Source organism: Helianthus annuus, chromosome 5 (genome assembly GCF_002127325.2).
Source record: "Helianthus annuus cultivar XRQ/B chromosome 5, HanXRQr2.0-SUNRISE, whole genome shotgun sequence".
In the NCBI taxonomy this organism is placed as follows: domain Eukaryota; kingdom Viridiplantae; phylum Streptophyta; class Magnoliopsida; order Asterales; family Asteraceae; genus Helianthus; species Helianthus annuus.
The window spans coordinates 174761378-174833466 of record NC_035437.2 but is presented as its reverse complement, the minus strand read 5'-3'; the positions used below and the strand labels follow the sequence as shown (position 1 = coordinate 174833466).

The following is a 72089-nucleotide window of genomic DNA, read 5'->3' as shown; positions in this document are numbered from 1 at the left end:
TACCAGGATTTGAAATCAAACTACTGGTGGATTGGTTTGAAAAAGTCCGTGGCCGAGTATGTGGCCAAATGTTTGACTTGTGCGCAAGTCAAGGCTGAGCATCAGAAGCCGTCAGGTTTGCTTCAGCAACCTGAAATTCCCAAGTGGAAATGGGAAATGGTGACAATGGATTTTATCACCAAGTTGCCGAAGACGAAAAAGGGAAATGATACCATATGGGTCATTGTAGATAGACTGACTAAGTCAGCTCATTTTCTACCCATCAAAGAGACGTATAGCTCAGATATGTTAGCTCAATTATACGTCGATAAGATAGTAGCGCTACATGGTATACCTATATCTATTATCTCTGATAGAGATACTAGATATACGTCACATTTTTGGAAAAGTTTCCAACAGTCGTTGGGCACTCGTTTGAATTTTAGTACGGCTTACCATCCTCAGACTGATGGTCAGAGTGAGCGTACTATTCAAACCTTGGAAGACATGCTTCGAGCATGTGCGATCGACTTAGGTGGTAGTTGGGATAAGAACCTACCACTGATTGAATTCTCCTACAACAATAGCTACCATTCCAGCATAAAGGCTGCGCCTTTTGAGGCCCTATACGGTAGGAAGTGTAGATCGCCCATTTGTTGGGCAGAAGTTGGAGATGTCCAATTGTCTGGACCGGATATCGTCTTTGAGACGACAGACAAGATCGTTCAGATTCGTGATCGTTTGAAAGCTGCCAGGGATAGGCAGAAAAGTTATGCGGATCCTAAGCGCAAAGATTTTCACTTCGATGTAGGTGAAAAAGTGTTGCTTAAGGTATCACCTTGGAAAGGTGTGATGAGATTTGGAAAGAAAGGCAAACTGAGCCTGAGATACATAGGACCTTTCGAGATTATCGAACGTGTCGGGGCAGTCGCTTACAAGTTAAACTTGCCTGAAGAGCTTAGTGCTATTCATAATGTGTTCCACATCTGTAATTTGAAGAAGTGTTTCGCTGATGATTCACTGGTTATACCGCATACAGATATACACATAGACGAAAGTCTAAAATTTGTGGAAAAACCTTTGTCAATTGAGGATCGACAGGTAAAGAAGCTTCGAAGGAAGCACGTGCCTATTGTTAAGGTCAAGTGGGATGCCCGTAGAGGTCCCGAATACACGTGGGAAGTGGAATCCACGATGAAAGAAAAATATCCCCATTTGTTTGAATAAATCTCGGGGTCGAGATTTCTTTTAAGGGGGTGAGGATGTAACACCTCGAAAATTTTCGTCCAATAATGTCTTGACACGTGTCACAAGGTTCCGTTATGTGAAAACATACTTTAGAGGGACTAAAAGTGACAAACAGTGAAAACTATGGAACGTAAGGGTCCAAAGTGTCAACAATGGATAAATAGGCTCTATGATAACCCCACATAATGTTTATAACCTTTAACGGATGGTTCATGGATCATACGACGCGGAAATTGCACAAAAGTGAAGTATTGTAAACTATAGGGGCCAAAAGTGTCAACATGTTTAATTTATACCTCTGAGTGAACTTTTGGCAGACCCGAAGCTTAGTATAGCTAAAATATACTCACTAGAATATGTGGTAAAAATTTCATGAAGTTTCGTCAACGTATGAGAAAGTTATGGCCAAAACCGTACTTAAGGGACTAAAAGCGTCAACGTCAAATTTCATGGCTTTTCGGTTGAGCGCAAAGTTATCCGAGGGCATTACCATGTTGGTAAAAGTCCTAAGGTTCTTAAAAACCAAGTTTGGGGGTTTACGGGTCGAGAAAAGTAGCCGAAACATCGCGTACAAGTTCAGGGGTCATTTCTGTCAATGTTTAAAAGTTGTTGGCTGATCAGGAGGGTCAGGCGACCCGCCTGGGAAAGCCCAAGCGGGCCGCGTGGGTTGCCCAGTGAACAGAAATTCGAAAATGGTTGAATTGGGTCCGATTTCAAGTGTTATACAGCTCATTTGCACCTCCAAATACACCAATAACATGCCATGCATGCCTACATCCACAGTACCCTCGAAATTATGGCCATAAATCAGATCATCACCTCATTTTTGATCATTTGCAATTGAAGAACAAGTGCTCTCAACATTCAAGAACTTCAAACAAGCTTTCTGGAGGAAATCTGATCAACAAGGCCGACTCCTAGTGTTCATTTAACACCTATAGGACTCTTGTAAGCTTTCAATTCGTTCTTTAATCCGTTATTGGTGTGTTAATTGCTAAAAGTCAAACTGGGTGTTCATAACCTTTGACTTTCTGATTAAACAGATTTCTTTCAGTCATTTCTCGAATTGAAAGTTGTTATAGATTGGTATTTATGTGGGAAACAAACCCTCTAAAGGGTACTACCTGATTCCCACTACATGCATGATAAATGTCGAGTCAAACCTATTTCTAAAAAGTCAACAGAAACGATTTTTGTGAAAAATGACATGATTAATGATATAGATGACATGCAACCTGATTGATCATTGTAAATAACTTGTAACACATGTAAGAATGTGTTTTAATCATCATCAACTCGACGATCTATAGTATAGACACGAATCGGAACCGAAAGTCTTGTAAAACGATTATTTCGTAGGCTATCGATTCGGATTCGTACATGCATGTTCGAGATCTGCATTGGAAAGTATTTTTGACTATTTTTGTTTTAGTTAAACTTTCTGGAATTTTCCTTGATTGAGTCTATGCTTAGCCTATTCGAATGCATGTTTCCGATTTATGAATAAAGTTGACTATTTTGCCCTTTTTGATTTAAAACGGGATTTTTGGAAAAATGAAAGGATAGAAATCTTTATTTCTAATATATGAACTTGCACCGAAAGTTTCGGATCAGTTGGTGGTCCAGATTGTGAGTTATGGCCATTAGCGTAAAACTATATTATAAATTTACATAAACGGTCCTTTTCGCATAGAACCCGTTTCTGGCCACGTTTTGGTACAAAACTTTTTACCAACTGAAGTAATATAATATTCTGGGAATTTTGATGATTTTTAATTAATTTTTGGCTGAACGGATCCTAGATCGCCTAGTCATTTCGGCTTATGTCGGTTTTGACCGTTTTAGCCATAAAATGAGTTGTACACATCCTTTTGACCCGAAACCTTTTTCTACTGATTTTATATGATGAATAAATTATTTTAAGTATTCTGGAAATATAAAAATCTCAGATTTTATTTGAAAACCCGAAAACGCCCTTAAATCGCATATTTAGCGTTTTAAACGCATAGTGAGCGTTATACTCGTTTTAAACATATAAGACCTATACCTACTGATGTGTTTAGCATATTTTCATATAATAACAGTAAGTATAAGTATATGAACTCAGATTTCCAGTTTTGGCATTTTTAGCCCTTGTGAAATTACTAAATTGCCCCTACGGTGCATAGTTTGGTTTTAAATGATATATTTGGTATATGGGTCATACCCTACTGATATAATATGTTATATTAAGTATATTTACTGTATGAACCAGACCCGAAACTCAGATTTCTAATTTTACCCTTTTATTATCTTTTAAATGACCAAAATGCCCTTCTAAGGCATAAATTGGGTTTAAAATTATCCCGGGCAATATAGAACATAATTTACTGATATAATATCATATTTTAAGCATATTATCTCAGGGAACTTGCATTTGAATCATTTGACTACCCGTATCGTCCTTTTCGCGTTCGGTTCGGTTTACGTAACTAGTTTGCGTAAATTGACCGAAACGGGCCAAACGATATCATTTTTATTTCAAAATCCAGAATGTATTTAGTATACCCATATTATACAAGTATTCAAACTTGGCGGGTCTAAATCACATTCTATCCGGTCCTTCGCTTAATCGTGCGTAAACCGTATCATTCCTAAAACTAACCGGTCAAAGCTTAAGCTTAAATAAAAGGCCGTTAGGAATCTAATAGGTTAATTATAAACCTTTGTTCCAGATTAGGAGGCCCGGTAAAAGCTACCAACACTTATCGTTTGTGACTTATACTTGCTCAGGTAAATACATTTTGACTTATTTTCCCTATACGGGCTTGGGGTACGGTATTTAAAATACCGCTTGATCGGGCGCACAAGTCCTGCTCCCTATGGGTGTACAGTCTTGAATAGCTTGTGCGACTTCGTTTAAACAGTTTTGTCTTACTTAAAGGCTTTGGGGGGTTATTGACCGTGTCCCGGATATCCTTGGCATTATCTTATGAGATGGCCACGACCAGAGCACGGGGTGTAGGCGTACACCCGTCGTGTATAACGCATTAATGTGGTGTGTCATTTAATCTCTAGCCCGGACAGCAGATCCCGGGCCACCAGAGATATAAGTGCATGTAATTCGTTCACAAGTTTATATTTTATAATTATCCCAAGTTAATAAAAATATTTATGCCTTGTGCATTTAAATCAATTTTCAATCATTTTCAAAATGAGTCAGTCGATTTGTATTTACCAGTGTAAACTGACGTATTTTTCCCAAAAGATTAAGTGCAGGTACTATACGGAAATAGGCTGGTTGTTTCCTAAGAGCGTCCACTATAGTCTCGCAAGCTCGGACGACAATTATCTGTTGAACTATTTATTTCTATTTTTATTTGATCCGCCTGTGGATCCGTTTCAACTACTTATGATATTATTATGTCATTTTAATTAAAGTTGAAATGTATCTATTCTGCTTCCGCTGTGCATTATTATATTGTGTTGATTGTCTATGACGATGCCAACTACGTCACTGTACCCCACACCGGGCCCACCGGTGACACGTGGAAATCGGGGTGTGACAGGCTGCTACCTGAATGTCGAGGGGTGCCAATGCGTATCCCTCCTCGCGTAGACATACGGGCGTTCCTCCTTTGCCTCTGAGGTGGAGGAGGCAAAACCGGAGGTGGTGGCGGCGGCGGAGTGACCACGTCGCGCCAGAATCCCTCAGAAGGATCCTGCTGCTGAGGCTGCTGCTGAAGCTGCTGCTGGGAGTGATGCTGTGAGTGCACGGGAGAGTTATGGTAGGACTGGTGCATGGGAGAGTTATGGTAGCTAGGGGTATACACCCAGTCGTGCTGCTTAAACCTCTCCTCGTAGCTGTCAACACCGTTGTAAGGTGATCCCCTGAACGGTGACCCATCAGATATCTCAATGGGGTGGTTAGGTGTGCCGGACGGTGGCATGGAAGGATCGGTGTCCTCATCAACCTCCATCTCATTGCCACCAGAGAAGTGGTCTTCAGGTCCAAGTGGGTTATGACCCACTGGTTCTTCCAAGTAGGCATCAGGGTTGTACAGGCCCTGATAGACGGGTGCTGGGTAGTCATAAGGTGACTGGGGCAGAGGAATGAAGGATCCATGGGAGTTGTGGGTCCCATTTTCAGAGTGAGGCCCAAATGAGTGGGGTAGGGAAGGTGAGGTACTCAGTGAGTGCCTGGCGGGTTCAGCGAACGATCTCCAAAGGTTACGGGCATCCGCGTTATGGGATGCTGATGGGGTTCGCCTATGCGAAGGCCCTGCCTCGTGGTCGTGTGAGGTGGCGAATCCTCCTCGTCCCCTTCCTCGTACGCGTGGCGGCATGTTGAACCTGTCACAATTTAAACAAGTTGTACAACAAAATATATAAGACAAAGTTAGAAAATAAAAGAAATTTGAACATTTCCTAAGTTCTTTGTCTAGACTCGAAAATCGAGGAATGTGCAATTGTGTAACTGAGTTTAAACATAAAAGACTAGTGTTTAATTCACTCAGCGTTGGCTCTGATACCAACCTGTCACACCCCGATCTCCACGTGTCACCGGTGGGCCCGGTGTGGGGTACAGTGACGTAGTTGGCATCGTCATAGACGAACTACACAATATAATAATGCACAGCGGAAGCAGAAATAGATACATTTCAACTTTAAATAAAATGCAATAATAAATATCACAAGTAGTTGAAATGGATCCACAGGCGGATCAAATAAAATAAGATAAATTGTTCAACAGTTTATTGTCGTCCGAGCTTGCGAGACTATTGTGGACGCTATTTAGGAAACAGCCAGCCTAGTACGTATAGTACCTGCACTTAACCTTTTGGGAAAATACGTCAGTTTACACTGGTAAATACAAGTTAACTGACTCATTTTGAAAATGATTGAAAATTGATTTAAATGCACATGGCATAAATATTTTTATTAACTTGGGATAATTATGCAATATAAACTTGTGAACGAATTACATGCTACTCGTACGTTCGGTAGCCCGGGATCTTGTCCGGGTTAAAGATTAATTGACACACCACATTAATGAGTTATACATGACGAGTGTACGCCTACACCCCATGCTCAGGTCGTGGCCATCTCGTAAGATAATGCTAAGGATATCCGGGACACGGTCAATAACCCCCCAAAGGCTTAAAGTAAAACAAGACTGTTTAAACGAGCCGAACAAACTATTCCAATTGCATACCCAGGGGTGCAAGATTTGTACGCTCGATCAAGCGGTATTCTATATACCGTACCCCAATCCCGTATAGGGAAAATAAGTTAAAATGTATTTACCTGAGTAAGTATGAATCACAATTGGTAAGTGTAGATAGCTTTTACTGGGCCTCCTATTCTGGAACAAAGGTTTATAATAACCTATTAGATTCCTAACGGGTCTTTATTTAAGCTTAAGCTTAGACCGGTTAGTTTTAAGGACGATACGGTACAAGCGCACGATTAAGCGAAAGACCGGATAGAATGTGATTTAGACCCGACAAGTTTGAATACTTGTATAATATGGGTATACTAAATACATTCTGGATTTTGAGATAAAAATGATAACGTTTGACCCGTTTCGGTCAATTTACGCAAACTAGTTACGTAAACCGAACCGAACGCTAAAAGGGCGTTACGGGTAGCCAAATGAGTCATATGCAAGTTCCCTGAGATAATATGCTTTAAATATGATATAATATCAGCAAGTTATGTTCTATTATGCCCCGAATAATTTTAAACTCAATTTATGCCTTAGAAGGGCATTTTGGTCATTTAAAATGTTATAAAAGAGTTAAATTGGAAATCTGGGTTTCAGGTCTGATTTATACAGTACATATACTTAATTTGGCATATTATAACAGTAGGGTATGACCCATATACCAAACTTATCATTTAAAATCAAACTATGCACCGTAGGGGTATTTTAGTAATTTCACAAGGGCTAAAAATGTCAAAACTGGAAATCTGAGTTCAAAATCTTATACTTACTGTTATTATATGAAAATATGCTAAATACATCAGTAGGTATGAGTCTTATATGTTTAATATGAGTATAACGCTTACTATGCGCTAGAAACGCTTAAAAATGCGATTTAGAGCCGTTTCCGGGTTTTCAAAAGAAAGCTGAGATTTTTATATTTCCAGAATGCTCAAAATAATTTATTTAACAAATAAAATTAGTAGAAAAAGGTTTGGGGTCAAAAGGATGTATAAAACTCATTTTATGGCTTAAACGGTCAAAACCGGCATTAACCGAATCGACTTAGCGATCTATGATACGATCAGCCAAAAATCAAATAAAAATCATCAAAAATCCCAAAATATTATATAACATCAGTGGGTAAAAAGTTTTATATCAAAAAGTGGCCTCAATTAGGTTATACGCTAAATGCGCCGTTTATTGAACATAAAGATATAGTTTTACGCTATCGGCCATAACTCAAAATCTGGACGACCAACTGATCTGAAATTTTCGGTGCAAGTTTATAAATTAATAATAAAGATTTCTACTCTTTCACTTTTCCAAAAATCACGTTTTATATCAAAAAGGGCAAAATAGTCAACTTTTAAGCATAATCGGAAACATGCATATGAATCGGTTAAGCATAGACTCAAGATGCAAAAATTCCAGAGAGTTAAAGTTAAATAAAAATGGTCAAAAATAAACTCCAATACAGATCTCAAACATGCATGCATGGATCCGAATCGAGAGTCAACGAAAAAGTCGTTTTATAAGACTTTCGGTTCCGATCCGAGTTTATACTAAAGATTGTCGAGTTGATTATGATTAAACACATTCTTATATTCATTATAAAGTTATTTTTGATGATCAAACTGATTGCATGTCATCTACATTACCATTTATGCTATATTCCGCAAAAACGATTTCTGTTGACTTTTTAAGAACATCTTTGACTCGACAAATAGCATGCTTAGAGTGGGAATCGGAGAATACCCTTTTGAGGGTTTGTTTCCCACATAAATACCAACTTATAAGTGGTTTCAATTTGAGAAATGACAGAGCCAATTTCGTTTAATCGAAAAGTCAAACTATATGAACAACGGTTTGACTTTTAACTAATAATCTATGCTAGAACGGATTAGAGGATGATATGAATGCTTACAAAGGTCCTAATGAAGCCTAGAAAGCACTTGGAGGCTGCCTTGCCGATCAGATTGCTCCTGGAAAAGCCTTGTGAAGTTTTGATAGTTTGGTGTTCTTGTTTACAATTCAAGAACTCAATAAAATGGAGCTTTGATCAGAATTTATGGAGAAATCAGATGTTGTAGGAGCCTCACAAGTGTCCAAGACATGCATGCTCATCTATTGGTGGGAAATGGAGGTGCTCACAGCTGTTTTACACTCAAAAAATGGACTAAACAGCCCCTGCTCGCGATCTGCTGCACCTGGGTTTATTGGCAGCTGCCAAACTTTGTTAATTATTGGCAGTTTTGGTCCCTGTCCTTGCACGCGAGGTTTTGGCTATGAATCTTGACTCGTAAACCCTCAAATATGGTTTTTAAGAACCTTGGGACATTTACCAACATGGTAATGTCCTCGGATAACTTTGCGCTCACCCGAAAAGTCATGAAATTTGACGTTGACGCTTTTAACCCCTCAAGTACGGTTTTGGCCATAACTTTCTCATACGATAACGAAACTTCATGAAATTTTTACCACATATTCTAGTGAGTATTTAGCATTACAAAGCTTCGGGTCTGCCAAAAGTTCACTCAGAGGTATAAATTCAACATGTTGACACTTTTAGCCCCTATAGTTTGTAATTCCTCACTTTTGTGCAATTTCCGCTTCGTATGATCCATGATCCATCCGTTTAAGGTTATAAACATTATGTAGGGTTATTATGGAGTCTATTTAGCCATTGTTGACACTTTGGACCCTTACGTTCCATAGTTTTCACTATTTGTCAACTTTAGTCCCTCTAAAGTTTGTTTTCACATATGCGAAGCCTATGACACGTGTCAATACATTATTGGACGTAAATTTTCGAGGTGTTTGATGTGTGTAAAATGCAACATATAAATCACATCAATTAAGGCACAAAACTAACCCTTTTTAAGTACTAATGTTGGAAAAAGAGTGTTTTTGTCTTCCTTTTGTATTTTTAGGATGAAATGAGCTCAAAATCACAAAAGAAGCAAAAAGACAACTAATTCTACCATAAATACAAGAAAAGGAACAAAAGTAGGCTGCCCGGACCCTCAACGGCACCTCCCAAGGCAAAGAAGAGAAAACAGAGTCTGAACACGCCCCGTGTCCAGCGAACACGGGGGCGTGCCCAGGAAGCAGCAGAAAAGACAAACCAGTAGAAGCTTCCATTGCCCACCACGGGGCCGTGTCCAGCGGGCACGGGGGCGTGGTGAAAGTACAGCAGGCGCATTAATTGTAATTGCGAATTACAATTAATGAAGAGAGAGAATGTCAGACGGGCACGGGGCCGTGTCCAGCCTTCTGTTCAGCCTATAAATAGAGGAGCTTGGCTTCATTCTCTCTCATCCCTTGGCACATCACCTCTCTCACACTTCATCCACCACCCACCACCACCATAACACCATCATCCACCACCATCATCCATTGTCCATCGTAGAGTGTGTGAGTCGTCTCGGGATCCAAGATTGATAGTAAGAGTTCTTGACAATCAAGGCCATGTTTGCCTAAGTCTCTTATATCACTTGGTGAAGACAAGTGTTTAGTATAATACTTTTTATTTTTAATCTTTTGCACTTTTTATTTGGTTTTGTATTAATGACTTTAATAACTAGTTACTTATGTTGAAGGTGATCTTTCCTTATCGTTTGTCCGTGGTGTCTTGGCATTATTTTACTGTCTATATAAAATAAAAGATTTTCACCATTCATATCTCCACGGTCTATATGGAGGTATGTTGGCTACCTGGTCGGGGGTTAAGGGAACGGTTTGGTAAGGGTCTTGCCCTTGTTCAGCGTTTAGAGGTCCTGCTTGGGACCTGGGTCAAATTTAGTAGGATCTCCTTCAATGCCCATAGGTATTGGATGGCGGGGATCCAAACTCTTTGACCCCCTCATAAGTTAACTACTATTAATACTATAACCCGGCTATTTAGGACTGTATCCCTGCTGACTCAGACTACTTAGCCGAGGGTAACGTCACCGCCAAAAGCGGGGCCTACCACAATTTGCATTAATAACTTAATTCATTATCTTTCAATAATCCGACCCTTTAGGATTGTATCCTTACTGACTCAAACTACTGGGTTGAGGGTAACGTCGCCTTCAAAAGAGGGGCCTACTACAATAACTAAGATAATCTCTTAAACAAGTGCAAAAGTGCGAAAATAATCAAAGGTTATACTAACACACGTGTCGGATCCAAGTGATTCATCTTGTCTATCTCTTTTTATTTTATTTTATTTTTCAGCATTTAGTTAGTTTTTATTTTTCTTAGTTTAAAACATTTTTCTCACTTTTTGATTTGATTAGACGTTGAGGATAAACCGGTATTAAAAGCTCTTGTGTCCTTGGACGACCTCGGTATCTTACCAACACTATACTACGTCCACGATGGGTGCACTTGCCCATATGTGTGTTTAGTGTTAGTAAATATCGTGTTTTATAAATTTAAAACTTGGCTAAAAGTGTAAAAAGGGGCTTAAATATACATCTAAAATATATTACACTACACACGCATCAAGTTTTTGGCGCCGCTGCCGGGGAACACAAGGATTTTAAGAAAGTTAGGAATCAACGGCCTAATCATATTTTTATTTTTCTTTAATTTTTTAGGATTTTTTCGTAGATTTTCAGCTTCTGCAGAGCTCAACACGGGGCCGTGCCTGCTGAACACGCCCCGTGCTCAATCATTGGAACTGGCAATCCTGTTTTAAGTCAGACAGTAGGCTGAACACGGGGCCGTGTCCACTCAACACGCCCCCGTGCCCAAGATTCAGTTGCTGAAAACAGAACCGTTAGATCCCGGCGGTTGGTAATTTCTGACACAAACATGAGTGATAGTAATTCTTTTTACTTTCGACACTCTTATGGTTTGTGGTGTCGATTATGTGGAGGCGAACATGAGGAATTAAAATGTTATTTTCTCAATTATAGGCCCCACTATATAGACCCACCGATTCCTTGTAACTATAAGAGGGGCGAAAGTAAAAATAAGCACTATTTCTCCCTCGAATGCGCCCAGCCAGATATTCTAGGAGAAATGCTCCTTGACGAGTTATTTCAACTAGAAGAACTAATTCTCAATTGGTCAAAAGAACTTAGGAAGGATTTTATAGATCCATCCCAAGATGATGACCATGAGGAAATGTTGGAACTGCATTCTGACAACCTCGTTGCTCCCGAAAATACCTTCATACCTAGAAAAGACGTGGACGATAGTCGTCCCTGTGTCGATTGTGCCGTGAAGGACTCCCCATCGACTTCGTTCGGTGCATACATAGACCTGAGCGATTCGGCATACACCTTCTTTAACGAGAGCCCGGAAAAGGGTTGGACTTGTGCACCTAGAATGAAAATAGGAATTACCCTCACCGATAACCTCTTGCGTTCTCGCCTTAGTATAGGACAATTAAGGTATCTTAGGCACTTTGGGGTTGTTCCAACAAGTCAAGAACCACCCGATATAAATTAGCTCCTTAGTAGAGACAAAACTTCATAAAACAGCTTTCCGACACGGGGCCGTGCCCGGCCAACACGCCCCCGTGTCCACCAAAAGATTCCCTTCTGATCAGAACGTCAGAATACGGACAAACTGTGTCAGAATTTCATCTGCACACGGGGCCGTGTCCAGAGGTTGTCGTTTTCTATAAATGCAGCCAAAAATCCTGCACATTTGGACCAACTTGGGACAGAGATTTGAAGGAATCTTCTCTCAAACAATCCTAGGTAAGTCTAAAAGAAGTTTCCAACAACCCATCTTGTCCTTTCCTCTTCTAGACATTTCCTTCTTTTTCATCTTTCTTCAAGAACTACCATGAAAAGTTTGAATTTTTCAACCTTTGTGGTAGGAGACAATAAGTTTTGATCATGGAACCTTGGTAAAAACATGTTGTATAACATTGTTTAAAGTTATTTACTGCCAAAAAGTTTACATAAACTCAGGAAATAACTTAAAAACCCAAGATTCCTTGCTCCAAAATTCTGCAGAAAGATGAACACGGGGCCGTGCTCAGCGAGCACGGGGCCGTGTTCAGAAACTGTTTCGTCATATAAACTGCTTTTGGTTTATTTTTCGTAAATTGGCGAGTGAAAACAGCGAAACATCATCCGTTCATTCCTCAAACAGCCGAAGGGGAAGAGGCCCTCCGTTGAAGCTACACTTATGCACTATGTAATAGCACTAAGGGAAGCTCTCGATGAAATGACGTCAGTAGAGGAGGTCCTCATTGACCGTATTAACGATCTTACAATGGGACTTGAAAGCAGCTTCCAAGATATTAACCTTTTGCACCAAAGGTTAAACATTCTGGTAGCACCTCCTATGGAACCAGTCCTTCCACAACAAGACTGGAACCTAGCACTCGGGGTTCACAACCCTACCGGGTGGGAGGACTTTCCCGCAGAACTTCCCATGGAAAACCCGCAAGAGATTCCAGCGGAAGTTGCCACTCCTCAAAATAATGCAAATGAGCCCTCTTTTCTCCTTCCAAGGGAGGTAGAGGAATGGCTCGCCGACATATGAGGAGAACCACACCCGGAAGAAGGAGTTCTAAAAAGCCTTATCTAACCAAGATTAATAGCTTCTTGGAAATTTTGCTAAATTAAAATAAAACATAGGGCTAGAACTCCATAGTTTAATATCTATGTACTTTTATCTTTAACTTTATGTAATGTCTCTCTATGTTCGCAATGTTATGATGGTTTTTAAGATTGATGGTTGTTTTAACAAATAAAACACACTCATGGTGGTAATGGATGAAAAAGGGAACGAGAAACATGGAACCATGCACAAAGAACAGGGCAACCCGACAAAAATCTCCATCACAGAAGGCTCAACACGGGCCGTGCCCAACCAACACGGCCCCGTGCTGAGCCCCCTGCAGAAAATCACCCAGTTCAGGTAGCTGGACACGGGCCGTGTTCAGCGGACACGCCCCCGTGTCCAGGCTTCTGTTTTCATTCTCTAATTTTTGTTACTGGCACTTGACCACGGGGCCGTGCCCGGTCAACACGGGGCCGTGTTCAGGATGCCAGTAACATAAAACTTTGCTTTTTAACCCACTTTTACACATTCTAATCAACCAAAAACCTTATTTTTTGGACACATTGAGGACAATGTGTAATTTAAGTGTGGGGGGGATGCTAAACCTTGAAATTTTGCAAATCCTAAACACAAGCCTTACACAAAACTCTATTGGAACCGCTAAACACCCCAAATTTTTTTCAAAAACTTTTTCATTTTTTTACTTGTCTTAGTTTAAGTTGGGAATAACAAGTTCTAAAAAGGTTATATTTTTATAAGTTTACAACCGATAGCGTCGTGATAACAAAGAACCAACATAAGAAAATTATGAAACGGCATAACAAGTCTAGTTAAAAATTCGATTATATATACTTGATCACATTAAAAACCCATTCCCACAAAAGTGAGTTTTGAGCCTTTATTGAGCACAAAAATATACATATTTAGATTAAATGCTCATTTTTCGTTTCTTGTGTGAATAGCCGCTTGGTTCTTACAAAGCTAGAACTTGCCACAACGATACATTCCCGGTCCTTACCAACTTAAACCCAAGTAAGTAAATGATAGAGGCATTAGGACTAACCATTTTTCTTTCAAAACCATTATTTTTCAATTTTTTTATCACCTACCCAAAATCCCCCTAGATAGCTCCTTTGAGCCTAAACCTTTCATTTCATTACCCCAAAAACCCTTTTCACCCACCAAAAAACCTTTTTTATTTTTCACCCTTTATTTTAGTAACAAGCTCGGTTTTTCGTAAAACTCGCCTTTTTATGTGATGAAAAAAAAAAATATATATATATATATATATATATATATATATATATATATATATATATATGAATGAAGTCAAAAACAAACAAAAGCTATATAAAAGCTTGTTTGGAGAAATACTTCAAAATAAAAAGTCGCTAAAGACAAGGCATTTTACGAAAACCGATGCTTTTACGATTTTCGCCCTTTTTACTAACCACTAACCAACCACCCACCTTTAACCCAAGCCTAACCCTTTACCCCAAAAAGTCCTCTTGATATTTACAAAGGTAAAAAGTTAAAAAGGAGGAGGATTGATTGCTTGGCAAGCCTATGGAAGGCGTAAGTTTCATGCCGCTCTCGAGTGATTCACTAAAAATATACACCTTCGGCCGAGTGTTGAGTGATCCCCCGTGAGGTATGTGAACTTGTATATAAATGGAATTTTAATAAGGCATGCTATGCCCAAATAAGTAATTTATCTTATGAAACGTTCAAAATAAATCATAACGAATAGGATTGTAAATAAATAAAAATAAAACTTATAAAGACCTTGGATTCCCGACACTCTAGGACAAGCTAAAAAACTTCTCTTCTACCTATTCCATTTGGGAGTGTAAGCCACATTTAAAGAGTTTTGCTTGAGGACAAGCAAAAGTTCAAGTGTGGGGGTATTTGATGTGTGTAAAATGCAACATATAAATCACATCAATTAAGGCACAAAACTAACCCTTTTTAAGTACTAATGTTGGAAAAAGAGTGTTTTTGTCTTCCATTTGTATTTTCAGGATGAAATGAGCTCAAAATCACAAAAGAAGCAAAAAGACAACTAATTCTACCATAAATACAAGAAAAGGAACAAAAGTAGGCTGCCCGGACCCTCAACGGCACCTCCCAAGGCAAAGAAGAGAAAACAGAGTCTGAACACGCCCCGTGTCCAGCGAACACGGGGGCGTGCCCAGGAAGCAGCAGAAAAGACAAACCAGTAGAAGCTTCCATTGCCCACCACGGGGCCGTGTCCAGCGGGCACGGGGGCGTGGTGAAAGTACAGCAGGCGCATTAATTGTAATTGCGAATTACAATTAATGAAGAGAGAGAATGTCAGACGGGCACGGGGCCGTGTCCAGCGGACACGGGGCCGTGTCCAGCGGACACGGGGCCGTGTCCAGCGGACACGGGGCCGTGTCCAGCGGACACGGGGCCGTGTCCAGCCTTCTGTTCAGCCTATAAATAGAGGAGATTGGCTTCATTCTCTCTCATCCCTTGGCACATCACCTCTCTCACACTTCATCCACCACCCACCACCACCATAACACCATCATCCACCACCATCATCCATTGTCCATCGTAGAGTGTGTGAGTCGTCTCGGGATCCAAGATTGATAGTAAGAGTTCTTGACAATCAAGGCCATGTTTGCCTAAGTCTCTTACATCACTTGGTGAAGACAAGTGTTTAGTATAATACTTTTTATTTTTAATCTTTTGCACTTTTTATTTGGTTTTGTATTAATGACTTTAATAACTAGTTACTTATGTTGAAGGTGATCTTTCCTTATCGTTTGTCCGTGGTGTCTTGGCATTATTTTACTGTCTATATAAAATAAAAGATTTTCACCATTCATATCTCCACGGTCTATATGGAGGTATGTTGGCTACCTGGTCGGGGGTTAAGAGAACGGTTTGGTAAGGGTCTTGCCCTTGTTCAGCGTTTAGAGGTCCTGCTTGGGACCTGGGTCAAATTTAGTAGGATCTCCTTCAATGCCCATAGGTATTGGATGGCGGGGATCCAAACTCTTTGACCCCCTCATAAGTTAACTACTATTAATACTATAACCCGGCTATTTAGGACTGTATCCCTGCTGACTCAGTCTACTTAGCCGAGGGTAACGTCACCGCCAAAAGCGGGGCCTACCACAATTTGCATTAATAACTTAATTCATTATCTTTAAATAATCCGACCCTTTAGGATTGTATCCTTGCTGACTCAAACTACTGGGTTGAGGGTAACGTCGCCTTCAAAAGAGGGGCCTACTACAATAACTAAGATAATCTCTTAAACAAGTGCAAAAGTGCGAAAATAATCAAAGGTTATACTAACACACGTGTCGGATCCAAGTGATTCATCTTGTCTATCTGTTTTTATTTTATTTTATTTTTCAGCATTTAGTTAGTTTTTATTTTTCTTAGTTTAAAACATTTTTCTCACTTTTTGATTTGATTAGACGTTGAGGATAAACCGGTATTAAAAGCTCTTGTGTCCTTGGACGACTTCGGTATCTTACCAACACTATACTACGTCCACGATGGGTGCACTTGCCCATATGTGTGTTTAGTGTTAGTAAATATCGTGTTTTATAAATTTAAAACTTGGCTAAAAGTGTAAAAAGGGGCTTAAATATACATCTAAAATATATTACACTACACACGCATCAGTGTTACACCACGTCACCGCCACGTAGGAGAAGCTTGGAGAGGATGGACCTAGGGGGTGGAGGATGAACCCCTTTATACATATATATATATGGGGAGGTTCATTTGAGAAGAAAAATAAATTGAGAAGAAAAAGAACAAAGGGTACAATTTTAAAACATTAAATAGTTTTCTCTCATCTCATTTATTATTCTTTTTGACTAATTAATTAGTCATAACGATTATCATCCTCCACACAAAATTTTTTGCCTGTAAACATCAAAATTTATCCTACACATTTTTGAAATTTATCCTACACATATTGAAATTTATCCTACACAACTCGTAATTCATCCTACACACCTCATAACTTATCCTACACCTTAAATTAATTTTTTTCTTCTTTGAAAATATATATATATTTTTTTTTGAAAATAAGTTACATATTTAATTAATTAGCTATTAAAAAGGAAGACTAACAATTAATGATCTATCTAATTTTACCAATATACCCTTACACCCATATTAAATACAAAAATTAAATGAAGCAAAATAAAACATTCTTATTGGTTGAAGTTTGTTCTTTTTTATTCTTACAAAAAATTTCTTCTCATTAGAACCCTCCACTATATATGTATGTATGTATGTATGTATGTATGTATAGATGTGTGTGTGTGAGGAGAGAGGAGAGAGGCCCGTGAAATCCGGCTTGGGGAGGACGGTTTGGACGGGAGAAGGGGCGGCGACGGGTTAGGGGGGTGGTCTTTTGGGGCGGCGACGGGAGGACGGGCCGGAGGACGGAGCCCATACCCTCCGGTCTTAAAACAATATCAATGTAAAAAATAACACATTTACCAAGTTTGTCACCTGTTCATCATATTGTGTTTTATCACTAAAACATACTACAATGAACACATCTAGTATCCAACATCAAGTGCAGTAAAACACAGTACTATGCACAAACTTAAAAAAACATAGTCTTTAACAAAACACACTGAATACATGTATATGCAGGATCTAATCACAATGTAGCTTTAACACATCAATACTTAAAACAATATCAGTGTAAAAAACAACACATTTATCAAGTTAGTCACATTGTGTTTTATCACTAAAACACACTTCTATGAACACATCTAGTATCCAACATCAAGTGCAATAAAACACAGTACTATGATCATCTCTTACGCTTGTATTTCGTGCCGAATTTTTAATCTTGATCCATGATTCTAGCTAATTTTGGTATGCAAGACAGTTATCGATAGTGAGGTTTTTGATAGAGAGAAGGAAATGTGCGAGATTATAGGAGGTGTGTTGTTTTTGGTAGTTATTCGATTGAGATAGAGATAAGGAAATGCGCGAGATTATAGGAGGTGCGTTATTTTTTGTAGTCATTCGATTGATTTAAAACACGGTAAATGACCAGACTACCCTTAACCTATTATAACAATTAATTAATGAAACAAATATTACAAAAATGTCACCAACTTGATCTCATCCATTAAACACACCCATCCAATGACCAGGACCACTTCTTACACTTTGTAGGAAAAACACACTTTGCGCAGGAACCCCACTCTATATAGAGAGAGAGAGAGTAGGAGTTGGCTATAAAGCCAATTTTTCCTACAAAGTGTAGGAAGCCACTATATAATGACATGTGGCAAGTAGTTATTTTAATGAAAAAGGCAAGAAAGTAATTTGATATTTATTCTATTTATGGTATATATTTATGATAACTAACACACGAGAAATTTAAGGAAACCAAATATGACAATGAAATCGAATTGAACTTAGGATCAATTCATTATTTATCATTAAAGTCGCAATTCTTTTTCTTCTTCTTCTAAAGTGGTGCGTAGAAAACAAAACCATGGTGTCATAGTGTGTTTTATCACTAAAATACACTACTATGAACACATCTACATTTTGTTTTAGCAGTTAGTAACTGGTTCCTCATGTTGTGTTTTGTCAGTCAGTAACTAGTTCGTCATTGTGTTTTATCACTAAAACAAGCTACTATTAACACACCTAGTATCCAACATCAAGTGCAGTAAAACACAGTACTATGATCAAACTTTAAAAAAACACGGTGTCTTCAACAAAACATTGAATACACGTATATGCAGGATCTAATCACAATGTAGCTTTAACACATTAATCCTTAAAACATTATCAATGTAAAAAAATAACACCTTTACCAAATTAGTCACTTGTTCGTCAAATTGTGTTTTATCACTAAAACACACTACAACGAACACATCTAGTATCCAACATCAAGTGCAGTAAAACACAGTACTATGATCGAACTTAAAAAAACACAGTCTTTAACAAAACACACTGAATACATGTATATACAGGATCTAATCACAATGTAGCTTTAACACATCAATCCTTAAAACAATATCAATGTAAAAAACAACACATTTACCAAGTTAGCCACTTGTTCGTCACATTGTGTTTTATCACTAAAACACACTACTATGAACACATCTAGTATCCAACATCAAGTGCAATAGAACACAGTACTATGATCATCTCTTACGCTTGTATTTCATGCCGAATTTGTAATCTTGATCCATGATTCTAGCTAATTTTGGTATGCAAGATGGTTATCGATGACGGGTTTTAGATAGAGAGAAGGAAATGTGTGAGATTATAGGATGTGTGTTATTTTTGGCAGTTATTCAATTGAGATAGAGAGAAGGAAATGTGTGAGATTATAGGAGGTGCATTATTTTTGGTAGTCATTCGATTAATTTAAAACACGGTAAATGACCAGACAACCCTTAACCTATTAAAACCTATATAAATTAGCAACTTTTCTATGCATAAGGACTTGTACATTATGCTTTGCACATTATTCAAAAAAAAAAGTTGACTTTTTAGTTTTAACCCAAATGTTTGTATCTTTTATAATTTTAACCCTACATAATTTGTTTTTTTAACTTTAACCTAAAACTTTTCATTATTTGCAATTTAACTTCACAACTTTTGTCACTTATACTTTTCATCTTTCACAATTTTTTTACGTATAGTTCTAAATTTTTCGAGTTAATACGACGCAACGTGCATGTGTGGTTCAACGTTTTTGCCTCTATTTTTCCATGTTTGACAGGTTCATCGCAACACGCATATCCTAGGTCAAGTCAGTGTTGGTGGTCGATGACGGTTGTGTGACATTAGTACTATTTGACACCGTTTTACGCCCCGCTGCAACGCGGGGTGTGCTTTGTGGGTTTTTCAAAGAAAAAATGCTTATGCATATGGTTGTCGTAACGCTGGCTTTAGGGGTTTTCCAAAAAAAAATGATTTTTTTTTACTTTTCACCCAAAAGTATTTCATAAATTACTTTTAACCCAAAACCTTTTATCTTTTGCAATCTATCTTCATAACTTTTTTTACTTTCAACTTTGTTCCTTTATAGTTTTCATTTTCCGCAAATTTTGTGCTTTATGCTTGGTTCTAAATTTTGTGACATAACACATCACAGCGTGCGTCTTTGGCTTCACGTTTTTACGTTTCGTTCTAAATTTTGCGAGTTAACACGACGCAACGTGCGTGTGTGGGTGAACGTTTTTACATCGTCTATTTTTTCCCCGTTTGACACGTTTAACAACATGCGTGTATGGGAGAACGTTTTACATCGTCTATTTTTCCCCGTTTGACAGAGTTAACATAATGTACGGGTCGTTGACCGACTTAGTATATAACTAAAGAATCCCCGCCGCATTGCGGCGGGTCGTAATCCTAGTTATAATAATTAACTAATGACACACAAATATTACAAAAATGCCACCAACTTGATCTTAGCCATTAAAGACACCCATCTAATGGCCAGGATCACTTCCTACACTTTGTAGTAAAAACACACTTTGCACAGGAATATATATATATATATATATATATATATATATATATATATATATATATATATATATATATATATATATATATATAGGGTAGGGTTCATGAGTGAGTAATGTTTTATTCGTGAATAAAATGAACTTATCCTAATCATTGATTTTGTAAATCTAGATTTTTTTTCTTTAGTGGCGAGATTGTAATTATCTTTTGTAACTTACATGTATTTTAATAGACATAAGGGTATAATTGTATTTTTCTCTCTCTATTTAATTAACTGATTTTTTTCTCTCTCCTAATTTCTCTTTATAATCAAAAGAATATTTAATTACATTCTCTATACTTTTTTCTCTCACAAATTACCTAACTTAATATTTGATACTTTTTTCCAGCCTCACATGAAAACCTACTCATAGGAGTTGCTACAAAGGGAGGTAAGCTTTATATTAGGTTATTAAAGATGAGGAAGAGGCTGGTGGTTAACTGAATGGCGGATGATGTCGGTGATTACGGGGTGGTGGGCCAAATCCTACTACTTCATGGTATGTTTAACAATTCAGGTGGTACTTATGTTTTGTGTTACTTATATGCTTTATCAATTAGCAGTTCAATTGTTTTAAACCAATAATGGTGGTACTACACTTAGGGGTGTTTTTCGGGTTATTTTATCGGGTTTCGGGTTAATCGGGCTTTAATTGGGGAATATGACCCGATAACCAACCATTCTTGATTCGGGTTGTATGGTCATCAGGTTTATGATTAACTTGATTAGGTTCTTTGAATTTACTCATGTTAGTGAATAATTTAGAGAAAAGTAGTAAAGAATATCGCATCGCATGCCCATTGATTATCCAAATGAATTGAATTATTTCATCAACTAAATATCCATTTTTTTAATATAACATTGTTTGTAAGATTGAATTTTTGGCCTTGATAATCTAATCGTATCGGCGTAGTAGGACACATGATGTGAATATGAAGAAGATGACCAACCATGTAATGTTCAGTGAAGGAAATACTCATATGAAGACTTCACCATTGTTCTTAGCCCAGGTGATTCTACACAACTTTATCAACAATATTATAGTGTTGATTTGTTTCAACCGAGATTGAATATAGTATTGGATGATACAAATAAGTAATTGAATTATATATCCTAAGTTACATATGTGTAAAACATGAATTAGATACATATAAAATAGTCAACTACATATATGTAAATAATAATAAGTTAATCAAGCGTATGTATAACTTTATAAAAAGAAACTACACATGTAAAGACTGATATAAATATATGTAAATACAAGAACTGCATATTGAAATTAAATATAAGGAATCATGGTAGAAGTCTTTATCCATATACAAAGTATATGAAATGAAAATTATGGCCTATGTTAAATCTTCTGATTAGTGTAATATTTAACAATTACTTGGTTTCCCTTTTATGCATAAGATAAAGACCTAATACTTAAAAAAACAAATTAGGAAGTAATGCGATAATGAGTCAAAAACCAGTAATTTATATTGAGATATATAAGGAAGAATAAAAGCATGTAATAGTTTTATACTATACCCTTCATCAATTGAATAAACAAAAATAAAATCAATTAAAATGAGTGGCTATAAATAGTTCTACAAGTTCTAAAAATATTTTGGGTTCTGAAATGATCTTTACCCTATATATATATATATATATATATATATATATATATATATATATATATATATATATATATATATATATATATATAATGTAAGTATCTATAGAAAACCCACTTTAATTTAGAAAACCCGGGAAACTCAAAGCTCCCGATGTTTTTTTCTTTTGAAAAAATTTACACATGTTATATACATGTTTTTAAGGGTTTTGGGCAAAAAAAATCAAAAACTCGCCGAGTAGTTATTTTTTAAAAAAATAAACAAGTTTTGGTGTAACACAGTTACAAATATGTCAGATGAATGTAACATGTGTTACACCAAAACTTGTTTATTTTTTTAAAAAATATCTACTCGGCGCTTTTTTGATTTTTTTTTGCCCAAAACCCTTAAAAACATGCATATAACATGTGTAAATTTTTTCAAAACAAAAAAACATCGGGAGCTTTGAGGTTCCCGGGTTTTCTAAATTAAAGTGAGTTTTCTATACATCTTTCCCCTATATATATATTATGATAAAGCTAATGCTTTAATGAGAAAACTAAAAAAACTCAATGCTATATATGTGTTATGATATATATATATATAGAGTAGGAGTTGGGTGGAAAATGTGTTTTTCCTAGAAAGTCTAGGAAGCAATAAGAACGTGACATGTGGCATTGAAGGATTTTATCTAAAAGGGTATTTATGTACTTTCACAATCTATTTTTATTTTAGGAAATTATCTTCAATAATTAACTATACATAAATTTCGGAATTTTTTGTTTTCGATTTCTGATCTCACGTAATATCAATCATTCCTTCGTTTTCTTGCTGGAATCTATTAGCATGTTCTTGGTACTGTGTTTTAACAGTTTGTTCTTGGTGATGTGTTTTAACAGCAAGCAGATTCATACAGCTGTGTTTTATTATTCAGATTCATACAGTTGTGTTTTAACAGCAAGCAGATTCATACAGTTGTGTTTTAGCATTCAGATTCATACAGCTGTGTTTTAACAGCAAGCAGATTCATACAGTTGTGTTTTAGCATTCAGATTCAAACAGTTGTGTATTAACAGCAAGCAGATGCATACAGTTGTGTTTTAGCATTCAGATGTGTTTTAACAGCAAGCAGATTCATACAGTTGTGTTTTAGCATTCAGATTCATACAGGTGTGTTTTAACAGCAAGCAAATTCATACAAATGTGTTTTAACAGCAAGCAGATTCATATAGTTGTGTTTTAGTATTCAGATTCATACAACTGTGTTTTAACAGCAAGCAGATTCATACAAATGTGTTTTATCATTCAGATTCATACAACTGTGTTTTAACAGCAAGCATATTCATACAAATGTGTTTTATCATTCAGATTCATACAGCTGTGTTTTAACAGCAATTCAGATTCATACAGCTGTGTTTTAACAGCAAGCAGATTCATACAAATGTGTTTTACATCAGCAGATTTCGCCCCAGCTTTCGATTGGCTTCCGGTAATTGTTCCGCTGCTATCTATCCTTTCCAAAGTTTCCTGCTTTTTGAATCTCTTCCCTGCAACCAGCAAAATACCGTCAATTACAAACAAGAATCACCCGTAATCACTTTGTAAAACACGTAGTACAATGAAAGCTTGATCTTACGTATATGGAACAAGGAAAATCTCTTATCTTCATCCATGATATTAGGTATTTTTGGTATGATTTTGGGGTTTCCGAATTTGGGTTTAGAGAGAGAAAGAGAGAGAGAGAGGGAAATTGGCATGTATTAAGGAGATGTGATATCTCTGACGGTTATTTTTGATTGGTTTAAAACACACATAAGGACGAAATTGCCCCTACTCATTTAAAACAATCTATTAAATATAGTTAATTATTACAAGATTGCCATTGATTTAATCTCAACCCTTAAACACACCAATCGGATGGACAGGATCGCTTCCTAGACTTTCTAGGAAAAACACACTTTCCGTAGGAACCCTACTCTATATATATATATATATAGTATGAAGTTTTTTAGTTTTTTCATTTACAGTAGTTTATTATAATTGAAATTCGTGAGAAACCATTATCAACCAAAAGTTTTTTTAATCTTTTTATATGTTATTGTCTTTCCCAAAAAAAAGCTATGAGTAGCTCACAAGATTCATATATATAGCTCGTAAGATAAATATAGATATACATATATATATGTACCTTCGTGAGCTATACATTTTTTACAATACCTACATTTTAGTTAAAAATAAATGAAAAAAGTATAAAGTTTCGATTTGTTTATAGTGGTATTCTTAGTTTTGAAGCTTTGTGGAGTTTCTCTTGTAGGTGGTTCTCGACTATCGACAGGCAATGGTGCTCTCCAATCAAGGCGATCCATCTTGATAGTTAACTATAGGGATGATGGTTTCTTGAGTGGAGACAATAGTTGTTGTGATGATCCAATCAAAGGTTTGTAGATGTGATTAGCAAAGTCTAGGATGGCAAGGTCCAAAGCCGCAACAAAAACATTGGACGAGTGACTGCCCATCGAACTGGTGATGAATGTGATTGAGAAGATGGCTCAATGTGTTGTTACTATCACATTGAAGATGACTGCAGCGGTGGCCAAGGCCAATGACTGCCTTAGTAGTGGCAGTGGCATGATTTGTAGTAGTTCGAGTGGGGATGATCAAGTTGAATGGAATCAACTGTGGTGTCGGTTCAATTGAGAAGAAAATTGAGTAGTAACTAATTGTTTAAGTAATGCGTGAGAACAAATTGTTTAATCAATTCGTATACGAGTGTGATACTAACCGAATCCCCAAGTTACATTTGTGGTAACCTTACACTTTGATGGTTGAAAAAAATTAAAAGAATATTTTATTATCATTTTAAATTTACAAATGTCAATTTTATTGATTTATAAAGTTAGATTTTAAGTGTGTTGAGATTGTAACATGATAAAGCAAGAAAGTTAGTCGAATACGTGTCAAGCCACAACGGTAATCATGGGTAAAGAATGTGGGTCTTTTGATTTGGATCTAGTGCGGATGTTAATGGAATAGGAAACTTTATGATTGTTTGTCGATGTATGTGTGTTGGTGCGTACACGTGTTTACTTTTTAGTGTAGCCCTTTGGAAGTTTGTTTATCACAATTTATGTACCTTGGAAATTTGTGTTATATTCCAAGTGTGGTGGTTTTATGTAATCTTGATAGCATAGGAAACCTGTAATTTAACGGGTTTATATAAAGATAATTTTATACTTGTTCTTTAAAATAGTAGTATAGACCTAACTAGCATAATGTCACAGGCCAAATGTTTGAAAATCGTTTTGCTAAGGTTTGTACTTGTATGCTTTGGTTCACTGGCTAATCCAGGACTTAAGCAGACACGACCTCAGCGGATTAAGTAAGTGCACATGCCTAGTCGTGTCTATCCAACATGTGCACCACTAGTCGAGAGCTCTTGTAACTCTCCGGATGGGTCGGAGGTAGGACGAAACAAGTAATCACTATGAAGAAAAAGTATAAAGTTTCGATTAGTTTATAGTGGTTTTCTCAGTTTTGAAGCTTTATGGAGTTTCTTTTGTAGGTGGGTCTCGACTATCGACAGGCGATGGTGTTCTTCAATCAAGGCGGTCCATCTTGATAGTTGACTATAGGGATGATGGTTGCTTGAGTGGAGACAATAGTTGTTGTGATGATCCAATCAAAGGTTTGTAGATGTGATTGGCAAATTCTAGGATGGCAAGGTCCAAGGCTGCAACAACAACATTGGACGAGCGACAACCCATCAAACTGGTGATGAATGTGATGGAGAAAATGGCTCAGTGTGTTGTTACTAACACACTGAAGATGACTGCAGCGGTGGCCAAGGCCAGTGACTGCCTTCGTAGTGGCGGTGGCATGATTTGCAGTAGTTCGAGTGGCGATGATCAAGTTGAATGGAATCAACTATGGTGTCGGTTCAATTGAGAAGAAAATTGAGTAGTAACGAATTGTTTAAGTAATGCTGAGAACAAATTGTTTAATCAATTCGTATACGAGTGTGATACTAACCGAATCCCCTAGTTACAATTGTGGTAACCATACACTTTGGTGGTTGAAAAAAATTAAAAGAATATTTTATTATCATTTTAAATTTACAAATGTCAATTTTGTTGATTTAAAAAGTTAGATTTTAAGTGTGTTGAGATTGTAACATGATAAAGCAAGAAAGTTAGTCGAATACGTGTCAAGCCACAACGGTAATCTTGGGTAAAGGATGTGGGTCTTTTGATTCGGATCTAGTGTGGATATTAATGCAATAGGAAACTTTTTGATTGTTTGTCGATATATGTGTGTTTGTGCGCACACATGTTTACTTTTTAGTGCTGCCCTTTGGAAGTGTGTTTTTCACAATTTATTTACCTAGGAAATTTGTGTTATATTCCAAGTGTGGTGGTTTTATGTAAACTTGATAGCGTAGGAAACCTGTAATTTAACGGGTCTATATAAAGATAATTTTATACTTGTGCTTTAAAATAGTAGTATAGACCTAACAAGCATAATGTCACGAGCCAAATGTTTGAAAATTGTTTTGCTAAGGTTTGTACTTGTAGGCTTTGGTTCACTGGCTAATCTAGGACTTAAGCAGACACGACCTCAGCGGATTAAGTAAGTGCACATTTCTAGTCATGTCTATCCAACAAGTGCACCACTAGTCGAGAGCTGTTGTAACTCTCCGGATGAGTCGGAGGCAGGACGAAACCAGTAATCATTATGAAGAGCAAGATGGATTGGCTTATCCCTAGGGAAACCGAGGACGCCAAACGAAGCCTCAAAAGATAACTATGTGACATAGTGGTATTAAGCAGGTGGATTCTCATATACGTTGAAACGTTGACACTTAACCAAATGTGCTTAAACCAGACGGGTATAGTTACGCAATGGTGGTGGGAGAATACCGCATATGGGGCGTTATAGTGATTGTATCTATAGTTGCGAGTATGGGATCATGATCTCTGCCATAGTTCAGTCAGTGAAGTTCGTCGTGATCATGTTCAATAACTACGGTTTAGCAGCGTAGTGCCATAACCAGATTGAACTCTACCACATCCTTTAGGTCCCCATATTTGTGAAACTATAAGCGAAACATGGGTTCCATTTTATCAGGGATGACCTCAGCAGATTAAGAAGGTGTTCATGCCTAGTCATGTCTATCCAACGAACACACCACTGGTCTAGAGTTGTTGTCGCTCGCTTGAAGAGTCAAAGGCAAGACGAAACCGGTGACCTTTATCAAGAATAGGATGGATAGGCTTATCCTCGGAAACAGAGGATACCACATGAAGCCTCGAAAGATAACTTCGTGACTATCAACTGACTTGTTTCAGAGTGTATTTATGGAGGTGTGATGCCTTAACTATTTAGGGTAAAAGTTTGGTATGAAGACCAGCATGGGAACGACATGGCTCATGGTGAAGACTTCGCTTAGTGCATTGTTGAACATTGAATAATGCATTATGTTTCATTTAGACATATGTCTTGGAGGGATTCCGTTATATATCGTTTTATTTAAGACTTTCGTTGTATGTTTGTTATTTTAAACAGTGGTTCGTTGTATAATTCCAATAAGTAACGAGCACAAGTTTTAGGATGTTACATGAGACGTGTGGGCAAATTGGTGATAGTCACCATCAGATAAAGTAGTGGGTTTAGGTCATGTGATATTGTGGGATGTTTCAAGCACACGTTGTGTGTGGAAAATCAAAGTAGGCCTCATGTAGTAGTACACTCAAGCACAATCATCCCATACTTATACTTGTCGAGAGTCAACATAATTGATTTGGGGAAGCTACGCATAGTGAGTACATAATTAGTTATTTAGTGGAGTTTAATTATACAAGTCAATTGCTAAGTGGTTTTTATAGTAGTTTAATTTACAAGAGGGGTTGTGTTAGATCAATGATAAGTGCATATGGTGGGTAATGTATTAATTATTAATTGGGCAAATTGAATTTTAATAATCTAAAATATGTCTCATTTCCCGATAATGATTCATACTAATAATATGACCAACGACACTCCTAACTTTCACTTTTGTTGTCAAGAATGGTCTAACTCAAAAGAAAAAGTAACTTTGTTTGCCCTAATGAGTAATTGGCTAGTTTTTTTCTCAATCACAATGTTGTAAATTGTTTTTAAACAACATAATTGGAAGGCAGCGAAATGTAGAGTTGCTTTTACATAGGATAGCCCTTGGTAATGAAAGTATAAGTGAGGAATGTCGTTGGTCACATTACCGATATGGATTATTATCGTCCAACTAGTAATTGTTTGGATTAATGAAATCTTATACGCCTATATATGGATTATGTTACTTTGTATTGTAGTAATATGCTTTTATAACCCGTTTAACTTGTCTTGCTTTTGCAAGTCTGATAAAAAAAATCCTATTGCACGCCTGACAACAACCATACTGAACAATTGCTTTGTTGGACTGTGGTATTATTTGGAGGACATCATACGACAAACCTTATTCGTACGCGAATTGTTAACCCTTGTTATTGTACGTGAACATATAATTTTATATCATCGACACAATAACCCTTTTCACCGATGAGTTCAATTCTTTTTACACTTATAAAAGTGAAAGATAATTTGCAACATTTGAACCAAATCGAAGTCCACATGTTGCATGTGCATGAAAATATCCCTTTCTTGCTAACTTTATCCAAGTTACCTGACAAATATGCCCGACATTGATTCTCATTTTAATAATTTATGGTCCCAAATTTTATTAAGACAAAAGTATCAATCTGATGAATAAAAGTAAAAATGGCAATTACTTCCGACCACTTTTTCTATTTTTATCGTCAAAAATATTAGTCAAAATCTAAAGATATATAGCGTTTTTATCTACAAAGAGACAGGACGTCGATGTTAACATTTTTCACGAACCTTAAATTAATAACGTCGAGTTTTAAAAAAGCTTAGTAGAGAATCGTGATAAGTGCGTAAATTATACGTAAGACCATACGTAATGGGCATTATAGGGGCATGAAAGAGTTTGATAAAGCCCCTAGCACCATCCCCTTGGGCGTTATAGGGGCATGAAAAGGGAGGGGCATTTCTATAATAATGCCCAAAAAGAAGGAAAAAAATGGTAAGTATTGAATGAAATAGGCATTAACCGTTACACATTTTTTACAGGGGCGTTATAATGTTGATGTGGTGAAAAATGCCCGTTAGGGGGCATTATCCATTACACATGGTCTAATGGTGTTCATGTATTTTAGGAAAGAAATATGTAGTTAGACAACTATATAATCGTCTTATGTGTACTATATATTTTAATTTGGTTGATAGGACAGCCCTATTGTACGAGGTCAGGAAAAGGTGTCCTTCTATTTCTACATGGGTCGATTTTTTATATGGTCAACCAGCTAGATTATATGTGGGGGATGAGTATATTTGGTCTTCTACTGGCGTTCAGCAGGGGGATCCCTTGGGGCCCCTTCTTTTTGCCCTTGTTCTACACCCCCTTGTTCACCGAATAAGGGATCACTGCAAACTTCTATTTCACGCCTGGTACCTAGATGACGGAACGCTTATTGGAGATGCCACCCAAGTGGCTAATGCTTTAGATATCATCAGAGCTGAGGGTCCTTCCTTAGGGCTTCAACTTAATATAAAGAAAACTGAAGTTTTTTGGCCAACCTGCAATGGTGTAAAGGTTCAGGAGGGCTTATTCCCTCAGGGGATTGGGAGGCCGATGTTAGGTGTGAAACTCCTGGGGGGTGCCGTTAGTCGTGATGCAGAGTTTATTAGTGGTATGGCTCTTAAAAGAGCGAACTGTGCAGTCGAGCTGATGAGGTGCCTTAAACGCCTACGGGACCCTCAGAGCGAGCTCCTCTTACTTCGTTCTTGTATGAGTGTTGCTAAATTGTTGTTTGGTCTTCGAACGTGTCAACCTTCTTTGGTCAGGGGAGCTGTCTCTGTTTTTGATGAAGGCCTCCGGGGAGCATTAGAGGATATTGTTGTTTGTGGGGGTGCCTTTTTTGGTGATCTCCAGTGGAGGTTGGCTTCTCTCCCGACCCGGTTCGGAGGCTTAGGGATCTGTACGGCCGAGGATGCCTCTTCATATGCTTTCGTGGCTTCAAGGGCCCAATCTTGGGGTTTACAAGACCACATACTCCGAGAATGTGGTGGGGATGTTTTAGACTCCGATTACAAGAGTGCGTTGGACCTTTTGCATAGTTCTCTTCCCGACCTTGATATTGGCGGTTTCTACATTAAAGACACCGCCCCTCCTAAATCCCAGAAAATTCTGGCGAATGCCTTATATGGAGAAATTGTCAAGAGGTTTGAAGAGAAGTTTGTTTTATCCCCTCGGCAAAGAGCTGTGTTTGAATGTCTACGTGCCCCACACGCTCAGGATTTTCTGTCTGTCACACCAATTGAAGGCTTGGGGCAACACATGTCGGCTGTGGAATACCGTGCTATCCTTAGATACCGACTGATGATTCTTTTGTTCCCAGTTGACGAGCCATGTCCGGTATGCCGCAAAGCGTGTTTGGATTCTTTCGGCGAGCACGCGATCCACTGTAAAGAGCTACCAGGGTTTAAATATCGGCATGATTGGGTGAGAGATGTGTTATGTGATGTTCTTAAGCGGGCCGGGATCTCTGCCAAAAAGGAGGCTCCAGTAAATTTCCTTACTGACCCCTTAGAGGGGAGGTCCACTTTACGCCCGGCGGACATCCTTGTGTTTGGATGGGAAGGGGGGAAACACGCTTGTGTAGATCTAACTGGAGTCTCCCCCCTTGTCGGACTCAAGGACAAGGGCTTTGTCGTAGGGCAAGCGGTGCTCAAGGCAGAGGCGAGCAAAGTGGCAAAACATGACAAAGCTTGCCGGGAGAATCAACATGTGTTTGTCCCGTTTGTGTTTGATACCTTTGGTGGTCTCGCTCCTGACGCTGTACGACTCTTGAATCGGGTTCAAAAAGTCGTTAATAGTAATTCTTCGTCGCTAAAGGTTTCAAACTTTGTATTTAGTAGAATTGGTTTTTCTATTCAAAAGGGGGTGGCGGCGCAACTTGTTGCCCGACTACCTGCCATTGCTTTGTAAAAAAAAAAAAAATATTTTATATAAAAAATGCATGCATCTATGTGATTTTTTTTTAATTTGTGTTAAACTTGGTTATGTGTGGAATGATCCTTTGAAGTTTTTAAATTGTTTATAATATTAATTATACACTTATGACTAACTTTTAACCTTAATAATACACTAGTAGGTAACCCGCGCGTTGCGGCGGGACTAAAAATTGAATCAAACCATATCCATGCTTTAGGATGTAAAATTCATCCCAATATTTAATCGATATATCAAATAAAGAGTACTTGTGACGTGGACCGTTTTACACACGACAAAATGACAAGTCAAAAACCAATTGAATGTTTGTAAAGTAAAAAAAAAAAGAGAAATGATCAGTAAATTATGATACCAAAACAATAAACATGAGGGTTCCTCTTGATTTATTTCTGTTTCCGACCTTGCCAATTTTAGAACCAGTATGATGATGTCCATCCATCCATCAACGAGCATAGCCACAAGTATCATAAATGTCACAAATTTGAAAATGAGTATATTTGATATTATAACTTTTTGTTAGACAGGTAGGGTGGGAGTTGGCTACAAAGTCCATTTTTCCTATAAAGTGTAAAAAGTCATAAAACACCATAATGTTAACCATAAAACAAACTCAAAACCCCCCAAATAACAAAGTGAAGATTACTAAACGCCATATTTGTGGGTTTTGTGTTGTGTTTTAGATGATAAGACTTTGATTATCGAATGACTAATATTAGTGTGTTTTATGTTGATTATCCTGTTGTGTGTTATATTCATAGTTCTAGAATGGTGTGTTTGAAGTTTTTATGGATTGTTAGGGTTTGGATATTGTGTTTTAGTGATCTTCACTATGTTATTTATAGGTTTTGAGTGTGTTTTATGACTGAAATTGTGGTGTTTTATGAGTTTGTACACTTTGTAGAAAAAATGGACTTTGTAGCCAAACCCCACCCTAGACAGGTATATGATAAGTATTGAAGGGTATCATGGAATTGTCCCATAGTTAAAATATAGAAGAACTTACAATCTTCACATAGGAGAAATCGCTACCAATACCAACAGTTGCTGCCATTGCAGTCTTACCACTGCCAAAAAAAGGTTGTGTGAGCTGGGGAAAATAGTTATATTAACATTAATTAAACCATTAATCAAAGCCATAATTCTCCTGTCACTTGGACCATCTAGAAGAACTATGATAAGTGAACACCTCGACTAACACCTTAAATGGCTCTGCTAATTACATATTTCTTTTAAAGATTTCAGCATGTCGCTGACCACAATCAACTAAAAATTTACAAAACAATACAAACTTATTAATTTAAAAAAAACAGCTGGAGATAATATTAGAGATGAGCTCGGTACCTGCCGGTACCGAAAATCCCTAAAAATGGGGCACAGTACCGAATATACCCGGTACGGTACGGTACGGTTCTATACCGGTACCGGTATTTGAGGGTAAAAACTGGTAAATACCGGTACCGAAAACGTTAAAAGTCGGTACCGAAAATGTACCCGATTCAGTAAATTCGGTACTGGTTCGGTAAATTCGGTACCGGTACCCGGTAACATTTGCTCATTCCTAGATAATATATACCTGCAACGTTCAAGTTCGTCTGTTGAAGCACCAAAAGCAGGAATAACTTCATGAAGAGCATTCAAGAAAGCTTCCATTGTGACTTTTATATTTTCCTCATCAATTATTTAAGTTAAATCATCAAGGCTCAGTTGGTGGTTGAGAGCATAAGAAACTGCACTTTTTCACAACACCTTCAAGTCTGATACATTGTTAAGTAAAAACAAGTCAAGTTAACTTCATCTCAACTCTTGCCTGAAATATTAAGTAAAAACAAGAAAGGTTAGTGAATAATAAACTTCAATATATATTAGCTAAAATTAAAAAAAAAAAGATTAACTTACTGATACATGTCAAAAGTCGCTCCAGTGTCTATTTCAAAATGCATAAAAACCCCCATAAATATTATTTAATAAAATAAATTACTCCTGAAACAATAAATTATGGACAAAAGGTTTTGATGGTCAACCTAAAGCTCCCAAAGAGTCATGCTACCTCCCTTGATGGTTTGGGTCACACATTCGCTTTAGGGTATAAGCTTAAAATACATTTAAGGTTGTGCTAGACGAATCTCGCAATCTAATTCTTTGTTTTAAGTAAGAATCACCCTCTAGAAGGTCCTTATGTCCAGCAATCTGAAACCCAAAGAAGAGACCAGTTAGCATAATATTTTAGACGTGGGGGTTTCGACCAATTTAGTTATGAACAAGTTGATTTGGTTATGTTTTTGTCAGACATATTAAATAATAAAATGAATTTAAATGGGAGATCAAATATGTTTTATCACTGTGCTTTCCATACATAAGTAAATAAAGATGACTTTGTGCCTTGTTTTTGTCATTTTCTATGCAAGAAATAGGCTGTCAAGGATAAAAATGTGAGATTTATGTATCATGCCAAATTTCCCTATTGATCTTGACCCGAATTGTTCACAAAACAAGACTCACATGTACAAAAAAGTATAGTGAGCAAAACATGATAAATCCGACCCGAACCGATTATAACAATATTTCAGGCGAGTGAGAAGAAAACAAATAAAGCATTAATTTTGTCACATTATCTGCAGTGTATCCACCAAAACTATTCGTCTGATGACAAGCGAACTGATCAAACCACACCCAAGTTGCCTTTATGAACCAAGACCGGGTTTGAAAGATTAATTACTTAGCTTTCATACTCTACAAGTCTTATCTTGATTGCTTGTAGCAAAGAAGCACTGTGTGTTGGATCACAACTGGTTTGGGTTCATGCTAGTTATTTTAAGTGCAGTTGAAAGCAGGTGGGTCCGGGTACGTTAACCCAACACATTTTAGTTCATTTTTTAGATACTAACATGTCAAATACGGTTACAAAAACTTCTTAATTACAAGATCTAAACACTTTTTACAGTAATATTTCAAACATATTCATTAAAACAATTTCATAGATTGAGTAAACCGTAAAGAATGGTCTCTTCCAGTTTAGGATTTTTTGACCCGTTTAAGATAAAGCACGTACTAATTAATAGAGCCATTCATAACTAAATGGGTCAAAATTAGTAACAATGTTTGCATAAAAATTAAAGCCATTTGTTACCAACATAACTAATGTAAAATTAGTGGTTCGTGAATTTGACATATAACAATGTTGGTCAACAAATTTGACCAAAAATACATTACCTATGAGATGGGTTTATGGCACCAAACAGAAACATGGCCCTATTAGAGGCGCTTATTGCATCCCAATTAGAATCAACCAGCATGTTGATGATACTCAATTGATATTAAAATATAAAGTAAAAAAATACTATGTAATATCAAAGCTGATAACCTCCAAGGAACTGAGGTTTATTGTTTTTCTCTTAATTTAAATTTAAATCATTATACAAAACATCAACATAAGAAATCAGTTGAGAATAAAAAAAAAACCTGCATAAGCCAGACTTCATCCTTATTTGCTTTGGGCATTGGGCATTGGGCATTGGGTTATAAACAGCAGGACAAGAGTTGAAAATCCAAATCCAAACATCCCCAAATTCTGTCTTTCAAAACATTAAAAAATATTAATTCATAAGTGTCAAAATCCAAATCCAAACGCCCTTTGAATAGAAAAAAACAGAGATGACAACGGAACTATAATTGTTAAAACATAAAATTTACACCAAAACCATACCTCATTGAATCCCCACACAAAATATCACTTCATCACTTATTAATATCCTCAGTACCTACAAACAATCATCAAATAAGAAACTAATAATCAAATATCCAACATCATTTGATAAGTAAGAAAATATAAAATGCTAAAAGATGAGCAAAGAAAGAGGCTTACATACAATTGTTCTCCTGTAATTTGTCTTTACAGGGTTGCAATTCGAGACCCGAAGAGGAAAAGCATCACCAAATCTCTTGAAATTTCTGAAAGCTGATGAGAGTTGGAGGTGCTTTAAGAAACCTGAGTTCGGAGAAGACAGGGAAGAGCCGGAACCCTAGATCTGAACACCGTGAGTTATCTTCATGATGGGGATGCTTTTGTTAGAGAGGAGAAGAGAACGATTGCTGGTGCAATTCAATACAATTGATTACCTTAGCGGTTCGTATACTCTCATCATGATGATTGATGATTCACAGTTACGGGAAGGAAGATGAAGTGAAGTAACGTTGAAGATGAGGTCGATTAGGTTTCTTAGAGAGAGACGATTTGGCTGAAACCCTTAGATGCCATTGAATTTTATTAGTTTATTTAAAGGAAAGTGCAACTTTCATTGCATTGTATGAGACACAAGTGTTCAAAGACTTTGGAACTCATACATAACAAACTACTTTTGTAACAAAGAAAGGTTCGTATAACCTAATTTTAGGATATAAAAGTCTCAAAACTTGTAGAACATACATGAAAAAGTCACAAAGTAATTGTTGTAAACTTCATAAATGGTCCCTTTGGTTTACTCTAATTTTTATATTAAAATACTTAACTTTAAAGAAGGCATGTGGGTTGTAGCCCACTGGTACAATTACCCCATACGTTTCATTCATGCAATTATTTAACACCGAACCCATCATGGAATTGGGTAGGGTTTTCACCCCTGCCCCAACTCATCGGCCTTGTTGTTCTGGGATTCTTTTTCGATTTATGGGATGTTGTTAATGGGTATGAACAGGGTTTAGACATTGCACAAAATCAAATCATTTTAAAATTCAAAACATTTTACTTGTTTCTCCATTATGCTCACTATATAGCAACCGCTTTTAAGTTATGTATATAAGTTCATACCCCACGTCCATTGTCAGTGATGCACACTGACCCGTCTGCGAGAGCTTTTTCAAAGTCGCGCGTGGATAGTAGTGCACGCCATTCCTTGCAGACACTTTTAGATCGTGCGGCAGTCTTGGCCGGGACCCTTGTTAGTATGTCTGAAATTATCACGTCGGTAGGTAACCTAGGCATCGTGGGTAGGCTGGCTGCAAGTGCGCCTGCAAATGCAATCGATCCGTATTGTTAAACAAATTGCTGGAAATGGATACATGACAAGGAATGTGGGGAAAGACGTGTAAAATACAACAGCCGGGTGACAGCTGAGAGGTAAACGGGACTAAAATGGCACCTAAATGTTTTGAAGACCCTACCAACTGTAAGTAACCGTAAACGCAGTATACGGTGGAGACCCGCGCGTTGCGGCGGAGTCGATAATACCGTGCATGAATACGTCACCAAGTCGAGAGTGTGAAGGTTAAAAGGGTTGTGGGAGTTTTACGAAAGTTTTGCATATGTGACCCTCGTTATTCAGTTGTTGGTAGAGACTCATGTATTCGTCTCATGTAATGGTTGTATTGAACTCAAGAAATCCTGGGTATGGAATTTGTTGTTTATTTTAATAGAATAGTGTAGTTTGGATGTTGTGGTCATGGACGTGATAATTTCAAATTGAAAAGACAGGTTGTAAAAAGATAAACCTTATTGAGTTATTAAGTACTGAGTTACAGTAGACGTCTTTAAAGCCTTAGGACGTATTCATACAGAGGTTGTTCAATTGGTGTCATGAGGGGTGCATGCGGCGATGATGTCGTGTATATTGGTTGACCACCATTCATCATCTTCCCAATCGTCGTTGTTTTTTTCTTGGTCTATGCGTTTGTTTTCCGGTTCAGAGGTTGTAGCGATAGCCCCCTGTTTCTTGTTTGTCAGTTGTGTTGGGTTGTTCATGGACGTTGCTGAAATGTGGTTGTGTTTGTTAATGAAATTGATGCTGAGAATGTAAACGTAATTGATTTGTAGTGGTTGGATATGTTTTTGCGTACCTGATGGGGTTGGTTTAACGTGCTTTGCCGGGGAATCCGCTTGCGGGTCATACTCACTGAGCGATGGTTTTGTTACAGATGGTGTTTTCCTTTTCTTATTATGCTTGACTGCTGGGGCCGTTTCTGTTTCATTGGGACGTGCGTTTTATGAACGTTAAAATGTCGCATAGAAATAAATTGTGTGGGATTTGGTTTGAAGTGTTGTTGGTGTGGTTGACGTACCCGGGTGTGTTGGCTTCGGTTGGTTAGTTGTTCCTTCCATTGTTCGTTGGTTCCTGAAAAAGAGATTAATCATTTTTAGCAATTGAGGGCATGATTTTTGTTGTAATTGGCCAGACGTAACAGTGAGCATCGGTAAGGAAATGACCCATTTCATTTTTTTTTTTAAGACTAAAATAATCCACTGGTTTCGTTGGTGGAAAACAGTCGTAAGGGCATTACAATCAACCATGTTTAGGTAAAGTCCAAACGAACCAATGTACGTAAATGCGAGTTAGGATTGTCGTTGCTCCATAACACATGGCGTAAGTGCAATGTGAGATGATTTTTAAATGTAAATATGAAAAGGCTGTTGTTCAAATTTGAAAGGATTAAAATTTATTATGGTGCCTATTTCGGGATGATGGATGTCCTGAAATTTGCCAGTTTGTTAATTTTGTATTGTAGTTTAATAAAGTTTACCAGTTATTTTGTTAGTATTGTCCTCTTAAGGAAAAGATTCTGCAGCATCGCAATTTGTCAATGGCGTTTAGTTTTTGTAATTTTTAAATAAGTAGTTTGAATGACAACGCACATGCCATTGTTAGTTTATTGATTTATTTGGTTGTAGGAAATCAGTTTAAGTATCCATAGTTGAAAAGTCAAAGACGTATGCAGATAAGAGAGGTTGGAAAAGTAAAGTAGATAGAATATTATTGAGTCCATGACTGATGAATTCATTGTGAACATTAGGTAATGAAACGTAAATAATAATTCAGAAAATTTATTGGTACCACGGTTGGATATTCATACATCTGAATAATCAGATGTATTAGCATGGGGGGAAAAGAAAAACGGTTTTGATGATGTGCGGGCTAATTTAAATGAGTCGGCGATACAAGCGTCTCAGTGAAGATTGCTCCTATGTTTCCTTGAAACCAATTACCTGCGTAGAAACGGTCCAACGGGTAGCTTTCGGTTGGGAATTCATAGAGCTTTATCGGGCCACTCATAAGATACCACGTTCCGTTTGTCATGAAGTGTGTAAATGTCACCCATGTTGAGAATGGTATGCGAGTCACAGGTGGTGTTGAGAAGAGGTTATACCAGCGATCGCCGTTGAGTGTCCATAAGTCGGCCTTCTTTTTGGTCCCGCCACTTGTAGTCATTAGAAGCATTTGTAGTGAGTCTTGTACGTTTGCCAAAACCCCCTCATAAACGGATGTCGGTGGGACTGGGGGGAATGGTATCTCGCTAATCTTCTCGGTGATTGTATTGAATGCAATAACGACGTTTATAAATACATCCCATTCTTCTGTGATTGTGAAGTACAAAGTGTCTCCACATAAAGTCCCATGTGACCAAATGAACATACGTGTTGCATATTCGGGTTTTGTGTTGAAAGGTATTTGTCTCCAGGTTCCCGAGCGCCTAGAGTAGATTTGTGTTGTAGTCACACCTGTTGTTCTCTTTATATGCAATACGTTATAGTCGTCCGCCGCCCCTTTGTATAGACCAACCACATCGTTGACGTTATTATAGAGTCCTTGGCCAGTATGGGTGGAAAGAAGCTTGTACTTGGTTGTGGTTGGGTTCCAAAGCACTAAGTCATTGGTCGGTTGCAAACTTATACAAAGCAAACCATCCAGGTGGGCTAATGTTGCGATGCCCTTTAGACCGTGTGGGAATGGGAATTGAATGTTAGTCGGGGTCCCATAGTCACCAGTTTTAAAGTCCATTGGGTAAACGGAGCAAACCAATAGACGGGTTAACAATGTTTTTTGATTAGATGGAATTAGGGAGTGGGAGCAATGTGCTGTTTCGAATGCCCTCGTCGATAGTAATGCACACCAGTCCTTGCAGACAATCTTACATCTGGTGGCTTGCTTGGCTGGTAGACATGTTAGTATTCCAAAAACAATCACTTCAACACCTAAAGACATGGCTGGGGAGCAAAGTAGGATAGCAAAGTAGTTATCAGTGAGAGGAGGTTGTAAATACGCAAGCAAGTTGCGAGTAAAACGTAATGTCTGTCAAGTTGGGGAATTCTTAAAACCCAACAGATTAGAAGTGACAAAGAAAGTTATGGTGTCGTAAGTTGTTTTAAAGAACATTTTAATCCTCCGTAGAAAACCGTCCCACTCCAATATTTAATTTCGTTATCAGGTATGACAATAATATACGCGTCAGTTGACATTCAAAGCATATATTTTTAAAATCAAACACAAAAGCAGGGAATTTATACAACTGTTGGATCTTTTTTGTTTCTTAAATTGAGAATTAAGTTCTGTTTGAAGTTTGAAGCCTATGGTAGTCAACCATCATCATTTTTAACGTCAATAATGATTTTTATTTTTTTTATGTTGTTGTCAGATGTGGTAAATAAATGTTAATGAAATATGAAAGAGATAGTAGTAAGTTAAGCGGGAGTTGACTATTTTACAGCTATGCAATATATGTTTGACATGTTGACTCAAGTGTATATACTGAAATTAGAAATTTTTACGGTCCGGTTTGTTAAAATCCAGCGAAGGCAGGCGGTAAATGAAGTCATGAATTTGCAGGGAATGAAAATAGGAGAAAATTGGTACCTGATAAACGGGGATTCCGGACGCGGCAGTGTGAAGCGAGAATCCTGCACGGACCTGTTCATAATTCAAAAAGTTAGAACGTGTTTGTTTGAATTACCAAAGAATTGGTATAAGATAATTGGGTAATCAATCAAACCTGAGAATATGGAATTGAAATTGCAAATGAGCAAACAATTGATGTGAGGGGTCCATTTTAAATAGTTGTGGGTTTCCAAACGATGCTGGGAATTCAATTAGTTGCGTCAATTATTGAGTGGCCTTCAATTTTCGATTTGAATCATCTGTAATCAATGAAGGATGGAGTTTGAAAGAATTGAACCTTGTGATTGGGATGCTTTTCCCTGAGTAACGTACAAAACAATTGAATGGGGTGATTGGAATGGACGAAATATTGAATGGGGTTAAGGGTGGGCTTCAGTTTCTGAATTGAGGTGTAGATTATAACATTAGGTTAGGTTGAAGGAGGAGGAGGTGGTTTTTACAGGGGGGGTTATTTTAGTTGGATGATGTAGGTGTTTATTATTTATTATTTATTCTTAAAGATGAATTATGTATTTAACTATAACTTTGATTTGCGTGGAAGTGAATTTCAATGTACTATCGAACAGTATGAATACGAATACCAATTAAGTTTTATTTGCCCGCACTTGACGGTGACTATAGTATTGAAGTTTTTTGAACCGATGCGTAGCGGGGGTATACCGGTTCCGTATTTTTTGGAGTTTTATTTTAGGTGAAGTTATTTTTATGAAATGAAGTGGGAATGTCCGCGCGTTGCGGCGGGTGTCTCGACTAATATTAGATTTAATAACGATGTCTGTTATATATGGGTCGTCGTGGTTTAAAAATCTTGTTATTTTCATCCCTGAGGGCCAAAGCTCAAGGGTCGAAAAAACAGAAACAGGTTTCATCAATTTTATATCATTTTCATCCCTAAGGTTTGGCCAGTTTTGGGATTTTCGCATATGGGTCCTCGTGGTTTCAAAAACTTGTCATTTTCATCCCTAAGGGGCAAACCTCGAGGGAAATATATGACTTAGGTTAGTGAGTTTAGAGCTATGTATTGGGGTTGTTTATAGTTGGTTTATCAGTTACTTCGTAATTTATTGTATAGTACGCCTGTATCGTTTTGATTCCGTAGAGTACTGGTACGACATTCGGTATAGCAATCCCAAAAGATATGCCAAATGGGATATTGACAACTTGATTTTAACGTAAAAACGTCAACAACCGTCCAACTTGATTTAATGGGCTAGTTCCGCCACTGTCTAAGAGCACTTGTTTATTAAAAAGATAAATATGTTGAACAAGTGTCTTGGATCAACGTAACCACCTGTTTCAGTCCACACAAAACCTATCGACCCAACCAGCCCACTGGTTGATATTCTCTAGGAACAAAAGGAGGATACGAAGAATGACGGTCGTCCTGAACTACTTTCGCAAGAGCTTGTTCGTTATTATTAGGTCGCCACCCGTATCCTGAATAAATGTAAATACACGAACGTTTATTTACAGTCGATAAACAATATACCAAAAGTGGTTACAAAATAAATAACTTACCATTTGCGTCAAACCACATAGTTTTGGTATGGTTGATGCAAAATCTTTTAGTGTTCTTTTTTATAAGCAAAATTAGTATGCCCAGTATGATTAAAAATGTTCTTTTCTACAAATAATGTTCCTTATGTATTAAAAGCGCAGTTTGGGCAACTTTCGTCCGGTTACCTTCATCGCTATTTTTCTAATTTACCAGTTTGGCCCAGTAAAGAAGTTGGAATTGTCGTCTCTAATTAGAGCAAAACTAAAAAATTAAATACCTATTTTAGCATAAGATTAAAATGCTGGTGCCAATTTATAAAAACTTACCAGGTTCATGAAACTGACCCGTTTAACACCCACTGATTCAAGCTTAAAATAACTCATCAACTTATTAAAAGTGACCCAGTTAACCGGTGTAAGAAAATTGGCCATTTAGTAACATTCGACCCATTTCAGAAAAAAACATAGTTTTACTTGTTCAATGAAATGGACCCGCTTGAGCCAGTTGATAAAACAAATTTATTAACACGTTCAAAAAAGCCGGGCCACTTTGACCCATTTAAAGGTTCAATCATATGAGCCTAACCTTGAAACATATGAAGTGGATCATTGACCATTTGTTTAGAGGTTCAATAACAAGGTATAGCACCATAAAGAATTGAAGTTGCAAGCATGATAAATAGGGATTCAGTTACCTTAACCCAGGACTGATGTAGATCAGTTTCAGAAACAGCCTCCTCGTTAGTGAGGAGCATCTTTGTTATGAGGAATCTTTGCTATTTTCTGGAAAAAAATAAAAGAAATACAATTTATGTAATAATTGAAGGACGCTATAAGCCTATAACCATATATTATGCGTGTATGACTTTCTTATTTACAAAGTCACACGAATATTAGAAATTTGCGTTAAATATATAACCCAACGTACGGTTTGGTTTGTATAACATTGGGGATCAGGGTTGCAAAACTTCGCGATAGACAACGTTGGAGGTGTGAATCCCGGGTTGTGTAAACCTTTTTGCGGGGTGGACCAGAACCTTTGTGTTTTGTCGTGATTTGCTTCTTGATAGTGCCACGTAAAGCTGGCCATGTGAGAATACAGATTCTGGGAGGTAAATTCCAACGTAGGGTATTGTTTGGCCCTGTGATTTATTGATTGTCATTGAGAAGCTAAGTCGTACCGGGAATTGTTTTCTCTTTAGTTTGAATGGGAACATATTGTCTTCAGGTAGAGTCATGGGTATTCTTGGTAGGAAAACTCTTTTCCCGCTATGGTCACCGATTGCTATTTCTGCGTCAATGACGTTGTGTCCGAATGCTCTACATATAAGTCTAGTGCCATTGCATAGGCCGTTTGGCGGGTCGATGTTTCGGAGCAATATAATAGGGCATCCAGTTTTGAGACGAAGCTTGTGGGGCGGCAACCCGCTGATTGTTAGTGAGTTTAGAAAGTCGGTTGGATATAGGTTTTTTTGGTCGTCCTCCGCTGTGTCAAAACTGTAGTATAGTTTTTCTTCACCTTGGAAAATGCCGATGATATGGTCATTGATCTCGTCGACATTTTCATTTTTAGTTGTTAAGATTGCTCGTGAAGTTATACAATCAGAGGATTCGGCATTTGTATGTAGAGACGGGAAGATGGCTTTAATGAGTTCTTTGATCGAGTTATCCCTAGTTGTAAACGGAATTGCCATGTCTTCTGGGATTTTAATGAATGCTCCATCTATTGTGGGTTCAGTTCCGTCGCCTACTCGTAATAGGAACTGTGAGTACCATGGATCGTTGATGGCCCTCATATTTATCGACAACTGCATCCTCTTAGTCAATGACCAAAGAGGTGACATGCGCAGGCTAGCGTCTACGATCTGTGCTCGTGTGCCTTTTTTTATAACGGGCAGCACTTGCCTGAAGTCTCCTCCCATTACCATTATCTTTCCACCAAATGGGAGAGTTATGCCGGTGATGTCTTGTAAGGTGCGGTCGACTGCTTCTATGGATTGTCGGTTGGCCATCGATGCTTCATCCCAAATGATCAGTCTCGCCGAGTTAATGAGGCGAGCAGCACCACTTTGTTTTTTTATGCTGCACATGCAGTTGTTAGTTAAGTTTATTGGAATTTTGAATCTAGAGTGGGCCGTTCTACCACCCGGCATGTTATTTGCCGCAACGCCTGACGAAGCCGTTGCAAGCGCAATGAGGCCACGTGAACGGACCTCAGCGAGCAGTGCGTTGTACAAGTAGGTTTTTCCTGTTCCACCTGGGCCGTCTATGAAGAAGACCCCTGGTAGGTTACGGTTAACGTGGTGCATGACTTCGTGAAAGACACTTTGTTGGTCGGGGTTGAGGGTGTGTTGTGCATGTAAGTGTGCCGGGTCAACAATTATGTTTAATTCATCTTGTGTGTCACGGTGGGTTACGTCAACTGTGGTTACGTCATTTGACATAGGAGGGAGGTCAAAGTCAAATAGTGTTTTACCCATAGATTCTAGGTATGAGCCGATTTCCTGTAGAACCAAATTTTGGATGTGTGCCTTGTTTTGAGAATGCCGTTGATGGTCTTCGGAAAGTGTGTCAAAATGATCAACCCATAGTTGGCGAACATCACCTGGTTCACAGAAAACTAATATGGTTGCAAATAACCTTCGCAACGCGGTTGGGAATTGAAATACGGCGGCTTCATGAAGACATTGTGATAAACTGTTGTCATTTTCAATTAAGCCTTTCTCTAAAGCGGCTTTACGGAAAGTAGGGTGTTCAACACCTTGTATCGTACGAAGATGTTCAAACGAAGTAGGCCCCCTGATATGTGTCAAAAGAAGTCGTAAGTAGTATCGTTCTCCTTCAGCCGGATTTGCAGAAACAATTCGCCCTCTTCGTGGCTTAATTTTACGAGTTTTCCAAATCGCGTCGCCTTTATTCCATGTGTAGTGGGCTGGGAAATCTTTGTACAGATATTGTCTAGCTGTTGGGTCCTGCCTATTTTTCTCAAAAAAAGCAGTGAGCATGGTATTTTTATCCCTTTCCCTGTGTATAACTTCAGACATTATGTCGGTGTTTGTAAAGGTTACGGAGTGATTTTTAGGGAGGTGAAGTTGTAAGGCTAAAACAGCAGGGTAGATTTGAGAGAGAGGGAACGAAAAAATACGCCACATTGCCTCAGGTGGTGATACGTAGCGTGCATCCTGAAATCGTTTTATTTCATTGATAACAACGTCATTTGCATCTGGATCTATTTGTATGACCTGTTTGTCATGGCCCTTGTAGATATATTTGAATAGATATTTCACGGATTTTACACTGGAGCATATCTCGACATTAATATGGCAGTTGAACATCATAAGCAACGTTGGATTGTATGGAACTACCCATCTATTGTCTAGTGTTTTCCCCCTTATGTCCAGTTTGATGCCGTTGTTGCGTCTTCGATATAGGGGATATGCGTCGTCTCCCTGTGTTGTATGGTCATTAAACTGCCTTGGATAATGGAAGCGACATTTTTTAGGATCCCCTTGCATGCAAGGGCTGTTCATGCGGAGGGTTCCACAGGGTCCATGTATCATGTTTTTGACAACGACGGCATGCAGTTGGGGATGCCTTTGGATGTCTGGGATTTCAGCACACACAAACTTATCATATTGATCTGGGTTAATGATTTTGTACTGTGGGTACATCATAAGAAGGAAATGGGCATGCGGCAAACCACGTTTCTGGAACTCAATTACGTAAACGTGTGCTCGCACCTCGCCGAAAATGTGTTTTTTAAAGAGTTGTTCCTTAAGATCCTCCAATTTTGCACGGAAAACTCTGGAAACAAGATCCGGGCGGTCTTGTGCAGTCTGCCCAGGGTGTAAATTCAGAGAAATCTCAGGCCATTGTGGATTACATGTGATTGTTAAAAACAAATCTGGTTTCCCATCATCTTGTACTAATGTCATTGCATCTAGGAAGCGACGACGCATGTCGCGAGGACCACCAATGAAAGATGCAGGAAGGACGATACGCCTGCCAATTGTGGTCGGGTGAGCGTCACCGGCATTGACGCAATCCACAATTCCCTGGTATAGTTCTGCCCTTATTCTAGGTTGGTTGCGTTCATAGTAATGTAACCGCGATGTCTCTACTTTTATGTAGACGTCAACTGTAAACTGTTGTAGCAACCTGCCACCCAGAAGCAGTATGTTTGCAGTTGGTCGGACTTGGAACCTGTAGCAATAGTATTCTCGCATAGCAACAGTTGTCCTGGATCTTCGTGTATCCAGCTCTGCATATTGATATAAGGTTTAAAGGGTTAGCAGTTAAGTCCAAATAATATTAGGATGACCGTGTTTTATTTGTAACTATGTAAATGTGAGTAGAAATGTTGCTACCGTCTATGTCGTCCTCCATGGTGTTCTGATTGTTTTGGGTTTCAGTGGCGACTACTCCACGTCGTGGTATATTTGAATGCCATCCGGGCTCACCATTGGGAAAGAATAGAGGGTATGACAGTGGGTCGTAGCAACTGTAGTATGGTTGAATAGTTTGTTGATGTTCAGACCTGCCATAAACAATGATACTCCTTTTGTATGCGGTGATATTGTCATTACCTTCTACCCAAATACCAGCCACCTCAGATGTGGTAGGTCGGTTGTAGACACGTTGATCGAGTTCAACCGAAGCATTTATGGTAATCCTGTACTTGTCTAGGGGGCCTAGGTCGGCTAGGCGGCGGAAGGTTATCATGTAAGGGTTTGTGGAAAGAGCTTGCGTAAGAATTCTAGTAATAGTACCATCTAAATTTGGCCAGCGCAACCGATGTTCTAACTCCGTATCAGGGTCATAAAAATATAGCTGTAAGTATCTGGGTGTGCCATCCCGTGAAACAAGTTGGTCTATTTTGTGATATATTCCTTTGTGGGCACGGAAGGTGTAGACACCCCCTGTCATGTTGGTCATTGTTTCATCTAACGAGACACCCATTGAAGCGAAAGAGAAGTTGGTGTTGTAGGCGCGTATGTTTTCTCTAAAAACCCTGCCAATGTCTTCTTGTGTTGTGTATAAATGGTGTAGTTGTTCTGGAATGTCGGTGTGTGCAAGGACTGTTTTTCCTTCCATGCAGCAAAAGGTTGGGAATTCAAAAGGGAAGCGTTTTGCGGCACAGCGAGGGCAGGGGGTCATCTCCTTTAGGATACGGTGTGATGTGGGGAGGCCTTCGAAAACAAAGTTATATGGATCGTGTGCCGTGCTTGGATCTATGAGTGGTGTGTTATCAATAATGTGTGGGAAGCGAGTCAGTGGTGTATGTGGCTCTGCTTGAGGACCTGTTGAATAAAATATCTTTAGTAAGGCAAGTATGAAATTTAAATTTACTAAATTAGTAGTGGGTATGGCAATACTAACCTGGGGGGAGATGGTGTATGGGTTCGGCCCTTTCACAGGACGGCACATATGTTTGAGCTTCTGCGGGCAGGGTTGTTGCTCGCATACCTGAGTAGTGTGAATTTGGTTTGATCCGATTCCTGCGTGGAGGGGGTGTTTGATTGTGTGGATGCTGTGACGCAGAGGGTCCAACTGGTATAGCAGATGTGAAAGATGTGACAAGAACAGATGGAGTGTGATCGGGAGGTGTGCGATTACGTAACTCGTTAGCGGCTTTTCTTGCAGCGTAATAGCGTTTGTTACGTTCCTTCTGTAGCGCAACCGAGTCAACATTATCGACACGTTGTTTTTTGGGCCTATCAGACATATGGTGTGGATGTGTGACCTGAATCTGCGTAAAATACGTGGCAGATGGTGATTGGGGGAGTGAAACCCATTAAAAACACATGCACAGGTGTGGCAATAAAAGAGAGACAATTTACATAGTTAGTGATATGTCAATACCAGCACAATAATAATAAAATTAAATGGCAACAACAGTTACAGTAGTTATGGGGTTAAAAATCAGTCCCTGTATGTGGTTAAATGAGTATAGGCGTAATGCGGTTATAAAACAGTTGATACATACGATGATATCCATGTAAGAAGCAGGTAGGTGTTGCTCGTGTGTCATAGGGACCGAGAAACAGTTGATGAGGTGGAAGAACCGTAGTATGTTAAGCGTTTAGTCTGGTAGAAGAATATATTTCCTGTTTGATAAGTTCGAGAGTAGCATTCATTTTATTTTGTTTTATTAACGGGAAAGTGGGTGTCTTTAATATGGTTAAACTTTTAAACCACTTGAAATGCCGAAAGCATGAGATAAGTGATGATTATATTTTGATGTGGACGAATCGAAAACTAAAAACCTCAGATTGAACTTCAGTGTGTAAGTGTACATTTTAAGATTCACTTTATGTGATAAAAGAATGTATGTTGTTCATATGTTATATTTCAGATGTGGGAAATGCTGTGTAATAAAGTTTTGTAAAATTTTTATATATTACTTGTCTGCTGGAGAGTTGTATTATATTGGGATGATAGATTTATTGACGGAAATGAGGTTGATTTAAAGCCAGGTTCAAAGCGGTAATAACCCATGTCTGGATGTGCGAACAAATGAAACATAGGTGATATACATACCAGAAACCAAAACGGTGATAATCCATGTCTAGGTGTGCGTAAAAATGAGACTTAGGTGACATACATACCAGAAAACAAAACGGTGATAACCCGTGTCTAGATGTGCGAACAAATGAAACATAGGTGACATACATACTAAAAACCAAAACGGTAAAGACTATGTTATTAAAAATCAAGCAATTGGCGAGACTAAGGTCTGTTGGAAAACCGCGCCTATGTAACCTCGGAAACAGCTGGATGCGTAATAACATTGTAAGGGGTTGTTGCCAACTCGTATTTCATAAAGTTTTCGAGAGTTACTCATCACCACAAAAGTCCCGTCGGTCAAGTAGTGGGTTATGGTTAGCCACAGCGATAGGGGTATGGGGGGGATTGTAGGAGTTGAGAAGTGTTTGGCCCAGGTATCTCCTTGTAGGGCCCATAGTGTTAGTGACATATCTTGATGGCCAGTCCATAGAACCATGTGAAGAGACTGTCGGACATCAACTAAGATGCCTTGGAAAATCCCGGAGGATGGTACTGGGGGAAAGCTGATCTCTGTAACCTGTTCAGTGTTGGTATCAAACCCGACAACCAAATTTTTACCCACGACATAGCATTCGCAGACGGTAAAGTACAAAGTGCCACCGCAAACGGTACCGGGTGACCAATAGAATGTGGGCTTCTGGTATTCGGGATTACTTCCGAAGGCTATTTTCCTCCAGCTTCCCAGCTGTCTGGAGTAGACATGCGCCGATACCGGATCTGATATTCGAGATAAATGCAGTACTCTGTAGTCGTTAGTTGCGCCATTGTATAATCCAACCGTATCCGTTAGGTCTGTATACACTCCGTGGCCGGCTGGGGTGGACAAAAGTGTGTGTGCGCCAGTTGTGGGATTCCAGAGGACCAATTTATCTGTATGCTGCAAGTAGACACATAGGAGGCCGTCCAGATGTGAGAGTATCATGACATCCTTTATTTCAGCTTGAAACGGGAGCGGAACTATGGTCTGCAGGCCGGAATCAGCAGCCTCAAATTCCATCGGCTGAATATGGCAACTGAGGTCACGGATCAACAGGGTTCTTTGATTACTGGGGGTCAATGTGCGTGAACAATGAGCTTTTTCAAAGTCGCGCGTGGATAGTAGTGCACGCCATTCCTTGCAGACACTTTTAGATCGTGCGGCAGTCTTGGCCGGGACCCTTGTTAGTATGTCTGAAATTATCACGTCGGTAGGTAACCTAGGCATCGTGGGTAGGCTGGCTGCAAGTGCGCCTGCAAATGCAATCGATCCGTATTGTTAAACAAATTGCTGGAAATGGATACATGACAAGGAATGTGGGGAAAGACGTGTAAAATACAACAGCCGGGTGACAGCTGAGAGGTAAACGGGACTAAAATGGCACCTAAATGTTTTGAAGACCCTACCAACTGTAAGTAACCGTAAACGCAGTATACGGTGAGGCATTTTGAAAACATAGTCAGAGTCAATGGAATTCTTTTAATAAAGTCAATATATTGTTTATGTAGTATTCTTTTTTGTTATACACTAAACTTGGGAGGTTTTAGGTACTAAAAATACACCTCAACTGACTGTTTAACCCATTTGAGTGCGTTGGCCCGTTTTCGTTTTCGCGTTTTTTTGTTTTTATTCTCTTAAGCTGTTACAAAAATACAGACCCTGCTCAAGTGACTGTTTAACCCATTTGAGTGAGTCGACCCGTTTTCATTTAAGCGGTTTTTGTTTACAGTTTAGTAATTGGTAACTGGCAAGGATATTCAAGTTTTACATAATGCAGATTAAATAACAGAGGTTTCATTGGAAGTATATTTTCTGTTGACTGGTTAATAATTTGAAAATCACTATAAAGGTCAAGTATTTGAAGTAATAATTAAAAAAAAACTTATCGAGGGTAAATCAAGTTTAAAAACCTAAGCCATGACTTTCTATTTCAAAAACCCATTAGAAGTACCCTAAGCCCCAAAAAACCACAGCCCAACAAAGAAAGAAATTCATATCAATCGAAAATAAAAGAACATGTATTCAATACATATTCAGTTGTAAATTGTGACAACTTTAATTACTTGTATATGATGTTACGATGGGTATGCCTCAAAATCACATTACCTATGAGCCAAAATTCAGAGATTTGCTTCTTAGGTATAAACAAAAATGCTAAATTTAAAATAAACTCTCGTAAAATCAACCTATTTTCCTTAAAAACACCAGATTGAACAATATTAGCAATAATTCGCACCTGAGATATGGGGATTCCGGTTGCAGGGGTATGAAATTAAGGAGCCATGGGGAGGACCTGGTTCACAATTGATGAAATTAAAAGTGAGTAGAAGGGTTGTGTACAAGGAAAAGTAGAAATTCAGAAGGAAAGTAGAAATCAAAACCTTAGTGTAGTCAAATGAAACTGCAAATGTGTGCCCACTTCCATGATGGGTTCGATGTTAAATATTGCTGGTATGAAACGTATTTGGGGATTAATTGTTCCAGTAAGAATTGATGTTGTGGCTGTAGAGATTCGTGGCTGTAGAGATTCAAAGATTGAAAGAGGACTCTTCAGGTGAAGAAACTGATGCACATATACGGAGATGTAATAGGAGATGAGGACAAAACGGGAAGGAAAATGTGAAAATATAGGGTTTATGTAAGGCTTTTAGTCTGCCATCTTAAAAAATGGGTGTTAAATTACTTTTATGTCCATAGGAGATGTATTATATAGTTATATAGATTGGCTTACATCCGAAACATGTTACTAAACATAACTATCTTTAATTATGGGTTAGAATCAAATACAAAGTTTCCTAAAAATAAGAAGTCGTAAAAAGGTATCAAACGGACTCCGATTGACCTTATTCAAGCGGCATTGGAACCGTCGCGTCGAACTCTACGACGTGAGATTTTAGGTTTTTATTTTTAGATGTTTAGCTTGTAGCTTTTAGACTTTTTGTTTACGTCATTTTTTATTTATTATTATGTCGTTTCTATATTTGCGTCATCATGCCTTTTTGTGACTAATTGTGTCTTTTTTCTTCGACATTGTTTTACATTTTTCGGCATTTTGTTATATTTTGCTCGACATTGTATAATATTTTACGATCCATTATGACTTTATACATTTCTTGTTTTTAGAAACTTTTATAGAATAATTTTGTCACCAGTTTATTTGTCACTCTTTGCACTCAAAATAATTGTGCTTTCACATAAAAAGTGTAGTTTGCTACTTTGTTTTAATTGAAAAGCGGACAAGTGCTCGGGCCTCGGTGGCCGGTGCCTGTTAAATATCGGGAGCAGTCCAGTATGGATGGCCCAATTCAGAATCAAAGCCCAGCACTAATTCTATGATTTTGTCATAACAAAAACTAGTTTATTTTTTCGCATTCTATGATTTTGTCATAACAAAAAGAGTTAATTACACAAATGGGTCCTGTGGTTTATACATAATTTCGCCTTTGGGTACTAACTTCTTTTTTTAATAGGTTTAGGTTCTATGGTTTCAATTTTGTAACACCTTTGGGTACTAACATCAAAATTCGTTAATTAATGACTAAAATACCCTTGCATTTTTTTAAGTTTATCAATGTAACACATTTGGGTATTAATACCAAATTTTATTTAGACTTAATTACATAAATGGGTCCTGTGGTTTATACCTAATTTCGCCTTTGGGTACTAACTTTATTTTTTAACAGGTTTAGGTTCTATGGTTTCAATTTTATAACACCTTTGGGTACTAACACCAAAATTAGTTAATTAATGACTAAAATACCCTTGCATTTTTTTAAGTTTATCAATGTAACACATTTGGGTAGTAACACCTAATTTTATTTAAGTTTAAATCAATTTTACAAAATCTATGTATTTAAGTGTAAATTAAATATCTTTTTTAATTAAGAGATATAATAAAAAGATGAAAATAAAAAAAAATAAATAGATTTTGTAAAATTGATTTAAACTTAAATAAAATTAGGTGTTAGTACCCAAATGTGTTACATTGATAAACTTAAAAAAATGTAAGGGTATTTTAGTCATTAATTAACTAATTTTGGTGTTAGTACCCAAATGTGTTACAAAATTGAAATCATAGAACCTAAATCTGTTAAAAATAAAGTTAGTACCCAAATGCGAAATTATGTATAAACCACAGGACCCATTTGTGTAATTAACTCTTTTATTTAAGTTTAAATCAATTTTACAAAATCTATTTATTTTTTTATTTTCATTATTTTATTATATCTCTTAATTAACATAAAATCTATTTATTTTTTTTATTTTCATATTTTTATTAAATTTCTTATTTAACATAAAATCTATTTGTTACACAAGTATTTTTTTAAATAGATTTTTTAAATAAAATCTACTAGGTATATAGTTTTATGTAAATTAAATTTTCGTTTTCAATTTTGGATTGAAATGATTGATAATAATAAATATCTTTCATGTAAAAAAATTTAAGCCTTTTTTTAACTCGCTTTTTTGTTCATTTACATTTTACTATTTTAGAAAGATATTTAATTTACATAAAACTATATAGCTAGGTATTTTAGATAAAACTATATAGCTAGGTATTTTAGATAAAACTAAAAAAATTTAAGCCTTTTTTTAACTCGTTTTTTTTTTTTTGTAAAATAGATATTTAATTTACATAAAACTATGGGTATGTTTGGCAAAAGTAGCTGGTGGCTGGTAGCTGAAAGCTGGAAGCTGGTAGCTGGTGGCTGGAAGCTGGTAGCTGTAGCTGGTAGCTAGTAGTTGTAGTTTTTTAGATATATTTGATGTTTGGTAGAGTAGCTGGAGCTTTTAATAAAATGTATAAAATTACCAAAATGAACATAACTAAAAATTTTAAAAGTTGGTGCATTAAAAAGTTTCTTATTTTGAGAGGTTAAAATAGTCATTTTTCGCTAAAAGCTTGTAGCTCCTTCTAAACGCTACTAGTAGTAGCGTTCAACCAAAAGCTTCAAGCTCCTAACCTAAAAGCTTAAAGCTCCTTCAACCAAACAAGACTTTTTATTAAATAGGAGTTTTTTCTTAAAAGCTTAAAGCTAGAAGCTCTTAAAAGCTACTAAAAGCTCCATGCCAAACATACCATATATAGCTAGTAGATTTTACTGGTGCAACTAGTAGATTTTATGTAAATTAAATATCTTTCTAAAATAGTAAAATGTAAATGAACAAAAAACGAGTTAAAAATGGCTTAATTTTTCTTTACATGAAAGATATTTTTTTTTATTATTATTATCAATCATATATATCCAAAATTCAAAGAGTAAGGTTTACATTATTTAAAACTAGTAAGAAATTTAATTTACATAAAACTATATAGCTAGTAGATTTTATTTAAAAAAATACTGGTGTAACAAGTAAATTTTATGTTAAATAAGAAATTTAATAAAAATATGAAAATAAAAAAAAATAAATAGACTTTATGTTAATTAAGAGATATAATAAAAAGATGAAAATAAAAAAATAAATAGATTTTGTAAAATTGATTTAAACTTAAATAAAATTAGGTGTTAGTACCCAAATGTGTTACATTGATAAACTTAAAAAAATACAAGGGTATTTTAGTCATTAATTAACTAATTTTGGTGTTAGTACCCAAAGGTGTTACAAAATTGAAACCATAGAACCTAAATATGTTAAAATAAAAGGTTAGTACCCAAATGCGAAATTAGGTATAAACCACAGGACCCATTTGTGTAATTAACTCTAACAAAAACTAGTTTATTTTTTCGCGCGTCTCAGCGGTACGTTATTGCGGGCATTCAATTGGTATGAGTTGAGTTCGTTACAGTACTAGTACGATATACGCACTCGGTATAGAAATCAACACGCATTTTACATCCATCATCTTCTCTGGAAAAAAATACAGTATCCTGCTATTTTAAATTAAATTCATATCCGTTTGATGTATAAAGGCGATTTGTTTTAACTTAAATATTAAACTAACACGCTGGTTACCGATATGTTTTTTAATCTTAGCTACTTATTCAAGGTACACATATCCATAGCATATGTTGTCTATTTTGTATCTCATATTTGTCCCACTACTAACAAATAGTTATATCATATAACAAAATATATATGATATGGGATCGTTTGAGAAAAATAGGTATAAAGTTAATACTGTCTTTACACATTTCCCTAGTTGAAATTAATTCCAGTCAATAGATAAAAATTAAAATTATTAGAATCCAATAACACTATGTTGTATACTCATCAACTAGGGTTGTCGCCCGAGACACAAAATTGCAAAGGGCCCAAAATTTTTTTAGGTTTTGTACTCGTGAATTCCTAATATATTAGATTAACCAGTTCATTCAGATATGTGGTATTTTGTTAATTGATTCATCAATTTAGATTTTTAACTACTGGTTCGACGCGTTAGTTTCTGATATATTAGATTAAAATCCTATCCATCGTTGTCGTTATTCTCAACCCACAAAGCATATATTTAGCACACTACTATTGCTATTGTTTTGTTTATTTTATAACAGTTAATCAATTATCGTCGATCTTGGATATATAATTGATAAGTTTATATTATAGAAAGAGGGCCCTATTTTTTGTCCCGCATGAGTCTCAACTTTTTTTTTATCATTCTCATGGATGACACTGCACTCCGCGTACCTTAATTCACATTTTCCTAGGGACGGATCCAGGGGTGTTTTGGGGGTTCCCGAGAACCCCCTTGGTTTGAATAAACATGGAAAAAATTAGTGGAGCCCTTATATAATTTGGAAAAAATTAGTGAGAATCTACCAAAATGAACCTGGTGAAAAATATTCCTGGATCTGTCATTTTCCTCGTAAGTTCAGTCAATCTTGAATAATAATTCATTTACATATCTACATACAAGTTAAAGTTTATTTGGATTAATGCACTGTCTTAACTCTTTAACTACAAAGCTATTAAAAGATTTATTTAGCATGAAAATTAATGGCACAACTTCACATGGTTCTTACTTGAAGTGATCTCATTGTATACGTTTTTAGCTAAACCCCGATATTAAAGTTTAAAAATTCAAAAGTCACAAAAAAACCATGTGCATAGACCTAAAAAACATGTAACCTTTTTATCCATTCTGAATCACAATATTTATTGAAAATATAATATTAAACTCTTTTTCATACAACGGTGAAACTATAACTTTTTTTAAACCTTTTCCATGTCGAGTCCAAAATATTCATTGAAACTATAATATAAAGCTCTTTATAACACAAAGGGGAGGCTATTATCACACAAAGGTGAAACTATAACTGTTTTAAAACTTTTTACCCGTTAGGCCTTTACGAACTTTGAGATGGCCATTGTGGCGCTTTGGCAGTTAATATGATGAACTTCGACGTGACATATGTGTGTGTATAAATGTATATATTGCTTTATAAACAGTACCTTTAACAGTGGCGGAACTAGAAGAAATATTCAGGGGTATCCCAAATTTTTTTACGATACATTTATAGAATATAATTTTTTTTACCTGCATTACGGGGCGGGACCGATCCTGAAAATTCAAGTGCCCTGGGTGAGCCATAAAAAGGCCCTTAGACCACCCGTAGTGGGGCGGTATTTTTTAAAAGAATTGAAAAAAAACGCCCCAAAACGCCCCCACCCCATTACGCTAGGCGTTATCGGGCGTTGTTTTTCAAAAAAAAAAATGCATGTAAGCGTTATAATTAAAACGCTGAAGTTGTTGGGGGGATTTTGCATGTGGCCAATGGGATTTCTCCAATGTTTGACTAGCCACTCTTTGCTTTATATATTTTTTTATTTTTTATTTTTTAATGATTGGAAGGGGCATTATTAGGTATTATTCTCACTACACCACTTTCGCAATAACGCCCCATGCTGACTGGGATAACACGTGTCGAATAATGCCCCATGGTGGGGGCATTATTTTTCTCTACCACTACGCATGGTCTTAGGCCTTACCGAATTAAATTTTATAAACTAGTTTTTTTTAAGTTATTAGTATTTAGGTTAACGAATCAATATTGAGCATATCACAATTTTGGCTAGGCTTTATGAATTAATATTGGCAATAAGTTTTTAGATATTAGATTGGGCTAGGTTTATTTTTAATTTTTAGATCGAAATTAAACAATTCAAGAACTCAGGAAGAAAAGAAATAAAGAATACTCACAATCACAATTAGCACAACAATCTAATACACTATTGAGTTATTATTTGGTTATTTGGGCTAATTACTATTGGGCTATTATTTGTTTTTTTTGGCTAATATAATCAGTATTATTTGGGCTTGATTTCAGTTTGTAATTTTTTTTTCAGGGGTGTCCTAGTACTTGTTGAGGGGTGTCCTTAATATAAAAATCGAAAAAAAAAAATTTACACTACCGGAAAAAAGTTGAGCCATAGCCCGTGCTACGCCCCAACCTACATTAGGTCCGCCCCTGACCTTTAACCTGAACACACATTAAATCATGTAATCCAAAGACGATCCAGGTAATCCATGTATCTAAACGAGGTGACGAATTTTAACCGGGTTGTAAGTAAAGTACATGGGTTTAAGCATATTTAAAGAAAGAAGAATTCTCTTACATCTCTCTTTGCCCTTATGTTATATCCTAAGAACAGAGAAACAGCTTTTAAAGAAATCCTCGACTTTAGTTCATAAAAATAAAACTCAAAATAAAGACTTTACACGAGAAGATCTAAAGATAAATAATTGTTCAATTATATTATATATATTGGTGATAAAGGACGATAAATAGTAATTTTATTTTTTACTAATATATAGTTTTTTATTATTCTTTTATTTAATATATTATAATAATTTATTATTATATTATATTTACTTTTAATAACATAATTTTATTTTTTTCCTTTTTAAAATCATATATTTCTTTTACCATTTTTTTCTTTCTTTTCTTTTTTTACAACAATTATTAAGTTATCGATTAAATTGATACTTCTTTAATAATTACGTTTATAGCTTTTTCTTTTAAAAACTAAGTATGTAGTTGTCTTGATTTTTTCCCCGACATTCCATTATATAAGTTTTGTTAAAAAAACGAATTTGTACTCAAAATAAAGTATTTATTTGGTATCATAAAACGCCAAGATGATAAACTAAACTGTTCTAATGGTTTGGCTTTTCAAACAACATGCTTTATTTTCAAACCACGTATGTTTTACATTATCATTTGTTCGTTTTCGCCGCAACGCGCGACGTAAAAAAACTAGCATAGTTTAAATTTTGAAATGAAGCACTTTCACTTTTAGTCCTCCCAAATAAAGGTTTTTCAACACTTTCTTAAATTTATGTTGGAAATTGGAACCCATTTGCAGGGCGGAGCTAATGTGCTAGTAGGGATAGCACGGGCTACGGTTTAACCCCGTCGTCGTAGTGTAAAAATACCCTTCAACTTTGTCTCGGTAGTGTAAAAATACCCCTCAACTCCGTCTTCGTTATACAAAGGATACCCCTGATCCCAAAAAAGAAATTTGAGATACCCCTAAATTTTTTAGCTAGTTCTGTCACTATTTTTTTTTTGAACTGCAAGGAAGGACGTGTCAACCACCGTGACACCGGGCGCTGTGGCCAAGGTCGACTACTCTACCGCCGCCAGCCCCTTGGCTCCCCCAGATGCGCGGAAACCTGACCTCCACCTGCCCGAAGGCACGACAGTGGAATAATCAGTAAAACCTTGCTTCCCATCCAAGACAAACCGGCGCCACCCATATTCGCTCTTCACCTGGATGCCGCAGAAAATAATGGAGAGAGTGGAAGTCGAACCTGGATTAAAAGGAATAGCAAGTCTTTCTCTAACTCCACCACTACCTGATTGGCAGTTCCGTCACTACTCATTTGGCCATCTTGACCTCTACAACTAATGAGTTTTAAAAGCATGGGCTAAACTTGTAGTTTTCAGAAGATTTCAAGTAAAAGGAACCCGATACAAATCCCTATACTTTCTTTTCGCTATATCATGAAAAATACAATGCTCTTTAAAAGTATAAAAGTTTGTGTAACTTCAACTTCACGTGGTCCAAATCAAATGTGCACAATCAAACTTCCATTAAATTTAAATCTATTCAGTGGCTAAAATCTAGATTTAAGTTTTGCTTTATTTGCCGATTATCTTCTTTCAACCAAAACTACAAAATACGAATCCCTACCGACCCTACCTAGCTAGGACGGTTATGAACATTATGGTTTTGTTATTGATGGTTTCATCCTTTAATTCAATAACATATACTTCATAAATTATTAGAAGTCTTAACATCTTATAATGCTATAAGGATATCATACCGGTGTGCGTGGGTCGGTTTGGGTCGGTTTTGACCAAAAACCATAACCATAACCGCGATGTCGGTTATTGAATAATCATAACCATAACCGATCGGTTATGGTGGTTATGGTTATTCGGTTTTGATGGTTATAGCGGGTCGGTTATGGGTGGTTAACCGTGTATTTAGCTTAGCTAAAATTAGCTTATTTTTTTAACATAGAATAAATTATTATTGCATATTTATATATATTAGTATATTACATAGTATTAAAAAATACATATAATCTATAATATTAATAGCAATTATTATCAAATATTCAAATAAAGTTATATGATACATTCTATTAATTCAAATACTAATTCAACCAAAACCACAAAATGATATGAAAAACTAATAAGTACTAAAAATCTTCAATTAAAAAAAAATCAAATAGTAAAAATATGGTGAAAAGTCCTAAACCCTACAAAGATTTATTACATGTCGGTTCGGTTCGGTTATGGTGGGTATGGAAAAAATGATAACCATAACCGACCCGCTACATTCGGTTTTCAAAAAAAAATTAACCAACCCACCGGTTTTTTATATGGTTCGGTTTTTTTGGTTCGGTTTTGTCGGTTAATTCGGTTATGGTTCGGTTAATTCGGTTTTTTGCACACCCCTAAAGGACAACATGTCTAACATCTACTAGGGTGTTCAGGGTCTGGTTTGAACGGTTTTTGGTCAAATTGTAAACCAAACCGTTGAAAATTACAACCAAACCAATCCAACTGTTACTAACGGTTTGGTTCCAGTTTGGTTTCACGGTTTGGACATCACGAAACTTTTATAAAAAGTCGCCATGAAATATAAAAACATTTTGAACTAATAAATTTACAAATGAAATAACATTTGGGAACACAAATTGATAACTTTTTAGCAACCGTTAATTTTAATTAATTTAAATCATTATTGTCTATTAGGTATATAATGATATTTGAACAAATGAGGCTTTTTCACTGCCTACATAGTCATAGTTAATAAAAAGAAAGAAGATAGGCAATTTATAAGTACGATATAATCATAGTTTTATTTTAACAAAATTTAATACAAAATATAGATATTTAAATACGTGTAATATAAAATATATAAAAAAACTAAAATGTGTTAACGGTCCGGTCCGGTTTTATATTATCGGTTTTCAGTATAAACCGTAAACAAACCATTCACTACGGTTTGAAAATTTAGAGACCGGCCGAAAGTTAAAGAAAAAAACCGACCGTGAAATCAAACTGATGACCGGTCTGGACGGTTTCACAGTTTAAAACCGAACCATAAATGCCCCTAATATCCATTATGGGGTGTACCTAGCTAGGTAGCAGTTTTTTAACGGATAGATGATAACATGTATACTATATATGGTTTTTTAAACTTATTTGCATTGTTTCTAAGCGATTTTTTTTTTGTTTATCAACAAGTTAAGAATATTAAAGATTGAAGGAGTCGATCACTTCTGATAAGAACAAGTCATATTGGAGATACTTAAACATTTTGGGTGGTATGAGATCACATATTATGAGGTGTGTATGATTTGTTATGTTTCTCAAAAGGCAAGAGTGTATGTTAAAGTACATCCCTTTATACGTAGATAACTTGATAAAAAGTGGAACAACTTTTGACAAAGTATTAAAAAAAATACGCCAACAATTTGACATAACTTAAAACAGTGAAGCATAAGATTTGAAGCAAATACACAAGTAAAAGGATCTATATGAACATGATATCGATTGTTTAAGATAGAGATTATTGGTATACCATTTGATTGGAAATGCATCCAAGTGTGTGCACTTGAGTGCAAATGCATCTGGGACGAGTACTTGCGCCTTGTTAAGTTTGCCTAAAACAACAGTTGGCAGGCTAGTTGGCAGGCTATTATCGACATGACACCATTTGAGCTCTTATACATATAGCGCCCCTATATTGAAAAGAAGTCAGAGAAAAAGTCACTAGGGTCCAGAAACTATAAGCTCAAATTCGGCAAACGAGTTGTGTCGGTTGACACCGATACGCTTTAGAACTTGTCGACAAAAATGTTATATTGATTGACACCGAGGCACTTCGGAATTTAATTTCGTGGACCAATTGTTCTTTAAGGTTTCACTTGCCTTGTTTCATCGGACCATATAAGATTATGTAGAAAGTTAGGGAGGTCTCCCGTTTTTTGGCATAACACTCATAACTTCACACTTTTTTATGTTTCTCTATTGACAATGTGCCATTCTTATTTTCCCTAGGTCCTTTAACTATCTTTTGAATGCGGTTCACGACTATTTGAGGAAGAGACGAAGATTATCTTAGACTGATTAAAACTAGTCAAAAACCTATTTATTTCTTTAAAAAATTATGAAAATCCGTAATGAGAGTTGGGCGAGTTGGGCAAAACTAGCAAGTGGAATGTTCCGTTTCCAATACCTAGTAAATTTAAAGAACCTTAAAGTTTTTAACTTAGGCCATGTGTAGTGATAATGCGACAAATGACAAAAAAGTTAAACGTGGAGGGTTATGGGGGGGGGGGGGGGATATTACATGGGTTTGTAGTAGATGGAGCCTCATAACCCTATAGCAATCATTACTCAATTATTATTTTTAATTTTTTTTATTTAGTCTCTAAAATTATAAAAAAAAAACACTTCACTAATTAAAAAAAACATTACAATAAAATTAAAAAACACACTCCAAAACTCAAAGTCTATATTTCTTTTCGATGATCGCCTTTCTTTGTAGAGCTATTTCCACGCCTTTCCGGTTAGGTGGTTGTACGGCTTCGAGTAAAACTCAAAGTCTCTCTCAAATTGTATATCCTTCATAAGCTGACCACTTCTCGGTTCTCTTGCATACGTTGAGCCGCGAAGTCGCATATATCTTGAACTCGTTGGTTCATCTCGGAAAATGCTTGACTCAAGTCGAATCCCCCAGACGATGACTCCGGTCTCCTCGATTTTGCATCGCTTTTTCTACCGGGTGGTCGTTGTAGGTCTGCCTCTTGCTCATCCGCCCCTTCCTCCCCCGGAATTAACGGATTAACATCGTGTAAATCAACATTTCGAGCGTCGGACGTTGTTGTTTCAGTTTCAACCGACTCGGAGGTTTTTGACTTCTTTGTCGGCTTTCTATTTCCTGACCTTGTGGAAGAAGTTCCTACCGTCGTCGGCACGTTGGCCCATTTAGAGCTATTACCAAGAAGCTTCCAAATCTTCAAGTATGAGAAATTCTCTCGTGCCGCTTGATATTCTATTAAAGCAGACTGCATTATATCCTCGTCGCTCTCGCTGATCTTCCAACCGTTTCTTTGACGTTGATAAATCGATTGAAAATTTGTGCATGAATTCTCAGAGACGCCATTGTATATAACATACATATTTATATTTAAATATGTAAATGTTTTAAAAATACATTAACCATTTTTAAAAACTATAAACCTTTATCAATGTATGTATATGTGTTAGATTATGAAATGATAAGTTGGACAAACATGTGAAATATCTTTAGCAAATAGGGTTAAAAGCAAAAAAGTATAGCTTCAAGATACATGTGAAATATATTTACCAAAGAGGGTTAAAAGCAAAAAAGTTTAGCTTCAAGATAATCAATAATGCAAGGGGGTCACGTGGCATGTCTTTCAAAGTTAAAAGGGCGTGTTATCGGATAAGGATTCCATAATACTTTTTCCAAGTATTCAAACTTCTCTTAAATCACATATTTAGTCAAAGACATAAATAATTGATAATAATTGTTTAATTGTTATTACATAAATCTATCTATAAAAATAAGTTTATCATTTAATATTAAATAAGGGTAAAATTATCATACAAAGTCTCATAAAAATGAGAAGGATACAAAAACACAATAGATCGTAAAATATAACATAATGGATCACAAAATATAATATAATGCCAAAAAATATAACACAATGTCGAGGAAAAAAGAACAACGATCTAAACAAAAATTCTAAAGTTTACAAGCAAAAAATCCAACAGGGAAAATCTAAAATATCGTATCGTAGAGTTCGACAAGACTGTTCCAATACCGCTTGAATGATGTCAAACGAAGTCCGTTTGATACCCTTCTTATGATTTCCTATTTATATAAAACTATGTATTTGAACCTCACCCACCGTATATGATTTTTAAACAAATGAGTGTCTATTATCCAATATTTTTGTTCATACTTTCTAATATTTTAATTTCGTCACTAATAACGTTTTATGTAAGAAATCAGTTAACATCAAACAAGTAAAGAACACCAACATATGACTTTAATGTATCAATTTAATGATTCTTCCTATGATTCATACTAATCATATAATATGAAAATGATATAACATTGCCATTTATACATACAATACAACAAAGCAAATAAACCTATTGTGATGGGCATATTTTAAAAAGTTGGGCTGAGAAGGTTGTGGGCCATCTATTTTATGTGTTGGGCTGGATGAAGTTTGGGCTAAGGTGAACTAGCAACAGGCACTAAAGCTGAGTTTAAAAGCCCTTTGGTGTTTAATTAAAATACACAATGGTTTAAATGTATGTATTTTCTGGGAAATGGTTTAGAAGTACCATGCTTATTTTATAGTATTTTGATTCAAATGTGTAGCATCCTTATTTTATATAGTTTACTTATCAAAATGATTTCGTGTTATATGTCATTTAGCTCAGCTCACGCGTCATTCTGATACATTTTCAAGTTTTGGATGATTTTGTCCTAAGTGACGAAGAATATAGACAAGCTTAGGTATTGGTTTGGAGACTTGAAAGGTCATATGAACGGGTTCAATGATTCTGGGTTAACAAGTTTAATAGGTGAAGAATGTACGTAAAGATTCCGACTTAACAGATGGACTAAAGAAGACAATGGTTTAATTTGTCTATGGTTCCTTTATAAGAATTTAAAGTTTATAACAAGTCTAGATTTATAGTATTGTATTAGATATTATACTTTCATTGAATTATTATGCAACCAAAAGAAGAGGTGGGCAAAAAACCCGGTTAGGAACCCGTATCCAAACAGATAAATAAAATCCGATTGGGTGGAAACCGTTTTGAAACTGATTGAATTCATAGGGTTCAGATCGGTTTGGAACCCCCTTTCTTGAAACCGGTTTAGAATAGAACAAGCCAAAAACCGTAACTTGTTTGGAACCGAACCAATCATCTTTCACTTGGAGGCCGGGTTGGGCAAAAAGCGTTTTGAGTTTTGTTGACCTGAATCGTAACCGGTTTGGAAATAAAAATTAAAAAAAAAAAAACTGATTTATGCAACTTTTAACTTAAAAGTGATAAAAAATGTTCTAGTCCAACTAGCCCAATGAGAAGGGTGGCTCGGTCCATGTTACATGACTGATGACCCAAACACTAAATGGCTTAAAATTAAATGGAGGGCCGAGTTGGTCTAGCGAGTAGTACCTAGATCACGCCCTAAGACCATTATGCCTAATGGGATGAAATCATGAACCCAAGTTGATCATGGTTATATTTTTATTTTTGAATATAAAAATACAAATATATAACCTTAATTGATATAAAGAAGACAAAGAAAATAGAACCGTATGTAATTCTGTGAATTAGAAGGGCAATTCAGCCATATAAAATGACCGAATTGTCTTTCTCGTTAAAAGAAAAAATGAATGAAATTAACCCAGTGAACTAAAATGGTAACGGTGAAACCTTTTTGGACCCACAGGTAAAAACTGAAACTTTTGGACTAAACTGACAAAATAGCCCAAACCACAGAGACTAAAATGACATTTTACTCTAAAAAAACATACAAACATTTCTAAAAAGAATACAAAAAAATTGCTTGACGTAAGTTGAGAGACTTAAAAATAACAACAATAAATTTTAAATGACTTTAGTGATTACTATTTATTGGATTAATGACCAAGTGGGACTAGCTCACTTGGTAGAGGCTCTTGCCTCTTAGTGGGACGTCTTGGGTTCAATCCCAAGCATGTCACTCCCTTAAAATATGCGGCTCTTCAAGCATCAACAACACTAAATGCAAGTCCAAATCTAGACTCTTTGGTTAACATGTCAAATCATTCCAAACCTTACTTTTCCCGCACAACACTAAACAATATCAAACCATTCTAAACCTTCACCTCATCACCAAATTTTTCATTTTATTTAAATTGTATCTATTTTGTATAATCTATTTTTATTTTATTTACTTTATTTTGAAAAATTATAAAAATTCTGGAATAATAAATTTCAAAACTAGAAAATCCATTAAAACAACACACACTTATAACAATTTTAATTAAAAACCTAACTTAAAACCTAAAAATAAAAACATACCAATAATAAAAAAAACCACACTTAAAACCTAAAAAGGCATACAAATTATAGAAAACACACACACACACATAAAACCTAAAAACCAACTTAAGCTCATCTATGTTTTTTCTTAATTTTTTTCACAAACTTACTCGTGAATTTTTAGTCGAACTGTGTTCGTTCCCGAGCAGTCCATAAAAAGGATAGTTAAATCTTGATTCGTCAGAAATTCGTCGAGTTTACTCTTGAGGTCATCCATCAAATGCTTTCTTTCTCCCATATATTGTTGCATTTGAATTTTCACTAGGTCATCTTCTTCATGAACCGATGTCACCTTTTGTTTTGATATCCTCATCGAATTCGCCCATACCGCTTAAGCCTTTTTTTGCCCCATTAGACTAGGCATCTCTTAAACGTCTTCATCATCGAAATTGAAATTGAAATTTTCAATCGTGGACAGGAGGTCATTGTTGTCCAAGTCAACCGCGTCGGAAGCGGACGATGTATACACTCCCGACTCAGATGTCTTTGTCCTTTTTGACATCAAAGGGAGCGGTGCATTCCATTTCGGTTTGTTTTTAACTAATTCAAAAACATGTTCGTAGTTGAACCATATATTTGTTTCTATTTCAAACTCCGCTTTGGCCTTAACCATGACCATCTCATCGGAGTAACCACTATGCGTATTTTTGTGGTGGTTGTATATTCCAAAAAAAAAAGAGTTGTCGGATTGGCCATATAATGCCAATGTGATTTTAAGTTCTCCTTTATTCGGTTGAACTTGTTATCTATTTCTTCACAAAAATAGGTATGGATATGCTCCCAGTAGTCGGTTTTTTTTTTTTTTGGTTTTTCTCTGACTTTGGTGCATGTTGACACATGAAGATAAGCTCGTATAAGAGTCGTTTCTTCCTTAACCGACCACTCGTGAATAACAACTTTTTGCTTTTGCTTCGAACCGACACTTGTTTTCCCTTTATTTTTTCTGCTCGAATGCTCGAAGATGGAGTTGGTTTAGATGTACCAGACGACTTAGTATCCGGGGAGTTGAACACGGGCGCCAGTTGAACATTGGGGTGTCACATTTGTGGAGGCAACTCATAGAACGGGTAAACGGCTCCGAGTGGAGACATGGCACCAGGTGGAGGCATGGACCCGAAGTTTTGGAGTTGTCGATGAATGAAAACTGGGTTGAATTATGAACCGAATTGTTGGATATTGGGAAGGCATGGATCCGGGCTGATTAGGTAACCCGTAGCTTTGGTAGAGCGGGGTGTTGGTTGATTGGTTGGGGTTTAAACCGGCCCCTAACATTTCTTAGAATCTTCTTTGGTCATCTATGAAAAAGTTTGATATGAGAGTGAAGGGTTAAGTGCTCAATTTTGGTGTAAAATGAAAGATGGGTTAACTGTAAATGGTTGAGAGTGAAAGGTTCAGAGTGAAAGTTTGAATGTTTGAGGTTGGTGTGAATTTGGTATAGGTTTAAATTTAAAGTTGAAGTAGGCTGATATTTATTAAAAATTGCATATATATATATACATATATATATATATATGAGTGAGTGAACAATGATTTATTTGTAAACAAAAATGAACTTATCCTGACCATTGATTTTGTAGATCTAGATTTGTTCTTTAGTGGCAAGATTGTAATTATCTTTTGTAACTTACATGTATTTTAATAGACACAATGGTATAATTGTATTTTTCTATCTTCATTTAATTAATTGATTTTTTCTCTCTCCTGATTTCTCTTCCCAATTAAAAGAATATTTAATTACATTTGTGACAACCCGTAACTTCAAGGTACAAACCGTTTGCTTCGCCTTTATAAATCGAATCCCATATGTATTTTATTTGATAAATTAATTATGTTTGTCGCCCTAGTCGACCCAACCTCCTCGCGCAACCCAAAACCTTTAACGGTCAAAACATTGTGTGGATATTATTCACGACTTTGCTAACTCTTTGTGCGACAAACTGTATTTGTTGGTTTAGTTTAAAAAAAATAACTATATAAATAAATAAATAAACAATATATTTATAACAACAATAATAGTAACACATGGGAAGTTTGAAATCTGATTGTTGGTACAATTACGTGACCCTAACCCCCAGCCCACCCTAACATCGGCCCACACAAGCATTACACCGCCAATATTCAGCCAAAAGTATATATATACATATACATGTACGTACGCCCTCACGCATGTCATCTAAACCCTACGGCAATCGGCTGTAGCTCCACCACCGTCTCGCGCATCACCTCTCGTCTCTCTTCCTCCCTCGGCAACCGGAGCACATCACCACCGATCGCCGGTAAGCCCCACATATCTCGTTACCTCGTCTTCGAACACGTTGTTTCGGTTTCGGTCCAACTGTAGCGTCGTTTGGTGCCTGTGATTGAATGATTACTTGAAACTATATGAAAATATATTACTTGTTCGATGATCTGTGTATGTATTATGCAAGTTTGATGATTAAGAATGATCCATGCTTTGTAATGTTGGGTTCTTGGAAACGTACAACTAATGATGCATAGTATACACCTGGATATGCATAAAGAATAATCTTGTGATAAAAAAAAGAAACGATGATGATGATGATGTATGTTTAATGCTTAATATTTCTTACGTAATGTTTGAAATCGTCTGCTTTAGAATCCTAAAATTAGTTTGCTTGAAGGTGATGTATTTGTGTGTAATTATGGTGGTGGATCATTATGCTATTAAAAAGTATAGATACAATTTAGTTAAGTCCAGTAACTTTGGTAAAATTTTGATTGGCTATATGTATTATATTTTGTGTAAACCTGCATAATGATGAATGATATGATATGCTCCTGGTATTTGCTTGTGTAATCGATAACATGACTTGGGCATCTTGTTATGTGAACTGAAATTATTAGTTGCATGAAACTGGGATTGCATGATAAATTGTTTCATTGAAACCGGTTGTATATGAAGTCATAGTTGAAACCTGCATGAGTGATAATGGGCCGCCCACAATAGTTGGTTAAGTGGGCCGAGACCCTAACATTTATTCTCGGGCTAAAACCAACAATGAAAGTGGTTAAATATTGCTGCTAGTGGATCGGGATGGGTAGGTTGATATATATTTGGGCAGGGTAATAAAGGTGGGTCACGGGTGGGACTAATGAAAAACTTGAGGTGCAGTTAATTGGGCCGACAGTCTATGGGTAAATTGTTATGGGTTCAGTTGGGGTAAATCACAATGGGCTGTAGGTTCGTGACCCGTTGAACACCCACAACTTATCTGGGCCAAAGGCCCCTTTCATGCCGGGCCGACCCACTGTGTGTGGTTATTAATGTGCTATAGGATGTATTGTGTATGTTTGCATATTTTGTGCTAGTTGCACACCTTGGGCTATAGTAATTAGTAAGAGATGATGTAATCCTGTTGTGTAAACTGGGTGGCTACAAGTGCTTGAATTAGTTGAAAAGCCCACACTCCATGAGTGTGTAAAATTTCGAATGGCCTATATATATGTTTACTAATGCTCGAATTAAAATAATATTATTATTTGATATTTCAGTTACTTATTATATGAATTGAATTGATGGACTGTTTTCTTGCATGGCTAGCTAGTGTGACTCGTATGATAATACGTGAATTACCTGTGTACTATTTGTGTTGAAAAACTAAGAAGTTATGGGACATGAGTCTATGTGAAACTGATTGGCCTGTTAACAATACTAGGACGTGATTGACCGACCTTGACTATTAGCTATTTCTTTAAAGAGTCAAACCGAGCAAACCAAGGTGAGTTCACACTTTCCACAAGGCATGGGGTTCCAAGGGTGGAAATGGGATTTGATTATTTACTTGTACTTACCTAGATAATGGAAATTAGTGATATGATCCTCGGGTGAGGAAGGTTATTGATAGGATACTACTAGACTAGTGATACATATAGAACTGATCTTCGCATACACGCCAGGGTTGGCCGCGATAATATGACTAATCTTCGCACACATGCCTAGGAAGGCCGCGAACTATACACTAAACTTCGCACACATGCCGGGTGGCCGCGATACAAATATACCTAGTCTAGAATACTTCGGAAACTTTCCCTAATCTTCGCATACATGCCTAGAGGGCCGCGATACGAACTAATGCGATACTTGACTTAATGAACGAACACAAGGCTTACAATACTATTACAATTACTGAACTATTAACTGTGAACTCGCTCAACTAGTTGTTAACTCTCTGTTTCATGCCTTGCAGGACCTTAGGTACATTTGGGAGCTTGCACAGGGAGGAGCAGGTCGTTGTGGGACATGGATCGAGGATGCCATGTTAAACATTTAAACTTTTGAATTTATGATTTACATTGGGTTACATACTTATGCTTCCGCTACTCAAATTATGTTTTATTGAACACCAGTTATATTGTGAGGGGTTGTGTTGATTACTTTTAATATTTAAATACTATGTTCAATATGATTGGTGGCTTGATCCTGGTCAGTCACGCTCCCACGCGATGATACCCCGCGTGTGGATTTTGGGGGTGTGACAGATTGGTATCAGAGCCATTGGTTATAGAGAACTTGGTTTTAATATGGGAAAAACGATTTTATTAAAACCGGACTATAACCAGAACAGTGCTCTCAACGATCCACAACGACGCTTCGCTCCACGTGCAAGACTCGATATCCTAGGTAATAAGGTTTATGTTTATTGCCTACTTGCTAGAATTACATAGGACTTTTCTCGTAGTATGCTTAGATTACATTGCTTGCTATTCGTTATTACTTGAGAATACCTACGTGCTTACTCTCTTCTGTCATCGCACTATTCGCGAACCATTCTCATTTATTCTACTTTTACTATGAAGATCATGTCTGGACGTGTGAACATGACTCAAGCCCAGTTGACGGCTCTCATTGCTGAACAAGTAGCTGCGGCACTTGCAGCTGCACAAGCAGGTAGTATACCCTGCGGATGGGATACACATTAGGATCTTTGAATCCTACATTCCTAAACCAACCTTTGTTTTTAATATTGTCCTATTCTATGCACAATAGGTCAAAACACACCGCAACCTGTTTGCACATTCAAGAACTTCATGGACTGTCGTCCAAGCACCTTTAGTGGCACCGAGGGGGCAGTGGGACTCCTCCACTGGTTTGAGAAGCTAGAGTCAGTATTTGAAATGTGTGAATGCCCTGAGGCTCGCAGGGTCAAGTACGCCACTGGCACGTTGGAAGGGATTGCGCTAACCTGGTGGAACGCGCAAGTTCAGATCCTAGGGTTGGCAGCTGCTAACGCCACACCTTGGGAAGATTTCAAGGAACTGATCAAACGAGAATACTGCACGCGTGATGACATCCACAAGTTGGAGGTGGAACTGTATCATCTGAAAATGACGGGGTCAGAAATCGAAGCATACACTAAACGGTCAAACGAGCTGGCCATCTTGTGTCCAACTATGGTGGACCCTCCAGTTAAGCGCATTGAGTTGTATCTCAAGGGGCTTGCGCCAGAGATTCAGAGCCACGTGACATCGGCTAACCTTAACAACATCCAAGACATTCAGCGTCTTGCTTATCGACTCACCGATCAAGCAGTGGAACAGAACAAGCTGCCAAAACGCATCAGTGCTACCACTACTGCTGTTACTACTTCTGCTACTCCCAATGACAACAAGAGAAAATGGGAGGGGGATTCCAGCAAGGGATCAATTTCTGTTCAGTCTCAAGCACAGCAGCGCAAGACTAATGACTACCAGAGTCCGAGTCAGCAATCATCAGATAGTCAGGGGCAGGGTGGATATCGGGGAATTCACCCACTGTGTAACAGGTGCAACAAACATCACAGTGGTCAGTGTCGCAAGGGCCGCTGTCAAAGATGTCTCAAGATGGGTCATGAGGCCAAAGATTGTAGAAGCTCACGGCCAGCAAATCAGAACCAGCAACCGCAACCACCAGCTCCACAAAACCAGCAGCAGCAACAGCGAGGCAACATGGGATGCTTTCAGTGTGGTGCTGAAGACCATTTCAAAAGAGACTGCCCCCAGCTGAATCAGAATCAGAACAACACCAATCAAGGCAATGGAAACAACAATGGGGGTAACAACGACGGCAATGGTGCTAGGGGACGTGTCTTCGTGATCGGTCAGGGTGAGTTCCTACTTGATGACTTTTATGTTACTGTTTTATTTGATTCGGGTGCCGATACTTGTTTCATGCCTTTAAAAGTTAGTCAAATGCTTAATCCTACCCCAATACTTTTGAACACCAAGCACATAGTAGAACTAGCAAACGGTAAAAGTCTAGAGGCCACACATAGTTTAGGGCTGCAATCTTGTTCTTACTGATCAGACCTTTTCTATCGACCCCATTCCTATCGTTCTGCGGAATTTCGGGACGAAATTCCAAACCAACGGGGGGATGATGTGACACCCCACGAAAACGTTCAACAAAACTAGCTTCCTTAGTGACTGTTTGCTAAATTTCGGGACAAAATTTCTTTCAAGTTGGGGATGATGTGACAACCCGTAACTTCAAGGTACAAACCGTTTGCTTCGCCTTTATAAATCGAATCCCATATGTATTTTATTTGATAAATTAATTATGTTTGTCGCCCTAGTCGACCTAACCTCCTCGCGCAACCCAAAACCTTTAACGGTCAAAACATTGTGTGGATATTATTCACGACTTTGCTAACTCTTTGTGCGACAAACTGTATTTGTTGGTTTAGTTTAAAAAAAATAACTATATAAATAAATAAATAAACAATATATTTATAACAACAATAATAGTAACACATGGGAAGTTTGAAATCTGATTGTTGGTACAATTACGTGACCCTAACCCCCAGCCCACCCTAACATCGGCCCACACAAGCATTACACCGCCAATATTCAGCCAAAAGTATATATATACATATACATGTACGTACGCCCTCATGCATGTCATCCGAACCCTACGGCAATCGGCTGTAGCTCCACCAGCGTCTCGCGCATCACCTCTCGTCTCTCTTCCTCCCTCGGCAACCGGAGCACATCACCACCGATCGCCGGTAAGCCCCACATATCTCGTTACCTCGTCTTCGAACACGTTGTTTCGGTTTCGGTCCAACTGTAGCGTCGTTTGGTGCCTGTGATTGAATGATTACTTGAAACTATATGAAAATATATTACTTGTTCGATGATCTGTGTATGTATTATGCAAGTTTGATGATTAAGAATGATCCATGCTTTGTAATGTTGGGTTCTTGGAAACGTACAACTAATGATGCATAGTATACACCTGGATATGCATAAAGAATAATCTTGTGATAAAAAAAAGAAACGATGATGATGATGATGTATGTTTAATGCTTAATATTTCTTACGTAATGTTTGAAATCGTCTGCTTTAGAATCCTAAAATTAGTTTGCTTGAAGGTGATGTATTTGTGTGTAATTATGGTGGTGGATCATTATGCTATTAAAAAGTATAGATACAATTTAGTTAAGTCCAGTAACTTTGGTAAAATTTTGATTGGCTATATGTATTATATTTTGTGTAAACCTGCATAATGATGAATGATATGATATGCTCCTGGTATTTGCTTGTGTAATCGATAACATGACTTGGGCATCTTGTTATGTGAACTGAAATTATTAGTTGCATGAAACTGGGA

The 72089-nt window shown here is 37.1% G+C and overlaps 3 protein-coding genes across 14 annotated transcripts; all 3 read right to left on the bottom strand.

The window, feature by feature from the left end:
* Window positions 1–31369: 31369 nt before the first annotated feature.
* Window positions 31370–40303, bottom strand: LOC110942286 (putative F-box protein At3g16210). Of its 12 annotated transcripts, none has more exons than XR_004893680.1 (13): window positions 39933–40301; window positions 39797–39850; window positions 37230–37282; window positions 37008–37130; window positions 36663–36920; window positions 35041–36182; window positions 34882–34936; window positions 34638–34746; window positions 33200–33365; window positions 33075–33102; window positions 32752–32985; window positions 32182–32242; window positions 31370–31578 (listed from the first exon to the last, which is right to left on the bottom strand). XR_004893680.1 is itself a non-coding variant. In XM_022184023.2 (5 exons), the coding sequence occupies exons 1-5, from the start codon at window positions 39986–39988 to the stop codon at window positions 36736–36738; spliced, it is 471 nt and encodes a 156-aa protein (XP_022039715.1). In that variant the 5' UTR covers window positions 39989–40302; the 3' UTR covers window positions 36624–36735. The 12 variants fall into 12 exon arrangements, 2 of the variants coding, with proteins under 2 accessions (XP_022039715.1, XP_022039714.1); XR_004893679.1 differs by having other exon boundaries at window positions 35045–36182; XR_004893682.1 differs by having other exon boundaries at window positions 31370–31567; window positions 35045–36182.
* Window positions 40304–42288: 1985 nt separating this feature from the next.
* On the bottom strand, window positions 42289–47060 carry LOC110944175. Its single transcript, XM_022185888.1, has 3 exons — window positions 46802–47060; window positions 45703–46635; window positions 42289–45596 (listed from the first exon to the last, which is right to left on the bottom strand). Exons 1-3 carry the CDS (start codon window positions 47058–47060, stop codon window positions 42289–42291), a joined length of 4500 nt encoding a protein of 1499 aa, XP_022041580.1.
* A 987-nt stretch (window positions 47061–48047) lies between these two features.
* Window positions 48048–49106, bottom strand: LOC110944174 (putative F-box protein At3g17480). Its single transcript, XM_022185887.2, has one exon. It carries the CDS (start codon window positions 49104–49106, stop codon window positions 48048–48050), a length of 1059 nt encoding a protein of 352 aa, XP_022041579.2.
* Window positions 49107–72089: the final 22983 nt, after the last annotated feature.

Coding starts and splice junctions, on each gene's coding strand:
- LOC110944175 (XM_022185888.1), bottom strand. CDS start 47,060: ATGTCTGATAGGCCCAAAAAACAACGTGTCGATAATGTTGACTCGGTT. Junction 46,636..46,801: donor ACCAAATTCACACTACTCAG/GTATGCGAGCAA, acceptor TTTATTCAACAG/GTCCTCAAGCAGAGCCACAT. Junction 45,597..45,702: donor CATGGAGGACGACATAGACG/GTAGCAACATTT, acceptor ATCAATATGCAG/AGCTGGATACACGAAGATCC.
- LOC110944174 (XM_022185887.2), bottom strand. CDS start 49,106: ATGCCTAGGTTACCTACCGACGTGATAATTTCAGACATACTAACAAGG.
- LOC110942286 (XM_022184022.2), bottom strand. CDS start 39,148: ATGTCTTTAGGTGTTGAAGTGATTGTTTTTGGAATACTAACATGTCTA.